At 34.0% G+C, this 72,089-nt stretch overlaps 2 protein-coding genes across 5 annotated transcripts; both read right to left on the bottom strand.

Moving 5' to 3' along the window:
• Nucleotides 1–3,548: 3,548 nt before the first annotated feature.
• LOC106662670 lies at nt 3,549–12,543 on the bottom strand. Of its 4 annotated transcripts, XM_014386899.2 has the most exons (8): nt 12,367–12,539; nt 10,710–10,782; nt 9,158–9,234; nt 8,987–9,093; nt 8,792–8,924; nt 6,681–7,068; nt 6,507–6,614; nt 5,142–5,218 (listed from the first exon to the last, which is right to left on the bottom strand). In XM_014386899.2, exons 1-7 carry the CDS (start codon nt 12,451–12,453, stop codon nt 6,535–6,537), a joined length of 945 nt encoding a protein of 314 aa, XP_014242385.1. In that variant the 5' UTR covers nt 12,454–12,539; the 3' UTR covers nt 5,142–5,218; nt 6,507–6,534. The 4 variants fall into 4 exon arrangements, with proteins under 4 accessions (XP_014242386.1, XP_014242387.1, XP_014242385.1 ...); XM_014386900.2 differs by lacking the exons at nt 6,507–6,614; nt 6,681–7,068; nt 8,792–8,924; nt 8,987–9,093; nt 9,158–9,234 and adding exons at nt 3,549–3,700; nt 4,054–4,300; nt 4,363–4,498; nt 4,966–5,072 and having other exon boundaries at nt 12,367–12,543; XM_014386901.2 differs by lacking the exons at nt 6,507–6,614; nt 6,681–7,068; nt 8,792–8,924; nt 8,987–9,093; nt 9,158–9,234 and adding exons at nt 3,758–3,929; nt 4,054–4,300; nt 4,363–4,498; nt 4,966–5,072 and having other exon boundaries at nt 12,367–12,543.
• Nucleotides 12,544–16,149: 3,606 nt separating this feature from the next.
• LOC106662675 lies at nt 16,150–18,924 on the bottom strand. Its single transcript, XM_014386909.2, has 6 exons — nt 18,658–18,924; nt 16,922–16,994; nt 16,790–16,866; nt 16,630–16,736; nt 16,365–16,567; nt 16,150–16,289 (listed from the first exon to the last, which is right to left on the bottom strand). Exons 1-6 carry the CDS (start codon nt 18,760–18,762, stop codon nt 16,216–16,218), a joined length of 639 nt encoding a protein of 212 aa, XP_014242395.1. The 5' UTR covers nt 18,763–18,924; the 3' UTR covers nt 16,150–16,215.
• Between the last annotated feature and the right edge of the window lie 53,165 nt (nt 18,925–72,089).

Below are 72,089 nucleotides of genomic sequence, written 5' to 3' on the forward strand. Positions count from 1 at the left end.
TCTCTATGAAAAATTAAGCTTATTTAGGTTCTTACTTTTCTTCTTATTATTTCTTCTTAGTATGTATGTATTTTATTAATTCAGGGGTTTTGTCGCATTTCTAGTATGATTTTATACAATAATAAAGGAATTGTTTATTTTTTCTGTTATATTATTTTGTATTACAATGTGTATATTTTTTACCTTTATTCCTTTGTGTATCGTTCTGGGAACTTTTGTAAGACTAGCGCTTTCTGTTGCCGTGAGCTTAAATTCATTGGTGACTTAGTTTCTGATACGTCCGTCGTCCATCTTTCTCAAGAATTTGCAGGCCCATTGGGAAATTGCACTTGACGATGAAAACCATCCACATAAACCTTCTTATTTTGACATTTGTTAATCCATTAAGAGTTAAAACCCTGAATCGTTCCAAAACAAAAAAATTGTAAAATCCCCACGCGTTTTCGTCAGAAACTAAGCGAGCTTTGAAATGTAAGCTCACTGCGTCAGAAAGCGCTAGTTGGTCTATTTCAGTTTGTATCTACTGAAAGCAAATGAAATTAAAATATAATAAAATTAAAAAAACTCAATTTTAATCTTGTGCAAGTTTAAATACGTTATATAAGTAACGTTCATTTATAGAAAGAAAAAAAGAATAAATAAATAAAAATTAAAGAAAGAAAACACAAATTCTTATTATAATTATATGTTTATTATAAAAATGTTAACTGAAACACATAGATATAGTGGAGTAAATATGTGGTTAATGGTGGTAAATATAATAATTATGATCATTTGTGTGAAATTATTTTTACCTCTACAAGGTTATCTCCCCCTAACTCCTACTATCTCACTATTTATTTCCATAATTCTGTCCGGCTTTCTATCTATATTTCACTACATCTCTGCCATTTCTCTTTTAATCTCTCTCCTTCTCTCTTTCTCCCTCCCTCCCTCTTTCCGTCCGTCTCATTATCTTTCTCTTACCCTCTTTTTCTTTCTCTTTGTATCTCTCTTCATTTCTTTTGCTACCGTTCTTTGTTTTCACTTCCTGTATTTTTCTCTCACCATATTCACATATTTGTACTTCTTATTTATCTCTCTACTTTCCTATCCATCTACTTTGTCACTCTCTCACAGTCACTCTTTCCCTCTTTCTCCATCTCTCACTCTCTCGCTCCCTCTCTCTCTCCGTCCATCTCACCATCTCTCTCATACCCTCTTTTTCTTTCTCTTTGTATTTCTCTCCTTTTCTTTTCCTATGCTTCTTCGTTTCCATACCTCAATTCTTCTCCTTACCTTCAGTATTTTTCTCTCCCCTACATTCACATGTTTGTATTTCTTATTCAGCTATCTATTTTCGTATTGATCTATTTTGTCACTCTCTCTCTCTATCGCTCTCTCTTTCTTTATCTTTCTTCTTTCCGCTTTTCTCATGCTATGGTTCTGTGTTTCTAGTTCTCTCTCCTCCTCCTCACTTCTTCTATTTTTCTCATTCCCCCATTCTTATATTTGTTCTTCTTATTTATCTATCTACATAATTTCCTTTCCAGTTACCTTTGCCTCTACATCTGTTAGTCTCTCAGCCTTTCTCTCTCTCTCTCTCTCTCTCTCTCTCTCCCTATCTATCTATCTATCTATCTATCTAACTATCTATCTATCTATCTATCTATCTATCTATCTATCTATCTATCGATCTATCAATCTCTCTCTCTCTCTCTATCTCAATCTCTTTCTCTCTCTCTCTCTCTCTCTCTCTCTCTCTCTCTCTCTCTTTCTCTCTTTATCCCTAGCTATCTATTCATCTATCTACCAATCTCTCGTAAGTAAAAACAGGTTGTAGTTGTTTTAATAAATCTTTGAATGGGAAATTTTTAAATATTATAGTGGGGATCTTAGACATCAAAATGTGGTCGTTCAGATGAGTTTCTGCAGAGTCTGTGAGGTGTAGGTGAGGTTTTTTCACTCAGAGTTAAGTTCAATCACTGGAAAAAAGACAAACGCCTCAAAGTATTGTCGACACATGTAAACTGCAAAGAACTGGAACTTGAAAACAAAACACTGAAACTCGCTATTGTTAAGATTTAAGCTTAAGCCACGGTATTCAGGTACGTAACGTCTAATTACTGTACAACACTTATGGCACCAAACAATTGGTTTAAATGGATTAAGTAGTTATAATACATATATCATGCATGCCTGGTAATTCGGGGGAATAATAAAACAAATATAGGATCTGGCGTCTGTGGCCTAAAAAATGGTCGGAATCAAACAATTGTTTTCATTAATAAGGAAATGCACTCTTCAAAAAATATAATACCCTAATATAATATAATCTATTTATCACAAATTCCATTATACAAAACAACAAGCTAATTTTTTTCTTTATTTATATCTCTTTCTTCCTTTCGTCGTCTTTCCCCACGTTTCAAATCCTGTTATAACGAAAATTATAAGTCGCCTGTGCTCATTATTACTGATCAAACCGAGGGTGAAAATTATCCACGCAGCACGTGCGACGATCTGTAAAACCTGGAAGATCCCGAAACGCCGGGGGCGTTTCGCGTGGTTCTATTATATTGTTTTTTCCGATACCATTCTTTCCTTATTACTATTTATGTGGATCATAAATATTCTATTAAGAAAAGGTGTCGGCCGAGATCAAAAGAAGGCTAACTCGAGTGTCATTACATACAAGGTGAATTGATTCAGTAATTGGACAGATGGGGAGGGCCTAATGGCTTCATAGGGAATCATAGAAATCATAGACGACTTTCGACATAAAACGCCTCTGACCGCTTTGAACAAGCGAAACATCGACCCAATTTTGAACGTTAATTACCAAAGTTTGGCTGTCTGAAAAGTTAATTATTAAATTCTTTAAATGCAGAATAACAGCTTTTAAAGTGTGTACAGACTATTTGCAAATGATTAATTTAATATATTCATTAAAGGTGTTCTTTAAAAATCAATTATAATAGTAGATTAACGAACTCGGAATAAATAATTTTAGCCTACATTAACAAACTAACTGTAAATATTTATAAAGTTGACTTATTCTTGGTGACAGTGTGGGGTCCTCTCTTTCTTTTCAAGTTGTGTTTTTTATATTATAAGTATAAATTAATCTATATGTATTTAGTTGGTTGTATTTAACGAAAGTAATTATTTAAATCGATTTATAATTTTTATGTAAAGTGTGGTTGAGATGAAAAATTAGTGACACGAGCGGGACTAGAATCCACGCTTAATAATAATTACAAAGTATAATAAGCATGGCTAGTAGTCTGCTGTATATTGTAGTATATATATATATATATATACTACAATATACTGTAAATAATCAAAAGAAGATCATTTTTAGGATAATTTGATGGTAATATGAGAGGGGGTTTGATATTTCCCAAACATTTCTTTTTGCTTATTGTACTTTACTTAGTTAAGGTTCTGATAAATAATAATCTTTATGTCTATCGATTTATATTTATACCCCATATCTCTCGTACAAAATATTTGATGTTTGAACAAGACAATTATATTAATAAATTTATTGATTAAATAGTGCAGAACCAAAGGTGGAAAATTCTGTTGTAATTAACAATTAAGAAGGAACAATTTACAAACTTGAACAGTAACAACATTCAGGTTCGCTCTATTTTTTCCATTATTTTCAATTCGTACCTGTACGATATCAAGGTCGTAATACAGTAGAGTAAGTAAACTGAAAAAATAAATTAAATGAAGAACAAATCATAATTAATACTAATTAATGGTTGAATTTTTCTTAGCTTTGTTCCAATAAACTACAAGAACCAACAGTTTTGTTATTTTCAATTTTCTTTAACTATTTTTGTTCCTTAATAAAGAAAAACTGTTAAATATATATCAGGAAGGTTGAAAATTTTCAATTCTATGATAAATAATCTTTTGCTCCTTTTAAAGACTTCTCCCTAAAAAGAAGCAACAAATCATAATTGAACTACTGTATAATTGAAAAAGCCTTTCAATTAATGTCTAGCATAAGTGAATCCATTATTGAAAATATTACTTATTATTTATTGATTAAATACGTACAAGCGATGATTATTGAAAGTATGATAGAGCCGGCGATGTACGCAGCTTTTCCCATCCCAGTTTGTGGAACCCAGAGTCTCTCTTGAACTCCTACTAAGTTCATACGACTCGGTAATCCAATCAGAATACCTTGTTTCTCATCAATCGGCGACTTTCTCTCTTCGGACTTTGTTTTACGCATGGTTAAATCATATTCCCCGATTATATTTAAACCATTAGAGGAACTATTTGAGGCTTTGATGATCAACTGTATCAAGTGGATTATTAATGATTATTAAAGGATGAGGTGTTGGTTTTTTCGTCACTCACAGAAGCAGCTTGACCCTTAGTTTTGGAAAGCTGAGGCAGTGTCAAATCGGCAGGATCACAGACTCCAGAAAAAGGTCTCCATCTCGAGTCCTGAATCCATAAATGATCAGGGCATCTGTTGTCGATACAAACTCTCCTGTAAAAAAAAAAACCATTCTAGCCAGTTAATCGAAAACGCACTGGAGTATCCTCCGGTAGATATGCGAACATAGATATTTGGTGATGAATAACTAAACATTTAAATCAATAAAGCCCACAAAAAAAGTTTCGATTTCGTGCCAAAAGAGAGACGAAGAAAGAGAGAGAGAGAGAGAGAGAGAGAGAGAGAGAGAGAGAGAGAGAGAGAAAGAGAGAGAGAGATAAAGAGATAAAAAGATAGATAGAGAGACAGTGAGAAAGGACAGAGTGAATAATGTAATGACTGTAAAAAACGATAAGCCACAAGTTTTCTTTTATGTGAAAGCATAAATAGTTTGATTATCCAACAAAAAAAATACGCGATAGAAAAAATTATAGATGAACATGGCAATATTAAGCGCTAATTTTTAATGTGAGGATGCCAAATTTAAATAAATTACAAAATAAATATAATCGAATTGATACCTTGTAATAGCCTTAATACCCAGATAAGACACACCAAGAAAAGCCAACCAGTACAGAAACATCAATGATTGTATTACCGCAGCTGCCAAGGCTAACTTTCTGCTTTCCTAGTTTCAACAAAAATTAAACAAATTAATGTCCTTTTTTATTTGTAAATCAAGTTGACAATAAATCACCTTATATCCTGACATAAGGCCCAACATGTGTCCGAGAAGACTAAACGTGCCATATACAACAATCAAAAAGTAATGTCCTAACAGAGAAACAAATTTATGAATAGAAATAATATAATGAAAAATAACGTTAAAAATATTTACTTCACGTGGAATTAATTATCTGGAGAAAATTTTTAGGTCAATGTGATCTCGTATTGAATAAAAAATTGTTGTTATTTGAATACTGATTCATTTCATACCAAACAAAATTTAGATTCTAATTCAATTTATTTATTGAAACGGAACATGAACAATTCGTTCATAATGCTACTTATTAATTGATTTAATGGTTGTAATGCAAATTTTTTCCGTTATAATTAGAAAAAACACAATTACAAATTAGAAAAAAATATCTGACTGCCTTCACTATTTAATTATCTACCTATGATTTAATAATAAACATTATTTTAATGAGTGTTGCCTGTGCACTGTTCTTTACCAAGTGTGAACAAAACAAAATATTATGGCTTGATACAATCCAGTCAGCGCCAGATTATTGAAAAACTTATTTCCTCATTTATCTATTATAAATTATCTTGCTACAATTTATTTCATTCATATACTTTAACTGTATTTTCATTTTTAACATAAATTACTATATATTTAGAAAAAACAACATTGATGGTGTTCTTTTTAGACACTATTTTAATGAAGAGACTCAGAATAAAGTAGTGCTGCAACAATACAGCATTAGATATTAGTGTTCGATAAAGGCAGAATAAGCTCAGAAAAAAATTGAAATGAGACCGAGTTTTCTTTCCTTCATCCTACTTTTAGGCTTGACGTTGTGTAATTTAACTTGACTTTTCCTGCCAACCATACATTTGGTTTAATATACGTCTATAATCTATGAGTATGTGATTTTTTCCAGAATTTTGACATATTCTTATTTATATTCTATGAATTTTGTGATAAATTGAAATTTCTTGACAATGCTCGATTTCTAGTACAATACGAACTATAGAAAAAGAATGCAGCTTAGAAGTTGTAACTTCAGATCTTTCGATCATTTATGGTTTTTGTTTAAAAATTGCACAAAAATAAATATATGAATTATCACAGTAAGTAACTAAAGTAAATACCAGCAGGTATACAAATATTATTTAATAATTAATTATTTATATCATGATTTCATTTTCGTCCAATTAATAAAGCTGTTAAATATGTAGTGTGAGTTATAGCAATGTTAACTAATAGAAAATGTATTACTAGAATAAATAATATAATTAAAAGGTTTTATTTTATAGTTTATTATTAAATCAGAGAAATAATGTGAGGATATTAAAAAGTTATTAAAAATGTATTTGAGTGTGTAATGTATATTACATTAAATGTGATGTAATGCTTATCCAATTTAATTATCTTCACTCCATTCCAACGCTTTTAACTCATTTCTGTAAGATATGAGTGTTGTGATACTGTAAACGAAGAAAGCTGAAAATAAAATTTTAAAAATTGTTTAAAAAAGTGGGTTTCATACTTAGGATTTTTTTACTTTACCTGTCAACATGATGCTGAAAATGATAGAAATGGCTAAAAGGCCGCCTTTTCCAAAATCAGACTGTGGGTCCCAGACTTTTTCCGAAACACCGGGCAAAATCCCGACGTCGTCGCTCTGTAAAACGCGCTTGGCGGGAAGAACGTCGCCGTCGGCGAGAATCGGCCAGTTCGACATTTTTGTCATATCCGTTTTATTGGCCGGTTTGTTAATCCGAATTTTTGACGTGTCCGTTTTATTGGGCGGTTTGTTAATTTGAGTTTTTGACATGTGCGTTTTATTCGCCGGTTTGTTAATTTGAATTTTTCCTCCACTCTCGTCCTTGTTTAGGGTGTTCTTCGAAACTTCATGATGATCGGGTTCTCCCCAGACGTTAAGATATTTGTCAAGCTGAAGACAAGGAATGATACAATTTTAAACTCTTTCCTTTCATAGTTGTTCAGGTTCAACTTACTTACCAAATGATCAATAAGGTACATATTTTACTCAAATTATTTATGCTAATTTAGACCTAAAATTCAAACTTAATTCATTTATATTTTCATTCCAATTTATTCGTCATTAGATTTAATCGTTAGATCATATAAAAAAGTTTATTTCTTTGTCTACCCAAGGAAAATCATCAGCAGAGGGTGGATAAGGAGTAGATTATCTAGTTTAGTTTAGTTAAAAGTACGGAAATATGTTGGATATAAGGATGGCTTAAAATTTACAGAAATTAACAAAATTACTTTAGTTTAGATGAAAATAAGGAAATATGTTGGACATAAGGAGTGCTTATAAACAAGAACATTGATGTTTGAAAGCCTAAAAAATGTTGCGGCTTTTGATTTTACAGAAATTAAAGAAACTAGTTTAGATGAAAGTAGGGAAATATGTTGACATAAGGAGGGCTTAAAAATTACAGAAATTAAAAAAACTACTTTAGTTTAGATGAAAGTACGGAAATGTGTTGGACATAAGGAGTGCTTAAAATTTACAGTAATTAAAAAAACTACTTTAGTTTAGTTAAAAGTACGGAAATATGTTGGATATAAGGATGGCTTAAAATTTACAGAAATTAAAAAAACTACTTTAGTTTAGTTAAAAGTACGGAAATATGTTGGATATAAGGATGGCTTAAAATTGACAGAAATTAACAAAATTACTTTAGTTTAGATGAAAATAAGGAAATATGTTGGACATAAGGAGTGCTTAAAATGTACAGAAATTAAAAAAATCACTTTAGTTTAGATGAAAGTACGGAAATATGTTGGTCATAAGGAGTGCTTAAAATTTACAGAAATTAAAAAAACTACTTTAGTTTAGATGAAAATAGGGTAAAATGTTGGACATAAGGAAGGCTTAAAATTTACAGAAATTAACACAATTACTTTAGTTTAGATGAAAATAAGGAAATATGTTGGACATAAGGAGTGCTTAAAATTTGCAGAAATTAAAAAAACTACTTTAGTTTAGATGAAAGTAGGGAAATATGTTGGACATAAGGAGGGCTTAAAAATTAAAGAATTTTCAACAGATTTGATCGGATATTTTAGCCTGTTTTTCATTTTTTCTAGGCACGATTTACAACAAAAAAAATTGCTTCTCTGAGCCGGTGTTACATCGATATCGTGGTTATTTTGCTATAGTTCGCCACCAACAGTTTAATTAAAAAATAGACGCTTGCTAATCAAGAGATTTAAAGTGAGTGTTGTCGAGCTAAAAATTGTTTTGCCATTTACTGCAATTATACAAGCTATTTACCCATGCGTTTACTTTGTCTTATCTTTCTAATTTGTGCTGAATGAATTGAACAGTTGTTTCAGTTATGATTATAGATAAGAACCTTTGAAAATCTTACTTTTATGCAATGTTATATGAATTTGGTTAGTGAGCATTTTTTTTCTCAATTCAGACCTACTCAAATTATCATGGATATTGCTTGCAGTTTGATATATGTAACAACTCTAAAATAAGAAGAGTTTGTCATGTTTTCAAAATCGAGGATGCACATGTGTTTGTGTCCCGAAATGCGACCATTCTGTTCCATTTAAGTCGTATTGCCTTCTTACTTATGTCTAGTGATTTCAAATTGTAACTCATTTATTGTATTTTGGAAGTGTCCGCTTACTACGCTTGCAGCAGTAGGATGATATATGACCGGAAGATTCCGATCCTCCGGGTCGCAAATGATGACATAGTAACGCCACCTCGCGTCTTGGATCCACAGGTGATCCGCACATCGATATTGTATGCAAATCCTCCTGAATAATTAAAAACAAACCTCATGAGCTTTGTTCCGCTGATGTTTGTTAACTGGTCTTACCTTGTGAAATAAGGGTGATTATGAAAGGATAGAATGAGAAGAACCAGCCAGTAAAGGAGCATTAAAGCTTGGAGAGATATGGAGACGTAAATTACAGAAAACTTTTCCTGAAGTGAAAAAAAAAGATCGGATAGATGTTATAAACAAAATATGAATTGATTTGGAATTTACCTGGTAGGCGGACACAAGACCCAGTAAAAAGCCGAGAAGAGATATTACACAGTAAAAAGAAACCAGAATGTACTGACCTAGTAAATGAAAAAAATAGCCACGAATTTTATCAGTGAAAATAAACTCTTTTTGCTGAAAATTATAAAAATCAAAAAAAGGATTTCTTCTTAGATGTCCTGTTCTTAAAACATAGTAATACAAACGTTTTGCTTTACATTTCTAATTATAGGCCTTTTCTAGGCAGATTTCATTTTCATTGAGAGATGAGCAATTATTTATGAACCATTTATGGAGCAGGTCCAGCTTACAGATCGTCTTTACCTTACTTTAGTCACTTCTTTGCCCAATTAAATAATTTCGTTTTATTCCACTTTGTGCAGCACGCGACCGCTTATGTACATATTACAATTTGATCTTTCTAAGTATATCTCTTATATTATCTTTATCTGATTTAGTGTTATGGCCTATCAGAAAACACATCTTGACTATCCAGTATTCTTCAATAATTACGGGCGATGAAGGTGATTTAATTGGCAATGAACGTGATATTAGTAAAGAAGCTGACTTTAAAATTGTAGATCACGCCAGTGAGTCCGAAACCTTCCACTAAAATCATCGATAACAAAAATAATTATTTGTTGTTTCTTTGAAAAGGCCAAATCACAAAATGGAACTAGATACACAAGAAGAAAAAAAAAACATAGTTACACTTTTGGCAGGTTCAAAAGCCGATGCACAACTTCAACAACACAAGTAGTCTTTTTTTCAATGTTTCTGGTTGGTAAAATTGTCAATCAAATTGTACAATTTACTAATATGTGTGCACAATTTGATGCTCGTAAGTAATATAATTCTGTCGGTTGTCGCGGAAGAAGGGTCAATCCATTTTATAAACTTTTTTTGTGTAAATTATTATCAATTAAAAGTCTAAGTATTGTCATTTAGGATATGTACAAATATTGGAAATTAAAATAAAATAGTGATGTGCTTGGTGCAACATGGGACCATTGTCAAAATAAAGAACGCGACTAGCCGGTGGTTAAACGATAATGTTTTTTGGGCTTTGTTTAAAAGATAGTCAATACACTAAACAACTTAAAATAATAAACTAATGGTTAAGCAATATAAATAGTTAACCTTACATGATAATAAACAGTGGACAGGCAATAAATACTCGAGGCTGTTAGAATAATTAACCATTAGGTAAAAGAATATATAAAGTATAAATTTAAAAAAAATTGATCTGCTGATAAATTGCAATAATTATAAATTTGATAAGATTGTTGATATTATACGTACTTTCAAAATGTATTAAGTATTAGTTTTTATTACTCAAACGTACTAGTCCATTTTATTAACTCTTTTAAACATATTACACAATTATTATTTCACAAAGAAATGTCAAGTGTGGTATAAAGAGGGTAAATAAATGTTTTATTATTACAATAGACATACGATCACATGTAACGTTCATACAGCCATACGCCAATCATATGCTGCAAGGCCTAACGTTTAACCAAAAATACAATAATAAAATAAAAATCAATCTTACCAACAATTATATTGTTCTCTATTTCCGAGTTTTCCGAGGCCAAATTTACAATCAAAGAGGTGATAGCGAGAAACTGAAAAGTTTGTTTTTAATATTACCAATTATTGATTAAAATTTTTACATTAATATATGTAGTGTGCGTTATTTTTTAAATTGTTGTAATAATAATAGGGGATGTTTAAGGACCGACAGACAGCTGAGTATATCCTTAACCCACTGTGAGTTTTTACTTATTTTTCTGTCTTTCAGGAGTATTTTTCAGCATGCAGCTATTTCATCCCGATATGTTACTCTCTGCTTTTGTATGACGATTTAAGTCGATATCCTACAAAGGTAGTCTCCTATTTGTACCTTGTTGTCAACTACAGAATGGACGATTGATATACAATATATACACATACATCAGCCCCCTATACAAACGTAGAAGTTTGGTCACATTCACTCTCCTGGATAACACGATATTTCTCGGGGATTAAACGCAAGAAACGCAGCCAAAAAATTTGCGAGTTTCTTCATAAAAGGACGAAATAGACACAGTCGAAAACTTAGATATACGAATATATACAACAATAATAGGCTAATAAATAAACCTTCGCCTACATTATTTACACTTTAATGTGAAACTATGGACGTCGTGAAGTGGAAGTTTGAAAGTTTTTTTTTTGATTATACAGAAATCATGAGATGCGGTCTGATATGATGTAGGTTTCAGAAAAATATTTTCTTTATCGTGCCAACGTTTCGATCTTTATTGAGATCATCTTCTAAATCAACATTGTTTAAATTTAATAAATACATGTTGGATGTGGAAAAAAGTGAATTTATACAATAGAAAAAATATATTTTTTATATTCAATCAAAGTATTTCTACTCACTCAAAGTGTTTGTTTTCTGCGTAAGTGTGCCATTCTTGCGTGTCGTGTTGACAGTGCCAGTGAGATATTGCTGTTTTATGTTTATACATGTTTATGTATTTATGTTAGAGCTATTATGTTGATATATGTTTTAAATATTTCTACTGAAAGACCAATAAAAAAGTTGCAATTTACATGGAAGCGGAGTAATATGAAAATCATTGAATTTCAATCAGAAGTTTATCTAAAAGAGAATATTTTTAAGAATGAAATTTTTTTTAAATCAAATTACCTCTTAACGACGGTATTATTCCATATTTTAGTTAAGTCCATAATTTTATATACCTAAACACATTTTCTAAGTGAGGGAGCAGGGTTTAGCCTTAACCCTAACATAGCTTGTATAATATTTTGATAAATATTGAAACCATAACCATAACGATATTTTAAATTATGGGACCTTTTTTCACTTATTAGCCTTTGGAATCTTGTTTTTTGTGAAAACAGGTTGAACACGGCGATGAAGATTAAAGTGCGACTGTCATTAAGATTCAACCGAGGATAGTAGAATCAGTGATGACCTGTGCTGTTTCTTACTGTCAACAATTTGTTTGTCTGTTGCATTTTAATGACCTCAACATTCCATATCGTACCTGCTTTACAATCACTGACGGGAAATCTATCTAAAGCTAAAATCTACTTGAAAAATGGTCTGTATTGAATAAATTGCAATCGCAGTTGGGATTTTTTGATGTTTGTAATACGTGCTGATGTGTAACTAGGCAGATATTTGTTCAACTTACTATTCCGATTGAAGAACATATCACCACCCCTGCTTGCAACGAGTAGAAATATAAGAAGTCCGCCTGCCTGAACGGGTTGAGTCTCATTGGAAGGACGAATTTTCAAGCTCAAAATACGTAAACTTTCTTTTTCTACAAAACAATCGACAAACAGCTGGCACTTTTTATGAAACCGTGGGGAAATTTTCATGGTTTATTTTAGCCTAGATTGAAGCAAAAGAAACGACGTATCACTGTAAAAGACTAGTAAATTTCTGTTAAAAGAATAATCAATTTTCTATCATACTCCCACTGCCCATCAGTTCATCTTTTTTAAAAAGAGCGCAAGATTGTGCTTCCTTAACATTGGTTTATCGCGAGCAATGTTTTTACAGTACCTGGGACTATCCTCAGTCCACTAATCTTCAGTCGGTTCATTTGGCGGACGATGAGGATGAGGGTTCAATGAAAATGCAAAATTAACTAAAACAAGCACAATTGTTTCAAGAAAAATAGGCATTTTTGAAACTTATTTTCTAATTTACTTTCTAATTAAATTCAAAGTCGATTTTACATCTAAAAAGGATATACTTTTGTCACACACCACTTTGGATGCAGAGTTGTAAAATAATAGGCTCAAGAAGTGCATAGTAGTGTAAAATAATGCATATAAACAAATTCGAAATGAATCGGTCGACCTGAATTCCAAAACTTGTTACCGGAACTCCGGTTGTTGATAGATCTCTGCAGTTGGAAACCATTCGAAAAATATTTTTCAGCTACCGATTTTTAATTGATGTCCCGAAGACCCCAAGAATTGGTCAGAGGTGGACATCCGAAGACTAGGGGGAGGTTAATAGTTTTCATACATAAAGCCCAGCTTTGTGTTTTCTCAGAGAATCCAAAGAAGACCTAAATAATAATTTTTCTTACTGATATTAAATGTCATTCTTATAACTTAAACAAGGCATATTTTCCATGGGAACAAATTATCAATACACACAAACCTAAAACGGAGCAATATCATAAATCCATAATAAACAAAATATATTAGCTGATTAAAAATCCGAAAAGTAAACTTACTTAAAAGCTTCAGACTTTCACCATTTAAAGCGGACATTGGTCTGCATGTCGGTCATTACTCATTACATATTGAACCGATACTGGGTCCGTCAACTCTCGTGGGTTTTCGTGTTACAATTTATTTTACAAATTTCTTAAAATTATAAACAAGCAAATCAAATAGCATGATATTGTACGCAGCAAGCAAGAATGATGAAAAAATATTAAGCGGTTCCTACTGACAATTTTTGATAGAATTAAATTAATAATCATCCGAAAACATTTAAACTGTTCACTCGTCATCTTTTGCCATTTATAAATATTTACTTTATTTTTAACTTAATATTCAACCACAAAAACAAAATATGGCATAAAGATGCGGTCTGGTATGATAGGTTTCAGAAAAACATTTTCTTTATCGTGCCAACGTTTCGATCTTTATTGAGATCATCTTCAGGGCTCAAAGTGTTTATCTTCTGTGTAATTGTGCCATTCTTGCGTGTCGTGTTGAGAGTGCCCAGAATCAACACGACACGCAAGAATGGCACAATTACACAGAAGACAAACACTTTGAGCCCTGAAGATGATCTCAATAAAGATCGAAACGTTGGCACGATAAAGAAAATGTTTTTCTGAAACCTATCACACCAGACCGCATCTCACGATTTCTGTATAATTATCGATTAACGGTCACTAATCACCACACAAAATAATTTGGAGATTATACAAACATTAAAAGTTATTTTATTACTTAATTTACATACAAAGGGAATGAAGTTAAAATAGCAAACATCCTTCCCTATTAATTAATTAATGACATGTATAAAATAGATAATTAGCATAGGTTTTTGTATAATTGTCCATAGAAGGTTAAGCTTCTTGTCTAAAACAATGATAAAATTTTAATTTTTTAAATCGTTTTTATCTTTTACATTTTTTAAATGTCATAATTATCATAAGCGTAATAAATTGTACACACAATGTAATTTCTATGAGAGATTTCTCTAATCAAATAGAATTGTCTTTCCTATTATTGTATAGTACGTGAATTATTTTTTCCAACATCCATGGTTAATTGTTGTGATTATATCAAAACTGAGTGATAGGTGGGTGTTGGAACCAAGAAAAAAAGTTCACTTTCTCAACAAAAAAAATAATTTGACCAACGTTTCTGCCTTTATGGGCTCTTTTTCATGGTAGAAAGTTGGCAATAACTAAATTTGTTCAAAACAGATTGTTTTACAAAATTTTTATTAAGTCTTCCAGTTTTTATAACTTGAAAATGGATAAACTCAATAAAAGGAAAAGGCCGCATATTACATCCAATGTACCAACATTAACATGCACTCCGAGGCCTTTTTCTTCCATTGTGAAATCAACAAAGTGTTTGGGTTATTTGGGCGTTGCTGATCATTTTAGTCAATCTTTGCTAGGTTGGTCTAACAGATGCATTTTTGTATTTCGCCATCTTCATTGCGTTGTCTGTATGATTTCTGTTAGAAAGTAAAAAGACTTGGCTAACAAGAAATGAACAGCAATGGCCAAACTGCAGATAATATTTTTAGTTGACATTATCGCAAAATACACTGCCCTTCAAAAAAAAGCCGACCACTTTATTTTTGCAAGAAAAAATGGCCAACGTGGGAAATTCAACATTTAAAAAGCCACCTTGTTCAGTGTAAAATAAAAAAAATGAGACCTAGGGCTGACTTAATCGGCTGAGAAAATCTGCATTTACAAATTTGGCCATTTTTCCATGCAAAAACCAGGAGGGGGTCGGTTTTCTTATTTTTCTTTTTGTATGGGCAGTGTATAATAATGGGTAGTTTAGGATCAACACGCAGCTGTGTAATCGCCGGCCTTCTGCCCTCGGCGTGTTTGAACTTCTTTTCTTGGTCTTTCATGCTTATTTTTCAAACTGGAGCCATTTGAGCGGCTCGATTTGTTTCTGAATTTCTAGTTTTATATGAAAACTGAGTAGTCGCTATTTCTTGAGGCGGGGTTGAACCCACTCCATTCTCGCTAATAACTTACTTTCACTCTCCAGACGTCACCCAATCACTCCACAGTACTCGATATTCCTCAAGGAGGCGCAAACTAGACGACTGCATTTTATTTACTTTAAATTTCAGTGGATGGCCTGGAGGACCGAAGGACAGAAGAAAAATTTTAAAAAATCTTTATTAATAGATGCTTTGAAGAAAAATTCAATAACAAATGTTTACATATTTAGAAATATTTTAAGTTTAAAATTTACATATATTCATTTTTTCTTTGAATAAACAACTCTGCAATCATATTAAATTAATATATTTAAAATAATTAAATTCACTAATTTCGTGGTGCGCTAGACCAATTAATATATTACAATTAATTAAGGTTTTTAGTTGAGATAAAAAAGTCAATGGCACGAGCTGGATTCGAACCCACGATTTTCGGCTTGATACGCTGCTGCTCTACCACTTGAGCTATCGTGACCAAAAGGAAAAATGGCAAAAAGGAGGGAAAATTCAAAAGGTGCGATTGAGATGGGAAGTTGGTGTCCGAGTGGATCTAGGACACGATAGCTCAAGTGGTAGAGCAGCGGCGTATCAAGCCGAAGATCGTGGGTTCGAATCCCGCTCGTGCCATTGACTTTTTTATCTCAACTAAAACCTTAATTAATTGTAATATTTAAAATAGCTTAGAGTTATTTGTTAAATGTTTAATATTGGTTTAACATTATGTAGTAATTTATTATAATTTGTTTTGTATTTCTTTATTTACAAGAATAATTACAGGTAATTAAGGTAAAAATCAACCTCCACATCAGAAGAAGTCCAATTCTCCTGTCAATTCCTTTTTGAATTGTTTATACGTATAAAGGCCGTAAGCCATGAATACTGAAACAGAATTAAATCAATATTTCCTTTGTCCGGCATAAATTGAGCTGTTGCTAGAGTGCCAGTTTTACGTACTGCCCCATGCGATTCCGAGAATCGTGGATGTAGTCATGGGCAGCTCTTCGTAATTTTCGCATCCGATGTACAGGGACGAAAGTACTGGGCTTTCGTCTTCCTTCGTGGCTTTCTTGTCGAAAGGGCAGACGAATCCATAGTTCCTCCACCTCGTGTCGTAGAGCCAATGAGTCTCGGGACAACGATTGTCAATACACACAAACCTAAAACGAAACGGTATCATAAAGACGCATCGACTCTCGGCAACTATTGATTTCGTTTTTACATAAAAGCGTCATTCGTCGGTATGTAGCTTATAATACACAATATGACCCAAAGGATAAAACCGGAGAAATTCAGGTAATAGCCAATCATGAGAGTCTTCGGTATTCCCTGAATTATAGATTATTATTGGAGAAAAGACTATAGGAAAACCTAATACATACTAAAAATGCTGCGAACGACACCAATCCAAACCCGACAAACATAATAAGCGAATAAATGTAAATAAAAAAATATTGTGCTGAAAAACATATTCAATCAGTTCGGGAATTCTGAATTGTTTTTACGTTACTTACTAATTTGTAGCATCACTGAGGCCAAACGGTTTTCGGCGAAAACGTTATATATGATGACACTAAGCATCAATGTCTACAAACCAAAAAGAAAATTATTTAGATTTACAACTCTAATTAGGAGATAAAACTGTATAAATGATAAACTAATCATTTTAAAGTAAATCATAAATTAGTAATAAAGAACTGACGTAATCATATAGTTTTGCTGGAACTTATTGTTTTTCTTTGGCTCCTTTTCTGCCTCTCTTCATTACTTACAAATGCTATGTTCTTTTCTTGTCACATCATCTGTGCCTTCTTCTTACCTATGTTCCGACACAATCTCTCTTTTTTTTCTTTTTCCCTCTTTATGCCCCTCTCTCTCACTTTCTCTTCCTCTCTCATACTCTCTCCCACAATCTCTGTCTCTTTCCGTTTTTTCTCACTCATACTCTCTCCCTCAATCTCTCTCTCTCCCTCTGACTTTCTCTTTCTGTCCCTCTATCTATACACTCCCTGCTTCTTCCACTACCACTTTTTTCTTTCTGACTTTCTGATGATCTGTATGTCTTCTCCCTCCCTGTCACAGTCTGTCTTTCTCTCCCTCTCTCACTCTCTATTCCCTCTCCCTCCCTGTTACATTCTCTCTCTCTCTCTCTCTCTCTCTCTCTCTCTCTCTCTCTTTTCTTTCTGACTTTCTGATGATCTGTATGTCTTCTCCCTCCCTGTCACAGTCAGTCTATCTCTCACTCTCTCTTTCCCTCTGACTTTCTCTTTCTGTCCCTCTATCTTTACTCTCCCTGCTTCTTCCACTCTCTCACTTTTTTCTTCCTCACTTTCTGATGGTCTGTCTGTCTTTTCCTCTCTCTTTCACTCTGACTCTCTCTTTCTGTCCCTCTATCTATATCTTTCCCTGCCTCTTCCACTCTCTACCTTTTTTCTTCTTCCTGCCTTTCTGATGTTCTGTCTTCTTCTCTCTCTTTCTCTCTTCCTCTAACTTTCTCTTTCTGTCCCTCTATCCATACTCTCCCTGCTTCTTCCCCTCTCACTTTTTTCATTGTGACTTTCTGATGATCTGTATGTCTTCTCCCTCCCTGTCACACTCTGTCTTTCTCTCCCTCTCTCACTCTCTATTTCCCTCGCCCTCCCTGTTACAGTCTGTCTCTCTCTCTTTTCCTCTCCCTCCCTGTTACATTCTCTCTCTCTCTCTCTCTCTCTCTCTCTCTCTGTTTTCCTCTCCCTCCTGTTACAGTCTCTCTCATACTCTCTCTCTCTCTCTCTCTCTCTCTCTCTCTCTCTCTCTATCTATCTATCTATCTATCTATCTATCTATCTATCTATCTCAATCTCTTACTCTTTCGCTCTAATTATCTATCCATTTTTATCTTTCTTTCTTTTTCTCCCATTTAATCTAGATTTTTAAAATTATTAATCTTTATTTATTTCTAATTTACATTCATATCTCTTTTTAATTTTTTTCTTTCTCTGTGCATGTATGTATATCAACTATGTATAACTATCTATCTTTTATTTTGAATATTTCATTTCTTGCAAACTTGCTTTGTATTATTAAATTTTACAGCCAGGTGACTAAATTTAAAATAAAACTGTTTTCATCAAATATAATTTTGCGTTTAACAGATGATTTACAAAAACGCAAGTTTCAAGTGGCTTAATACAATAATATTTTTAAGAATGATATACGTAATGTTTAAGTAAATAATATTGACTATCTTCAATAATCTTTTTCGTCATACCACTCCAATTGTTGATGTGATGCACGTGCCAGCTTGAAGGGAGAAGATCCTGCAGTACCCTTTCGGCGCGACGAATGTATCAGTTTCTTCCTCCTCGTCGGGCATGGTCCTTTGGTGAGGAAAATGAGCGATACAGAGACAAAATAATAGGTAAAAACGAGATATTAGTTAGTAGAAAGAATTATAATTGGGCGATAGAGCTTGTCAGCTCACTACTGCTTGCTTTGAAAAATCGGCTGGTTTTTCAGTTAAACAAGTGAACTTCTGTTTCGTTAATTAAAAAATTATATTCAGTTGTTTCTTATATCGTTTTATTTTTTGTCCCTTTGATGACTAAGTTCTTGATTTATGTACTCTTTAGGTATAGCTAAAGGAAAGCTAATAATAATATCTTCATTGCGAACCAATATCTAGCATTTAAAAATACGGGACTCTTTAGTGCTATTCGTATAAGAAGAGTATAAATCGACAATGAGTTTTTTTCTTTATCATACTATTCTCGCTGGTTTGATCTCTTTCAAAAGGTTTCGGCATTTGGCAACATTTTTCGAAACAAACAATGCATATTTATGTACTTATTACACCTCAGGTGAGGACCTTTATAAGTGCTTCAATTTTTTTTTTTCAAATTTGTCAAGGGCTCTGTTTATCTTGCTTTGACGAACTCGCATCTCACCAGCTCTTATTCTGTTTGTCTTTTATTATTTTGTGTAGAAACTTCGTTCCCAACTAAAACAACTTACTGCAAGAAGAATAGGTGAGTAACATTTTTATGGCGTAAAATGGGCGGCAACGGGAAATATTGATAAGATCGCTTTTTCTGAAATGTTTACCTTTTGGGAAACTTTTCTCTTACACTTTTCCACCGATTGAAATGATGATTTATTGTGTTGCTGAATAATAATCAAACAATTGTAGGAAGTCAATCTTTTCAAACTCTCAGGAGCTGAGAAATACTTTTTACTTTGTTGTCGCCTGATCAATAAACTTTTAAACGATCGTTTTAAACCATTCAACAAACTTACCATTACAAAATAATGATTCAAAATTGAGTGAAAGTGACTATGTTGGTTGACAATTTTGCTGTTTATTAAATGTACAGCTCAGTTTCTAGGTTTAGGATTTGAAAAATAGATAGGCTGTTAAAAACAGTGTATTTATGGAACTGAATTTGATTTTGTATGAATTATATAGCAAATCGGATAAAAACAACGATACCAGTTGGTCATAGCTCCGACGGGCTTCCTCATCACCCGTTTCCCGCGTGTGTTCATATAGAAACTAACCTCCGTCACGGAAGAGCTTAACGCAAACAGTGTTCTTCTCTATGGGGAAACTGCATGTTCAAGCTGGCGTTACACGTCGTCGCCGCGGTTTAGGTAATGGCGAAGCAAACCACCCACCCGCTCCTCCATTACCATAATTGCTCGTGGTCTCACGCTAACCGGAATTTGCATAAAACCCGGTCCGAGTTTCGGGGGGAGGCGATGACATGGATTTTCATATGCAAATCGCCTTTCCTCTTCCAGCTCGCCTCCTAGATTGACCTCAACTGGTAATTTGGAAGTTGAACAGTACTGACGTAATTGGAGCAGCGGACCTGATTAATTTCATCACGCTAGATATTACAGCGTATAAATCAAACACACTCTTCTTGGTTGGTATAAGGTTTTTCTTCCTTCCGTATCCAATCTTTACATCCATATTTATCTTCCTGAAGCAAGACGTTTACAAGTTTTCAAGCTTATTCTTTACATTGTTTTCACTCAAATAAAACATACAAAATTACCACATTTATGTGACATTCAGTAATTAAAAGTATCACCCCACTATACAACAATATAAAAAGTGCCACAGACATATAGCGTAGAACGTACAGGCATTTGGAATAACAACAAAATTACTATTGTCTGGGCACTAGGGCATATAGGGCAGAGGGGCAAGGAAGAGGTCAAACTCGAGAAAACGTAGACCCCGTAATGGATTAAGAATAAGGTCGACTACACACGGAGCTATTCAAAATAAACGGAATTAGTTTGTGACTGGAATCATTAATCATTTAGAACTCATTAGTGGTGCGAATCCATGAAGCTACAAAAAAATCGGTAGTTTCTTCAGTATCATCATGTAATGAACATCATCCCTGTCTTTGTTTGTTGTAAGTTATGATATCAGTGAAAAAGCTGTCACGTTGTACTGTGACTGCACATATAGGTACATAAGAGAACCGATACGAAGATTTTGCGTTTTTTCAACTTCATGCGATGCCTTTTTAGTGAGGTCTTTCTTCGAATAACCAGGAAACGTCAAGTTTGTATAAAACAGGATGTTATTCAACTTCTCTTACAAATAATATGTTATCTGTTGATGATTTATCTTGAAAATCAATCGAAACTTAGTCCTCCGTTCAGGGGGATTGTATCCCAGGACAGTGCCATGTGGAAAAGTTCATCAAAAGACCATTGCAGAAACTGACGACAGAACTACTAAATCTAGGACGTGTGACTAGAATGAAAGTTGGACTGCTGATTGGACACAGCAGACTCGGGAGAATATGTATAGATTCCAAGTAGCAGAAAAAAGGCCTTTGCAGATATTGCCAGGAAGAAGGACAACCAACGGAACATGACTTCTGTTGATGTGAAAGTAAGTAGATTCTTACTCCTGGGAGAAGAAATTTCCACCATCAAAACGATGTTGTACATAAACTATGTTCCATAACTTCACATTCATCCTGATACTCTTATTCCAATATATTTTGATCAGACGTCTTTGGCCCTTATACATCAGGGGTGACCACACTATTGGATGTATGTTTGTCGTTAAAAACAAATTCCCAACACGATAACACGATTCAATATCCGGATGTCATTTGAAGCTTGAGTCATTTTGAGCATATCGCATGACCTCAGTATAGTTCACCAGTATCCACAGGTTCCGATGAATATCTCTATTGCATATGTAGCATGAAGCATCAACCATGTTCCATAGTACATGTAGCAAACCCCAACAGATGGTGGGGGTTTTGTATTTTCAAGCACTGTATCCTTCTGGTTTATTGTACTTTTCATAGTTCCTTAATTCGGTTCAATTAACTTTATTCTTCTCTTAAGAAGTATTAGATCATCAACTGTTATTGCTGCAATTCTTTCTCGCGAATCTTTTTATATCCTATGTTATATCTCCATTGAGCGGTTGTTTCGCATTCGTAGATAATATGGATGGCAGTCGCTTTCTCCTCATTGGATAACCTATAAATGGGGTCATCATTAAATATATACATGTTGTGTTTTCTCAGATGCCAGTGACTTTATTAGGTTCTGGCGAACCAGTACCGTAGGTCTTACCCTCTCTAACTGTTGCACTGCGTTGGCCAGGTTTGGCAAGATTTCGTAATAAGTTAATTGCGTCTGGCACCTTAGGAATTAGCCCAATTCCCCTTTTGTTTTCTGTGGACCCATTCTGAGATGGAAATTTTTGAATTTGGCCTTGTTATTCCTGTCTATATGGTCTTACAAATCTCTTCTCTGACCAGATTGTCTGCCAGAATTCATTGTGTCCTGGCACCCGAACTTTTTGATTCATTCACTATTTTCGATGTTATTTTTTTACGTGCTTGTGTTTTTATGTCTGCTTGGCTGTCTGAATTGATGATGATTTTTTGTCAATGAAACCTCTTTTCTTTTGCTTCTCCCTTCTTCCGTATTTCTTAAGATACTGCTGGGTGGTGGGCCGATGACCCCTCGTCTGAGTGCATCAGGTTAGCTTTGGTTGACCGAAGGACGGTAATGAGCTATTTAAAAAATAAACACATACAATCGAACCGAAACCGAATCTTAATGATGATTAAACGTCTGTCATATCTGCTCTACGTTTTAATGAGATAAGAGGAAATAGGAAATGCATGGTACGCACGCAACCTGCGGGTGGATCTATCGTCTTTCTTTTTTATTATTTATAATTCACGTTTCTGACCCAGTCTTTTTGACCGAAGATGTTTGATTCCTGACGGCTACATTGCTTTGGCATAAAAAGGTATTATATTTATGAAATGTTTCAGCTTTATAAATTTGATTTTGCCTACATATTTTATCTCGTGTTGGAACGTTGGTCTAAGCAAAATTGTCACACATGGTAGGCGTGACTGATAGTGGTTAATTGAAATATATTAATTTCAAAATGGCGGTTTTTTCGCGCAACCCTCGTGGTTACTGGTGCAATGGGGTGGGTAAAATGGCCGTTTCGGGGGTGATTTAGATCGGTATCGCATGGGTAAACGACTGAGTGGAGTCGTTTGGGCTAAAATACCTCTTACGATATAGCACGACGATTTTGGTCGAGGTAAATGCATGTCCGTGGTTAATGGGCCGTCGTATACATAAATTTCGTCGCGGTAAGCCCGGCTAAAAGCTTTATGTTTGTTTTTATCGTTTGCAGGGTGATTCGATAAAAGGAAACCGGTAATAACAAACGTAGAACCTGAAACTTCCGATGGGAACATGTGATATAAAAAGTAATGTAATTCCTGGCTTACAGAAGAGGTAAACGTTGGACGTCTCGGTCGAGGTGAAAAACCACCTTACGATACTTTTCTCATCTCAATTAAATTCCATAGCCTATGCCGGGATTCGAACAGAGAACCGCTAGCCTAGCAAATATAAGTCGGACGACCTAACCACTCACCCTAACCTAACAAGATAAATATACTCGTCGGCCGACGTGTTGGATAGGATGCTAGCTCTTTTATTTTTTATTTATTTACAGTCCAAACAGGTCAGATACCCAAGCAACACAACAAATCAATCATTACAATACAAACTATTAAAAAACGATATAAAAATAAAATTTTGTACTAAAGGAATACCGTAATGTAAGGTTTGTCCTGGGCTCGTGCATTCTACCTGGTTTAAGGTTCAATCATACGCTTTTAAGTTCACACAGTTCCTCTCTGATGATGGATTGAACCATTTTTGTGGTTTGAACCACCGTAAACCAGTGAGAATAGATCATGTAAAACGATCAGTCTTGACTACTACATTTTCCTATTCTTCATAGTAGGGGGAAGAAAGTACTACCATAGCCAACTGACCGTCCGAGGACATCTCAATTTAGATATCTCTATTTGTTCTAAATAAATTGAAAAAACGTATACTCACTGTTTGCAACAACTAGAACAAGAATAATGAAATAAAACTGAAAATACCAGATAATAGAACGTTAGATATTCTATAAGAAGGTAGAATAAATTACTAATTAATTGCTCTCAGATTATTGATGTCCATATTAGAAAAAATAATTCGAAAGTCTCCAGTGAGACTAGATGTTGTACTCTAGTTTATGTAAAGAATGATTTTTAATAACGATTGATCTCATTTTCTTTTCATTGTAAATTGTAATCATTTAACAAATAAATTAAAAATTTTAATTTTTAGATTTAAAAAAAATTAACTTTTATCCTGCTGTCTGGAAGTTTCTTATATTAACCTCACTCTTATTGCAAATGCTCGGTACATTATTTTATAGAAAAACCTTTTTTTAATGACATTTTTTCGCAACAATGCTTGTAAATTTGAAGGATTTAACGTAATTTTAATGTAACAGAACTGGCATTAGATCTGATTGTAAATATAAGAAGAAATCTGGTGTGTTTCGTGGCAATTTTAGGTATTTTTAAATAAATAATTTGTTGTTTCAATTTTATTGTACATCCAAAATCCCGCAATGATGCCCCATGACGTAAAACAACGCGATACAGAAATGAAAATTTTCAATTTAGGGGCAAATTGTATCTCCTTGCAATTTTATTAATAACTGAAGGCCCAAATTTAGTTGTTTCTGCTTTCACATTGAAATGGTTTTCTAAAGTTAACTTTACGAAAACCTATTATCAAGCTATTTATCTTGTTTACTATTTATAATATTCATCAGTCATCACAGAAATTGATCACAGAAATAATTGGTCAAGCGGACCACGAAAACTAGTGAATAGTCATCACAGATATGAAATTTTAGAGTGGTCTCTTTTGTGGCTTTCACAGAAGGCGCCTTTGATATTTTCGCCATGTCCAGTGGTAGTTTTGAGTTATATTTTCCCTCAGCACACACGTAAACATAGACGCGTGCACGTAATAGATAACCCGATTAGCAAAATTTGTGTGAATACCCCTAATGTAAAAGTTCGTGTGGTCTCACCGTGATGGAGAAGTTCACAATCACAAGGTAACGCAAATTTGAAAAAAATAATCTCTGACCTAATAAAAATGTTAAATGTTTCCCACACACATGAAAAACTCATAAAAGACTCGTTTTCGTGTAAAGGTACACAGCACAGGTTCCGCACGAACTCAGTGGAAGAAATTCTGATCATCACATCTCAGCAGTCACTCTTACGAATCGTTCCTTCGTCGGTAAATCAGATAATAGAAAAAATGGACCATTACAAGACTATAGTCCATACAAAACATTCGTTTCCCACGTTATTCCAAACTAAAAAAAAATCATATCATACGATCCTCCAATTTTCGAGAATTACGTTTTTAAAAAGCGAAATGGAGCAAAATCCCAGCACTTTTACTTAAGACAATTTAATCCCAGAGACAAAAAGTCGCATGATTTAGCCGTCCGACCGATCCCAAGGAAGATAAATTAATTTTACTTATTTAAAATTGAATTGTCACCACACATTTTTATCCACAAGCATAAGAGGAAAGCTTTTTATTTCAAGGTGGGAGGTTCTTTTTTATTCATATTCTAGTATTGAAATTTGTAAGGTCAATATTGTCTTAAGGCGAAACGCACTTTCACGATTTAACCATCCAGTTGGACAGATCGTCAGGAAAGTATCCTTCGTCCTGTATTATACAAGCTATATACTATTTAACTATTCGAATTCATTTCTTTGGGTCCTGTGGAAAAATGAACTATAAATTATATTTTTTATAATCTTTCCTTCTTCTTCCGGTTGTTCTTTCTTCATTAACTTCTTCTAGTATCCAATTAGTAGAACTTGTACAACCTCTCCTTTTTTTCAAATTCAATTTTTCAAAATAAAATTCGTTATTTCATAAAAACCATACGTAATGTTATCAAGGGCTAAAATAATATTACTTAATTAATTCGAGGCTTGTTTTCTGAAAAAGTGTTTTGAATTTTCATTTTCTCTAATAGGTTTATCACAAAGCGGAACGGTTCGTACACGTTGTAAACCACTGCGAATTTACTTTACGTAATCAATGTTAACAATCAAGCCTAATTTTAATTAATAATATACATAATTTAGTCATATTTTTAAATAGCAATCACCCGGTCTTACGAACGGCTTTCACAAATGGCGTTCGAGGGGTCGAGAAATTTATTCACGCTCTTTAATTAATACGCAACTTGTGGTCGGATGGATGATAAATAGGAAAAAGATAGCGTTAGGGGTTGGATAAGAGGGTGAGATGGTTCACAATAGGCCGGATAATGACGTCTCGGCGTGGCCAAATGGTGCCCATCTCTCTAATTAATGACTTCTTTATTTGATCTATGTTTCTGAAGTCACCGGAGATCCGCCTACGGTTTTTTACCATTACCACCCCTTATGCAGTAAAAAATACTCCTGATTAATCGTTGCGTCTAGCAATAAAAAGCTAAGTGGTACGGAGCAAATTTCAGAGAAAAAGGGTTCAGTTCTTTGATTTACCAACATATCTTAATTATACTTACATTGTTTCATGAAGATTAGTATTTTTGTATATTTTCACTTAAAATTAAGTAATCCTAAAGTAAAGGAAAGAATTTCCAGTCTGGCAGTAGGGCTTAACGTCCAACTACCCTAAATTAATCCCGACTAATGGAGAGTTATTAGATCGTTACCATCACACTTTAATGAAGATTAACGGCTCTAGAATAATGGTAAAATGTTTATTCTACTTTTCCCTAATAAACACTTGTTAATTCTATATTGAAAAATAATGTCATTTTTTACAAAAACATTTTCTTTTTAATCTGTGAGATTTCTACTTTATAACTGGGGGGTGGGGATGTATCTTCAGTTTCGTCCATTCGAAGTTAAGGTGTAGAAGAAAATTCTCATCAAACCGTCATAGAATTTGCAATACATTTTTACATAAGAAGAACCACAGTTTTCAGACACCCAAAAATAATGGGGAAACTGAAAAGCCATGAGCTGAATGTAAGTCAACAAACGAAACTTCGAGAGATTTATTTTATGTGTTTTCCCGACGAGAAAATTATGCGTTTTTCCCATTTGCAATAACAACATGTGGCGAAAATAGATGACAAGCGATTTTTTTCAGGTTGGTGGTTAGATTTCGACAACCGCTTGGTTACCTGGCAAAAACATCTTTAAACCTAAAATATTTATTGTTACTGTATGGTGTCAGTTGTTGGGGTCATACTTCAACGTATTTACTAGTGGACCCAATGCCTTAACATTTTCATAAATCTTCTGACCTCTCATTTGCCAACGACTACTTTTTTCGGTACTAGTACTTGTTTTTTAAATTCTTTGACAAGAAATTCTATATCTTCTTTATTGTCTTAATCTTACTTCTCTTCTTTGCAGATTATCAGTTTATTTGGTGCTTGACTAATTCACCCTTCTTGCCCTCCTGTATCCTGCAGATTACCCGCGTTTTCGTTGCTTCGATATATAGTCCTACTACACTCTCCTTATTACTTGGTCTCTCCCCTACAGAAAAGAAGTTTGTCCTTTGCATAGAAAGGAAATCCTACTACTTCTTTGTTATTCTCCTTACATGCCAGTAAAGACTATCATTTATCCGCTATTTAGTCATGAAATCGTAGGATATCCTCCTTGTTTTCCTGGTCTGTCTTCAGGAGACTACCATTTTGTTTCGATGAACGCTAAGAAATTCTACCACATTTCCCTTGTTCTCCTGGTCTCTCTCTTAGAGATTATCACTTTTATTTGTTGGTTAAGAAATCCTATACCATCTTACTTGAACCCTTGGTTTGTTTTCAAAAGACTTTCAGTGCTTGTCTATGAAATTCTTCCAAACGTCCGATTGTCATTGTTCACTTAGTCAACCACCTTTTTCTTGACTGGTAAAGTTTATCACATTTTCCTCGTTTTCCTGGTATCTCCTCTGCAGACTACCAATTTTTTATATGGTTGTCTAGGAAATCCAACCTTCTTGTTCTCCTGATTTCTATCTCGCACATTGCCAGTTTTTTCTATGTTGGCATCCAAGATCCTAGGGCATCGTTTGGTCTGTTGTTAGAACACTACCTGTTTATAACGCTGCTTGGCTATGAATCCTAACACATCCTTCTTGATGTCCTGGTCATTTGGGTATGATATTGCCTGCCCCGACTATTGAGTTATTCGTCAATTGGCTTTGAAATAATAGGCATATCTTTCTTATACTTCTGGTTTGTCTTTTGTTGACTACTAAACTCTCTACTTAAACTTCCAGTTTGTTCGATGTTTCGCTTATAAATCCTACCGCATCTTCCTTGATCTCCTTGTCCAGTAGAAAGCAGACTAGTAGACTACCAGTTTATTGATGTTTACCCAGAAAATCCTAGTACATCCTCCTTATTCTTCCGGTCTGTCTTCGGGAGATCACTAGATTTTTCGGTGTTTGCCAAGTAAATCGTCTCACATCTTCCTTATTATAATGGTCTCTCACGTGCAGACTTCCAGCTCTTTCGATGTTTGCCCACACAGGAAATCCAGCGTATTGTTCCGGTCTGTCGTTTGGAGTAAACCACATGATTTGCTATTTGGTTAATGAAATCCTAGCACGTCCTTCTAGATGTCCTGGTGGGTTGGGTCTGATAACTTACTATATGTATCCTGCAGCCTATCAGTTTTTCGCTAGAACAACTTAATTGAAGAGGAAATGCTTTGCAAGTGAATCAGAAATTGAAAAAGCCGTTACAGATTTGTTGCAACTGGTGATTCACGTTTTTTTTAAATCTGGTGTAGAAAACAATCGTTGGCAAAAATGTGTAAGAAAAAAAGTAAAACTACTTTCAGTAAAATATAATTTATTTTTGGCCAAACTTTTCGTTTGCTTCATGTTCACCTTTAATTGCAAAGCTAAAAATTTGGAAATGAAATAACAAAAAATCCGAAAGTCATTGTGTTCTAAGACGAATTTTTAAATAACTAATGAAGTTGAAAATGGGCACTCTCTCAATATCAATAATTACCAGGATGGGTGGATGTTTGGATCCCATCTCCTTCTACACTCTTTCCTATTCCTCTGCATTATCAACCAACCGATCTCCTTTTAACCATCTATTAAAAACTTAGGGATCGTCCTTGATCAAACCCTATCCTGGAAACCCTTCATTTCCCGAAATCACCCACTGCTGGTTCCGTCATGCCACCTCTTCGCAATCAATGTAAAAACTGGTCTCCTCCGTTCTGCTTTCCCATTTCGATTATGTCTGTTTGGTCTAGGGTGAACTCAGCAGCAAGCTGTTAACACACTCAAGAGAAAATGCTTTATAGTCCAAGTAGTAAAGTCCAGGTATAAATACTTTTATTTAAAAAATTGGAAATTACTAGTGGGTGTGCCTTCAGATTGTGAATTATACCATGATTTCTCTATGTTTAGTTACTGATGATGGATCAGGAGCCTTAACGTCCAAGTAATTTACTAAATTGAAGAAAAGTTTTCAACCACGGAGATCTTGGAATTTTCCAACCTATCAATAGAGTTCATATTTAGCTCCCACAGATCTCATGTGTCTAATATGTATCGTGATATGAAATTTTTGTACCCCTCCTTTCGCAGGCTATACTTTCTCGGCTCCTTCATCATCGTCCCGTTTCCCTTCCTATATTCATGATTTGTTATCATTTTTAAGTTTTTTATACACACCCGCCACACTCTACCCCGCCCTTCCTATCTCAACCACCCCCCCAGTATCCAAATCCACCGATTTTAATCCCTTATCCATTCCTGCAACTTCTGGTATTCCCTACCTTACTCCATTTGCCGTGCTTCAACCCTTTCCATCTTTAAGTTCCGCCTTTTTGACTACCTCATGTCCCTACAATTTAACCCCGACGATGGTTAATTTTATATTAATTTTTTCCTCTTCTTATTTAATTTAGTATGGTTCATTTATTTTTATGTTTAAAACACATTTAAATCTTTATTTATATGTGTGGTGTTTAGTGACCGCTAAATTAATGATTATTTGTGGAGATCGTGAGATGCGAAACCGTAGAAATTGAGCTCTTTTTCATTTTTGATTAATTTATTAAATATTATTGTTTTCTCCGTCGATGTAATTAAGATCTCTCATAGTTATTGGGGCTTTTCTTTGTTTTAGTTTCATAAATATTTCTTCTTTTATTGCAGAGCGTATACAATTAACACGTGTAATAGCTGAGTCGGGGTTATTGTTGTTATGTTTACGATAATAGTGATTAATTTCACTTTCTTCGTTTCTTTCTCTTTGTACATCTCTGTATATATCGTGTTTAGTGACCGTCAGTTAACGATTATTTGGAGATCGTCAGATGCGGCCTGGTGTGACGTAAGTTTTAGAAAAATATTTTATCATGCCAACGTTTCGAACTTTATTGAGATCATCTTCAGGGCTCAAAGTGTTTGTTTTTCTGCGTAGTTATGTCATTCTTGTGTGACGTGTTGCGAGTGCCCCCGTTTATTTATATATTCATTTTGACACGAATTGTGCCAAATTTTGTCTGTTATTATTCAAGGGGTCAAGGGGGGACCCAAAGCCCCCGAATAAAATTTATTTTCTTTCTTCTTTCTTTTTAGTAGTAATAAATTAGTACGAATTCACTTTGAAGGCTACTACGTACACTTAATTTTTTAAATGTTTTTCTTCTTCTTCATACAAAATAGTATATTCATATATTTCCAATTTCCTTTTTGAAATGAACAAAAAAACCGTAGTTGGTATGATTTCATATCCGTTTACTTCTACTACTTGAAAACTTCCCGCTCGGTTAACCAGTAACAATAGTCTCGTTACATTAAACCAATCGGCTTTATAAATATAAAATACAACAATGAATAAATTACCCGTAGGAAGTGTAGGCAATATGGAAATGACCGGACGGAAGGGCACGCCCCAACCATCCCGGCCACACACACAGCAACAGCCTCTTAAATCATCCCCGCTCGTATATCATCATGCATCTACATAATACATATATATCTTCATTATATTAGGAGATTAGGTAGAACTTGTTTAGCAATACCGGAGTGATTCATGTCTCAACTAATAAACGATTAATTAACTTTTCTCTTATCTTTACACTTCAAAACGATTTATACCATTGATTTCTTTCTTTCTCGATCGTTTTAGTTTTGAACGATCTTGTTTATTTTTCATTTGCTCTTGTATTACCTTTTAAATATTTATAAACTGTAATTTATTAGGCAGAGGCTGCTTGTTTTGATTTTCAAAAAATTGCTCTCCTACGAGCTCTCCTCGTCAACAAATTAAAAAAATAATCATTGTTTGTTTAAGAAATATATAATTTAAAAAAGTTTATAATGGTTATTTAGAAATTTTTCATGGCGTGGAAGAAAATTTGAAAAAATGCAATTGGGCGAAGTTTCTTCTTAAACCTGTCCATGACAATTACACAATTGGAGGAAAATTGCCCAACAGGCTGTCATTAAAAATGTATTAGTCCGGTCAAAACGGATTTCAAAATGATGTTTCGTTCACTAGCTTTATGACACGAATTATAATTTTTGTACCATGCAAGGGTATGATGCTATTTTAGTATTTCGGTAACTGTGCATTAAGGAAAAGGGACTTAATAAGTAAATGTCCAAGTACAAACAATTACCAAAGAAGCAGGATTTTTATGATTTTAGTAATTTATTAACAATGATAAGTTGATGGTGGATGCTGGTCTGCGAGAGTTTTGGACCGGCACTGGGTCTACAGAATGATTTCGATATCACTCATACGCGTTTCGGCTTTGGCCATCATCAGTGAGGAAATGTTTGCTTAGTTCCCTACGGACCCAGTAAGTGACCGAGTGCCGGTTCAAAATGGCAAGTGCATTCCTATTCTTTCCAAAATTGTGACAAATGTTTACTCCTAGGCTTCATATAAAGAGCATTAGGGATGCAACCCAATATGAGAATTGTGCTTGACTGGACAGTGAGTATCTGGCTTCCCTGCTCCAATTTTTTAACAATGTATAATTGTCCATGAGAAAACCATGGATTTTCCAAATTCAATCGACATAGTAGATTGTTAATTGTGATTGTTCGATTGTTCTTGTGATTTGTTTATTATTACTGTAAATTGAAAATTACAATAATTTGAATTGGAAAGGCACTTATGTTGGTATCATTGTTATATGTTGTATTAGCACATCCTCCCCTTTGAATTTTACTAAGAATATTAATATTATTCTACGAACAATATGTTGTTGTTTAGTTGGTATTTTAAACAACAGCAAAATGAAAATCTCAACGGAGTCAAAAAGTCGGAATGTAAGATCAAACACATTTCATACCACAGCAAAATCATCACAATTAATACTGAACAAAAAGAAACTAACAAAACTAAGATAATTCACTACTTCATCTTGACCTACAACAGTATATGATCGTTGATTTGTATAATTCATAATACAGCAAAATCATCTCAATTAATTACAAAACATTGAAAAACTGAAATTTGGGGAACTTCGCAACTCTTGTATGTATAAAACTCAGAATGTTAATAAATCCAATTGGCAAAACAGCAGCACTACGTGCACCTTTAATTTAAACTGCGCGAGTTCGATAAAACAATGTTTAATAATATTTTACGTAATTTATAGTTTTTTTATGTACACAACTTTTAAAACAAAATCGGTTTTTGTAGCCTTTATCTTTTTATACTAAATAAACGTTCACTTTGAACACTTTTCTCTTCTTCTTTCTTTTCTTTATCCTACCTACACCACTGCTGCCTACAGTAAAGATACAAAGGTGAAGTTTGTATCTTCCTATCTTTTCCTCAGTTGTAGTTTTTGTGACTATAACATATAAGAAGTTTTGAAACTTTAACCGATTCAGTAATTTTTGCGACTACAGAGTTTAGCGTAGTTTTTGCGTCTATTGATTGTTAACGCCACCAAATTGGAATTTGAAAGACGCGGGAAACGAGTATCATACCGGGAGCCGAAGACCCGTTTTAACAGCTGACACCTGTGAAAACAGATGTGAAAATGGACGCCACAAATTCCTGTAATTTATCTTTTTTGTAAATCCTGACGACCATTATTTATATGTCCATTTTGTTTTCCTGAACCCGGCCGGCACTAATACAAACAAATTGTGAAAGTTTCAATTTGGTAATGGAAATTGGTTCAGAGGTTTTCGTTTTTGTCATTAACACACATTTGAACATTCACTTTTATATATAGATTGCAAAAGCAGGAATTGCCGGTGGACTGCGAAATTTCAACTATGTTCACGTAGATATGTAGTTGGTTCTTAAATCGATTCAAAACAAAATTGTAGTTTCTTATGAGGAATAAAAGAAGTTTCATGAAAATGAGAATACAGGGATCGAATTATTTTCTCTTGGTCAAGTTTCTCATATGGGCAAAACCTGGAAATACCCTTTAGGTTTAATAGCCTTTTTTATATTTGTTATTATGAAGTAAAATTAAGCAAGTTCTAGTAGTGATTGTAGAAGAGGTAAAGTTTAATTACACGCTGAAAAGAACGTATTGAAAAATGCCGGGGGAATGAAGAGGAAATGAAAATCAATTTATATTGAAACGTACAAGGAAATTGCATTGTCGCTCACTTCCTCCGGAGCAGTTGGTTTTACGAGAAATCGCCGGAAAACGGGAAAGGCAAACAAGTCCGATAGTCGATTGATGTTGATGCCGACGGTATTTCATTCATATTCCGTACCGAAGAAATTTTCTTCGTGAACAATCTTGATAACACAGACGTGACTCTATCCTCGAGCCGTGTAATTGAAGAGTGACCGTTTACATATTATTTGCTTTCAAAACACCCCTCTCCCTTCCATCCGTCGTATACTATCGTGAGCTATAGATTAAATGGAAAGTTTACTATTTTCCTTTGTAGACTTGCCTTTTGGAAGCGATTTTTTGCAACACTACGACGGATTTTATGCCGTGAACTGTGAAATGATTCTGTTGAAACGTAAATACATACATGGTAAAACAGTTTCCCCCCTTCTTTTCTTTTTTTTCCACAGCTGATATTCTAAATTGCATTTTCTAGGTCTGGGTCTGTTTATTCTGTGTAATTGTGCCATTCTTGCGTGTCGTGTGTGGCACTCTCGAAGAAGACAAACACTTTGAGCCCTGAAGATGATCTCAATAAAGATCGAAACGTTTGCACGATAAAGAAAATGTTTTTCTGAAACCTACATCACACCAGACCGCATCTCACGATTTCTAAATAAATATTTTAACATTTGTTAACATTTGTCAACGAACAAATTACAGTGAATTTTTAACGTTTAAAAATATAAGTGAGCTTGCTCAGATCTCTTAAAATTTGTAAAGTGCTAAACTGATAAAATGGAAAACCTGGTAACCTGTGTCGTTTCATTTTAATTTTCTGAAACTCATAACATAGCTGTTTTGTCAATAAACATATTTATTATCATTAGAGTTTCATTATTTACACACTCCCTTTATGTTCCTACCGAACCTCAACCTCTCTAATCTATTATATCCTATGTGGTGTCCTTCAAGGGACCATCCTAGGCCTCCCTGACCTTTTAACAAACTTACCATTAATTTTCCTGACGATCTGCAAACCATATAAGAGGTTATTGCAACATCCCTAAATTGCTAGCACTTCTGCTCTGGATATAGCTTAGGTGTTCGATCTCTGCTACCAGGACTGCTGATTAAAATCAAATTAATTAATCCATTCTATCCAATTAATCCTACTAATACCTCCACAGCCCCTACAGCATCCACAACCTCGTAACTAAAACTTCACTCCACAGAAATCACCCAAACACTGAAGAAGGCGAAATGCCCAATCGCGTCCGAACCAATAAAAATCAGCAAGGATGGCAGACTTAGATGATAGGCATTTCTGCCCTGGATGTAGACGTCTCTTAGGAGTTACATCGCGTCTGCTACCAGTCTACTGGTTAAACATAAATCCTTCCTTTCAACTACATATTGAAAATCGTATCTATCTGATCGTTTCTTCCATGTTACCTATCGAGCCTCAACCACACCAATCTATTCTCTCCTCTTTGGTGTTCTTCAAGGGAGCATTCTAAGTCCGTTACTTTTCAGCATAACTTCCTTACCTTGGAACCATGGACCCGTAAAAATAAATTTCAAAATGTGTCCTTTACTTTCAAACGCAATACTCCTTCCAGTTTGTCTGAATCAAATTCCACTTCCTACGGTAGATCGCGTCGTCTACATGGGTCTGTACATAGACAACAGGTTGAAATAGAATCAACATACGCAACTCAAATGAAAGAATTAAACTACAGGTACAAGATAACTAAAAAACTGCTAGACATACGTTCAGGTATGATTCTTCAAAACAAAAAATAAAATAGTAATAATAATAAAAATAAATATCAAGCTATATATAGCTATATATATTCTTCTTTCCTCCATTGTTAATATAAACCTGAAAAATAAAACAACTGCAGTGCTACTTTGTGTATTTCCGTCGAGCTATTTTAAGATAAGCTTATTAAATCCTCTCAATAACCTTTGGGAAAAACTGAATAAGATTTGTATCCTTGAGAAATCTTTAAAATTAATGATTGACATGTACCAATGTACAAATGTTGAAAGAGAAAGTGATAGCGATACTACAAAACAAAAATTCATGCAGGAGTTCTGCAGGTTGAAAACCTTAGCCCTTTTCATTTTTCTCTAGGCATAAAAGATACAGGCTTCAAGCTCCAATATGAGCCTACGGCCTGAAACTGTACGGTACGGCAAATAAACCAAACCTTAACAGGATTCAATTCCTCCAGTCCAAAATCCTCCGCAAGATATTTTCCTTGTTTTCTTTTCCTTCATTCCGAAATAAACGAATTTTCATTCCAACTCTGTTTATGGAATCAAAGTGGCTGCCTACTGTTTTGGTCATCGATGAGTGGTTAACATTCAGGTTATGTTTTTTTAAGAAACTTATCTCCTTATTGCATAAATTTATGCAGTTGTACTTTAATAATAAAAATATAAAAACGATTTTCTCATCTGTTTCATGTCCCCTATTAGTTATTGTCTTATGGAACATTATTTCGCCCTTTGGTGTCCTGCTAATATCTATGTTACTTTTTGGAAATTAGTATACAATTGACAAAATGTAAAATTATATTAAACTGGTTTTGTCAGATCTTTTACCAATAAATAATTTCCTTGAGTGTTTTGGTTATTAACTAGTTTACATCAGAAATTAAACTTTGGACTTAATCGTAAGTTCAAAAGGCTACGTTTTCGTTTGTTTTTACGTACCGAAGCGTCGGCCCTTTGGTGGAATGGCCGAATAATTCATCTCTACGAACTGTTTCCTGCAAAATGGAGCTATCAAGGACAGAGAATGGATGACTCATATTTCGTTTCGATGACGGTCCAAAAATTTTTTAGATAGAGCCTTGCCACCCCCACTCGCCGAATCATCCAACGTCTCCACCAAAAAAATAACATCGAAGTAAAATGAAATAAAACATAAACCGACATTTTTGTTTTATTTTACGGAGCCGTGCCTTCTTCTTACTGGCCGGACATGCCTTTTACCATCTGCTTCACGGTCGTTGCAAATTCAAAATGTTAAAAGGTTTTGTCAGCAGGAATATTTTTGAATAATTATTTCATATTACGTACATATTTTGGAACCATTTATTTATAGACTTAATACATATCTTCTTGCAAATGTTTTATTATAATTTTTGAAGTGCCTCCATTCCAACTTACAAGCACCCTTACGAATTCTTATAAAACGAGTATGTATAAACAAACAACTTATTTTAACACAATATTATTAAACAAGTTTATATTATTAGTATTTATTCAGCATTTTCAACAAATTTCTAATACTTTGGCGAAGAGTTCTTGGACTGCTAAAACTGGTGCCTTAATTAAGAAATAGCGTGGTGCAACACAGTCACTCTCTCTCTCTCTCTCTCTCTCTCTCTCTCTCTCTCTCTCTCACTCACTATATCTCTCTCAGCGGCCTGCTAATTTATTTTGTATATATTTGTATTTATTGTTAAGAAAAAATGTAAAAAAGATTAAGATTAAATCAACTATTTTACGTTAAATTTATTTATCCAAATACGGATACAATCCTTATGTATATATAAATGTGTTACAAGTAATTAAACATAAAAAGAGCTCATTATGCTAGCAGTATTCATACTAATAATCATTATAATGTTTATATAATATGGTGTTATTTACAATAATATATAAATGGATAGAAGAAAAAAATTGTGTGTAAATACAATTGATTTTATGCCTAGATTGTCAAGATTTGTTGAGCGAATTGTGAAGTTGGTTCGGAAAAATATTAATAGAGGAATTACGTAAATGAGGGATGTCATTTGCGGAGCACATTATCTTGATTAGGGGTGGGTTTTTACCATATTGTGTCGTGGAACATAGAAGGTCCTACGCTGTTAAGGAGTAATGGAAAAGTTAATATTGCTGAGAAGTTTAGGACAGTCGATGTATCAATTAATAATTTTAAAGTTAATTACGGTTTTTTAACAAATTTCTAATAATTGGCGAAGAATTCTTGGTCCACCAAAACTGGTGTCTTAATTAAGAAATAGTTTGGTGAAGAACTTTCTCTCGCTCTTTCTTCTCTCTCGTTATTTATTTACTTCTGTTTATCTACCTCTGTATGTCTGTCTGTCTGTCTCTCTGTCTGTCTGTCTCTCTCTTTCTCTCTTTCTCTCTCTCTCTCTCTATCTATCTATCTATCTATCTATCTATCTATCTGTACCTATTTTTATCTCTCTCCCTCATTCTTTCTACTTTCTCGTTTTCTCTCCCTCTCTCTATCTCTCTCTTTCTTCCTTTCTTCTATCTGCTTTTTATATCTTTATCTCTATCTCTTTCTTTTCTCGATATTTCTTTCTCTCTCTTTTTTCTCTCTCTCACTCTATTTCTCTCTCTTTCTTCCTTTCTTCTATCTTGCCTTTTATATCGTTATCTCTATCTCTTTCTTTTCTCAACATTTCTTTCTCTCTCTTTTTTTCTCTCTCTCACTCTCTATCTCTTTCTCTTTCTTCGTTTCTTCTATCTCGCTTTTTTTTATCTTTATCTCTATCTATTTCTTTTCTCGATATTTCTTTCTCTCTCTTTTTTCTCTCTTTCTCTCTCTCTCTATCTATATTTACCTACTTTTATCTCTCTCCCTCATTCCTTCTACTCTCTCGTTTTCTCTCTCTCTCTCTCTCTCTATCTCTCTCTCTTTCTTCCTTTCTTCTATCTTGCTTTTTATACCTTTATTTCTATCTCTTTCTTTTCTTGTTATTTCTTTCTCTCTCTCTCTCTCTCCCTCTCTCTCTCTCACTCTTCCTCCACAAATATGCTGATAATTTACAAACCTACTTATTTACGTATGTGTCATTCCGTTTTTGGATTAGGCGATTTTGAAAATTATTTCGTTGAAACTAAGTATCTTGGTGAATAATATTTATAGAATTATATTTATACATCCTCGTAATTTGATTGATTATTACTGGTACATGATTGATACAAGAAACGATAGATATTGTAATGTCAAATTATATGTCGTTGCCAATTGTACAATTTTTATATTTATGAAAGCAATAACACCCAAGACATAAATCAAAATGAAATGAATAAGTATATTTTGTATAACATATGTAATATTCTGTTTTTAAAAAGCAAGACATATTTTTTTAATCATGGAGTAATTTTTTTTCATGGGTGGTAATTACTGTCAATAGCTCTTACACTAATACCATCTAATATTGTGACTAATGTGTAAGTTATAACGTTGACACAAAAGGAACGGCGTGGGCTTAATTCGAGCTTCTCTCCCCCTCCCCGGCGGATAATGACCACCTAATTATAATTATGTTGTTAACTCTTGTTAATTATAGCACAAATACGTACTTGTGTTTACTAACCGTACGCCCACATGCGCCCACGGTGAAGCAGTCGGTGAGCGTCGTAGTACCCGGTGTTCCTATTCGATCCTTATACAGCTAAGGAAAAGATTATTTTGACCCTGGAAACATTTTAGATTTTGCTAGATATATAGGAAGGTTTACACAAAAATAATGGTTTCAAATTAATATAATTTTTTATGATAACTAACCCTTGTTGTAAAAACACCGTTGAATAATTTCGACAAAGATTTTTTTACATTTCAACCCTTCGGTGAACATTAACTGAATCTGTACATTTTTTTTAAATGTGATCTTGTCTCGGTTGTTTAACATTGAAATTATACGTTATAGGGAAATAATCCGTATCCGTACTATATATATATANATATATATACTTAATACTATATACTTAATAAAGTTTAATGCGAATAAATTCCGTATACTCTTTGAAAATGAATGAAAGTGTTCACAAGCAAATTCAGAGTGTGCATTTTAAATTAAACAACCACATATGTACATACAACACATGCAGACTAACAAACGAACAAACACATAAATTGTTTTTTATTCTTCCAGTTTGTTGATTAATTTTTTTTTATAATTTCTGGCTTGAAGCTCTATTTGACTACCAAATTTGGTATTTTGTCATTATTCCCCTTTTAAATTTTTCTTAACGAGCAGGATGTTTTTAGTGAAAGTAATGAACAAAAATCAACCTAGATGAAGATCTATGTATAGAAAACAATTGCAATCAATTCATACACTCAAAAAGAAAGCGGGCGAAGGAATGAACGTACTTCAAAATTCAAAACTCGAACTCAGTCTGACTGTTAGAATTTCATATTATCCCTGATTTTATTTTTTTTAAAGAAATTATTAGTAATTATCACGACATCATTAATACCAGTGTTTAGTGTTATAATTTTATGTTAAAAAATTAGGGAGGATAAGGTCAATTTGAAAGAAATGAAAACATTCAATTCTTCGTCAAACTTTCAAGAAATATAGGTTATTTCCGTCAAATTATCCTTTTAAAATTGTAATTGGCCCGTTTAACTTCAAACTAACTCGTTTTAACTTCATATTAACCATTTCAACTTTCGTATTAACCCTTTCTTTCAAGCAATAAAAAAAAACTTAGGCGATGGTATGAAAAAGCATGTAAAATTCCTATGTTTTTGAGTTTTTAATTTTTTGTTGAAAATTAATTACAATTAAAATTAAAAGTTATATAAAACTAAATATTTAAAAAGAAATTGTTTTTATTCAGAAATCGTGAGACGCGGTCTGGTGTGATGTAGGTTTAAGAAAAACATTTTCTTTATCGTGCCATCGTTTCGATCTTTGTTGAGATCATCTTCAGGGCTCAAAGTGTTTGTCTTCTGTGTAATTGTGCAATTCTTGCGTGTCGTATTGAGAGGGCACTCTTACAAGAATGGCACAATTACACTGAACACAAACACTTTGAACCCTGAAGATGATCTCAATAAAGATCGAAACGTTAGCACGATAAAGAAAATGTTTTTCTGAAACCTACATCACACCAGACCGCATTTCACGATTTCTGAATAATTATCTTTTAACGTTCACTAATCACCACACATAAATTATTTTTGTTTAAGTACATGAAAAATTTTCTTGTTTTAATGTGGGATTTTTTGAAAATGATAGGCTCTTAATAAAACAACAATTTTTCGCATTTCTCAATTTAAAAGAAGAATCCTTTACATTTGTATATTTTATATAATTTTAATTTTAATATTAACTATAATTTATTTTCATATTGCCTTCTAAGAGCCCAATTATTTTATATTTTCAAAACCCAAAATAAAAGGTCTATTTTTTACATATTTAAGCTTATGAATTTTTAATTTATGTTTTAATGAATTTTTGTATGCACTTGTAGGAGCTTAGGCGATGGTATGAAATACAGGCTAATAAAATTCCTGTGTATTTGCAAATTTTTGTTTAAATAAAAGACAATTGGGCTCTAATAAGACTGTATGTAAATATTCATTACAATTAAAATTAAATGTATACCAAATTAAACATAAAAATAAAGAATTCTCTGCTGTTATTTTTTGATAATATAAAAAAATATATAAAATTGGTTCTTACACAAAACAGCATACTCAAATTAATTAAAATTTATATCAAATTGATTTTAAAGTAAATGATTCTTCTATTAATTAAAAAAAGTAAAATATTTGCTTCATAGAGCAGTTACATATTTCTTATTTAAACAAAAATCGCAAAAAAAATAAATAAAAAAATAAAAAAAACATGAATTGTACTTGACATGCTTGCATCTAATACCATCCCCTAGTTTCTTATATTAAAGAAAGGGTCGATTTGAATTTAAAAAGTATTAATTTGACGTTGTAACTTTAACGTTACAAATGATTAATTTGAAATTATAAAAGGTTAATTTTTGGTTAAAAACGGTTTATTTGGAGTTAAAAATCTTTGTTGTAAGATCTATATATCTCATTTTATCTTAGTAAAGATGGTATTATTTCTGCTTGGAATACCGTGGTTTATTTACTCTGAAGGTAACTAGGTATAGCTGATATTTATATCCAGCCCAATTTATCCTACCTACCAATTAACAAAAAACTTTTTTTCACCGGGGTATTTCCACTACGAGGTTATATGACTTCTCTGGGCGCCGGGTGATGACTAGATGTGTCAACGCCACCGACACCCCAACAACAAACTACCCTCAGAAATACGCTCATTCATTTCAATATCAGCCTACAAGGAAGTGTGTGGCTCAGCCAAACATGCCAATTCATCCCGTATCCAGTCTCTCCAAATAACAATCCTTAATGCTTGTTTCTAGATCTCCAATGAAACCATCCAAACTCCATTTTCCACCTCGTTATAAGAAATTCCAGAATACCCTTTCCGCACATCCAACCCTCTAGTCCAACAACCTTTCGCTCACGAACCCTACCTAGAAATCCTCCACATCGGCTGAAGAGGCAATGGACTAACGATTTGCTTCTGTTTATTTCCTGTGAGGTGCGCAATTTGAGGATGTGTTTCCAGCTGGTGTCTTCTTTCGTCATGGCTATCAAATGATATCTTTATTACTTACTTTAGATTGCTTAATGTATATTAACAAATTTACTTATTATAACTAGGAATTCAGGTGTAAATATAAAATTAATAATTTCCAAATGAGAAATTTGCTGAAATTCAGGCTTAAATAGAGATACCCCACAGCATTTTTCCTTTTTTGGTTTGAGATTCATTTGGTACGCCAAGTATGCGAAGTATAAGTCAATTGAACAGCCTCAAATTCAATTCGGTGAAACAACAAATTTTTTGGTTGACTCCGTCAGTAAAATAGAATGGATTAAGGTAAAAATGTAAAAATCAATGGTTTGTACTTCTTCTTGGAATATTCGTACAGCAAAATATTTTTCAATCGTGGAGAATACACCAGAACCTGTTACTTTTGTCTTTAGTCGGGAGTCCATCTTTATACAAGGTATGATGATATTATATCATTATATAATTTTTTTAATTTAGAGAAAATACCAATTGTAAAGCAAATCTGTTTCGGCATAAACCTTGATCTTTTTTAGTATGAACTCATAACATTTGAAGGCTGATAACTATTTATATGTTAGTGTATTTTTCATTCTCTCTCCATTCATTAGAAATTGTGCTAATTAACCATTGTGTAGCACGTTGTGTAGCACTAATTAGTTGTTTTTTAAGAATGACTGATTGAGTGTAAACATTGCAGGGGTGCTATCTTTAAGCCGTTAAATTTTACGGCCGCATTTTTAAAAAAACCTTTTTAAGGTCAAAATAAACGTTTTGAAAAATGGCAAAATTCAAAAGGTGGGGATGAGATGGGAAGTTAGTGTCCGAGTGGATCGAGGTCACGTAGCTCAAGTGGTAGAGCAGTGGCGTATCTAGCCGAAGATCGTGGGTTCGAATCCCGCTCGTGCCATTGACTTTTATTCTAACTAAAAATCTTAATTAATTGTAATATATTAATTGGTCAACCGGACCACGAAATTAGGGAATAACAATTAATCTTGAAGATGAAAACGTTGTTTCTAACTTTTACGATTTGCCAGTTAAACCAAAGGAAAATTGTACCCTTTTATGAAAACGGATGGACTTTAGGGTAACGAACATTATTAATTTGTAATATGTCTCTTTCGTCTAGCGCCAGTGGTCGGCAAACTCGTCAACCAAAAGAGAAAATATAATCAAAAATACAAAATTGAAGTTTATTCAAAGAGCCATTTTTGAAACATAAGCTTTGTTAGACATTTTATATACTTAAGTAGACATTTTTATGGGAATAATTAGAATTAAAAGTACACTCTCGAGCTTGCCGTTGCTGAATATGTCTTAGTTTAACTAACGGTACATTAAATAAAACTTGGTATCATTCTTATATAAAGATAATATTTATTTAAAACTTTAACAAGTTAAATAATATAAAAGGTATCCTTAAAAAAACTACAAATACTCCAATAATATGAACAATGGCCTTGCATTTCCATGGAAAGTAGGGGTAGTCAGTTTTGTATGTTGGTTTTACTTTTAGGCATGATTCCAAATTCCCATCGATAAGCCGATTTCTTAATCTAGTCTTGATAAAGTTCATGCTTGAAAATGATTGTTCGCATAAATATGTAAACCCAAATAAAGAAAGAACAGCAAACGCTTGTTTCTTCAGTTGATCATCATCACGATATGTGTTAAAAATCACATATCTTCCCTCGCCAGATCTTTCAAAGAAGCCCATTTGTGGTGTTAACTTAATTCACATTTTTTCTTTCTCCAATAGCTGTAAATCGATTTAAACGCTGGAATTTAGAGCTCCAAAAGTCTATTATTTAAATCCAGCAACTGCATTTCAAAGCTGCCATATTCAATATTAAAGGGCAAAAAATTAATTTCTGTTACCGTGACATTCAGAGATTTTTTTGTTTTTTTTAACAAAGCGTCGCTTTGTTGTTTCTCAAGTCTTTGAACCTGCTGGGCAAATTTCTTCAGGAAATGTCTGTGCACATAGTGCTTCCTGATGAATAATACAATGGTAAGTAAGTATCTCGAGATTAATTTTTTCTTTACAAATAGCGACAATCCCATTTCTTGCACCTGTCATACTTTTCGCTCCGTGTCTGCACTTAATGAAAGAGCCGCAGCCAAGAAGTCAAAGAGCCGCGGTTTGCTGACCACTGGTCTAGCCAATCAGCAAACCATGTAGCAAGTCGCGAAACTGGTTAAATGTAGCAAAACACAACAAGGCCGTTCATATGCTTATGTTAACATTAAAATTTTTTGACTTGTCTGATTACCTAATTAAATATTGGATGAATGTATGAAACTGTATTTCTTATATTCCTACCCAAAATATTGTTGTTGTTTTCATCGTTGCGACATTCATTTGAATATCAGCGCTGTTTAAAAAAATGGCATAACCGTCATTTATCATGGAAGAAAGCTTTCCTTAAAAACCCGTAGATTTTTGTAGAAAAGTTTCTCCGTCGGTTCTTTCGCAACAGGCTTACGCGTACCGTTCCGCCGCTTTTTCCACCGTTTCTAAACACACGGTAGTTTATCGATGTGAAGAAAAAGAAAAGAAAGAAAGAAAAATACTCGCCCGGACACCATCAGCACGCTTTAACAACTCACTTTGTATGGCGCTTAAAGCGATTACCCCGATGAAAGGGGGAAAGAAATATCTCTAAGAATAGGGAGAACCGTCGTCCAAGCGATTATCTCCCTATCCAAGGTGGTAGAAAAAAAAAAAAGAAGCGTTTTAACCTTTTGTCGTACACGCTAGGTTGGAAATACGAGTTAATAGCACCATACAAAATAAAAGTAATTTTAAATTATTTATTAATAGGTCCTATGGTAAAAACAGGGTAACAATGTTGCAAAATATCCAAAGCCCCGTTGCTCACGCTAGAGTTTTAGTCGGCCCTGATCAGTTTCACTTCGATAAAAAAAATTTGATAGTATTCTATTTAAATGTAGAATAAGATATAGAATAAATATGAATGTTGAATATAAAAAATTAGTATGCCTTATTAATTACCAGTTTCTTCTCGCTATCTTCAGGCAAAAATAATACACATGTTGCACAGAAAGATTCTTGTATCAATTCCCGATTAAATATTAACTATTCATTGTCACTTATATCTCTATCTCTCTATATCTCTGTCTATAGGGTCTATACTCTGTCAATATATCTATTAAGTTCCAATATCTATCAATATTATTATTTAGCTATTCTCTGTCTATGTCTGTCTGTATGTCTGTCTGTCTCTCTCTCACTCTCTCTCTCTCTCTCTCTCTCTCTATCTATCTATCTATCTATCTATCTATCTATTTATCTATCTATCTCTCTTTCTCTCTCTCTCTCCCTCCCTCCCTCCTTCGCTACATCTCTGTCTGCGTATTTCATAATAAATACCGTAATAAGCGAATTTTCCTTCCAACTCTCAGTTGCTGGATTCGAAGAGGCTGGTTAATGTTTTGTTCATCGTTGGGTAGCTAACTTTCAGGATTATGTTTTTTAAGCATCCTATCTACTTACTGCATAAATTTATGCAGTTGTACATTAATAATAAAACTTTGAGTAAGGTATTGGTTGAGATAAAAAAAGTCAGTGCCACGAGCGATGTTTATCTCAACCCCAATAAAGATTAATTAATTGAAAGATGTTATTAAGACAATCGGACCACGAAATCTAATAGATTTAATAAGTTAAATGAAGTATATCTTCACTAAAGTTCTACGTGGCCATTTCATTTGTCGCCGAGAATCGAATCTTGATTACATGACATTTGAAAAATGGCAAAAAGGAGGGAAAATTCGAAAGATGGGATGTTGTCCGGAAGGTGTACGATAAGATCGAAGTCAGGGGCTCAAGTGGTAAAGCAGCAGCGTATTTAGCCGAAGGTCGTGGGTTCGAATCCCGCTCGTGACGCTGACTGTTTTATCTCAACCAATACCTTACATAAAGATTAATTAATTGAAAGATGTTATTTGGCCAATCGCACCACTAAATCTAATGGAATTAATAATAATAATATTACAATTTCAACCCCACCTTTTGAGATAGGAAGTTGGTGTCCGAGTGGATCGAGGCCACGATAGCTCAAGTGGTAGAGGAGCGGCGTATCAAGCCGAAGATCGTGGGTTCGAATCCCGCTCGTGCCATTGACTTTTTTATCTCATCTAAAAACCTTAATTAATTGTAATATATTAATTGGTCAAGCGGACCACGAAATTAGTGAAAATAATAACAATATAAAAACGGTTTTTCTGCCTCGTGACCCCCTATTAGTTATTGTCAGTCGTATGGAGCATTATTTTGCCCTTTCGCGTACTTCTAATATTCAAGTTAATTTTTGCAAATTGACAAAATGTAAAATTATATTAAAGGTTGGAGTTGTTATACTTGATATGCATTATGTTGATACTTTAGCACTAAATAATTTCATTTAGCGTTTTAGTTATTAACTAGTTTACATCAAAATTTAAACTTTGGACTTAATCTTAAGTTCAAAAGACTGTTTTCGTTTGTTTTTACATACAGAAGTGTCGGCCTTTTGGTGGAATGGTCGAATAATTCATCACTAAGAACTGTTTCCTGCAAAATAGAGAAATTAATATTGCTGAGATGTTGAGGAAAGTCAATGTATGAATTAATAATTTTAAAGAGTTAGTAAGTCGAAGTGTAATCTGCCTGTTTTTAATGGGATTAAGTTAATTTTGGATGAAACTAGTTACACTCTGAAAGGTTTATCCCAGCTTAAAGGCAACCGTTCTCACAAATCTATTTTGTACTTTCTGAAGCTTCTGATTTGCATGAGCAGTGTGAGGATACCAGACTGGAGAACATTCAGTGAATATCTCACCACAGAGGAATTTAATAATGTCATGGAATGTACCTCTAAAAACCGTGTAAACTTGTGGATTGTTTTTTATGAATGTGTGTATTAAATTCTATTTTATAATTAAAGGTTACGTCAAGATCAGTTGTGGTGGATTGTGTTTTTGAGGATAACTAGAGCTATTTATAATATAATTGTAAATGTCACAAGAGAACATTTTGTATCTTTTTTCAAAATTTAGTATTTAATATATTAAATATAATTGATTTCAATGGACCATAGATGAAGTTTTATGTGTTTGTGTTGTGTCTGTGTTTGACTTTATGTTAATTTATTGGAATGAATGTAACTTATTAGCATGAAAGGAAGGGGTGATTTAACCCCGCCCCGAGGAATATCGAGTACTGTGGGGTGAGTATGTGACGTCTGGAGAGTAAAAGTAAGTTATTAGCGAGAGTGGAGAGGGTTCAACCCCACCCAGAGGAATATCGAATACTCTGGGGGAGTGAAAGTGACCAGACCTCTATGTTTCTATCGAGTGTTGTGTTTATGTTAATTTATTGTAATGAATGTAATTTATTAGCGTGAAAGGAAGGGGTTGCTTATAACCCCACCCCAAGGAATATCAAGTACTCTGGGGTGAGTGTATGACTCTGAAGAGTAAAAGTAATTTACTAGCGTGAAAGGAAGGGTTGCTTATAACCCCGCCCCGAGGAATTTGAGTACTCTGGAGTGGGTGTATGACGTCTGGAGAGTACAAGTAAGTCATTAGCGAGAATGGAGTGGGTCCAACCCCGCCCCGAGGATTATCGAGCACTATGGGGGAGTGAATGTGATCAGATATCTATATTTGTGGTGAAGTATATATATATATGGATTGTAAGTTTTGTCTCTGTTCCGTATTTAACAATCTGATGTAATATCGACGTGGGACACATTTAAAAGCAGAGTCAGACATCATATCGCGACGCTCAAATGGCTGCAGTTTAAAATAAAATACGCGTGAAAGAAGAGAAAAAAAAGGAAAACACGCAGAGGGCCGGCGATGACCTCAGCTGTTTGTCGGCCCATAAACTTCCCACTTATATACATAGATGAAGTGAATTGAATGCAGATTGAAGCAGTCAGCAATCCTCTTTAGATTAAATCGTTCTCAATATTTTTAAATCATCTGCAAAAATGAGAGGAATGGAATGAGAAGGGAAATAAAAATAGTGAACAAGAGTGGTGAGAGATGAGCACCTTGCGGAACACCAGATCGTACATTAATTGGCTCAGGTTGATATACTCCTTGTTTTACTACTTGGAAACGATGTGACAAATAATTTGAAAATTAAGATAAGAGAAGACCATTGATATTTTAAGTTTTGAAATTAATATTTTATGGTCAACTCTGTCAAATGCCTTTGAGAGATCTGTGTAGATGATTTCAACTTGTTTCCCTTTTACAATTTCCTTGCATATTATTTCTATCATTATTACTACATTACTTACATTAGTTAGGGTGGAGTGACTTTTAATGAATCCATGCTGAGATGGGTGTATAATTTGTCTGAACATAGGGTATATATTTTGTTTAAAATTGATTCAAATATTTTAGGAATATGTGATAAAGTCGGTACTAGGCGGAATTTTTTTTTTAGATTATTTCTGTCTTCATGTTTTAATATGGTATCATAAACCCTAATTTCCATAAATCTGTAAAAACCTTGCTCCAGGGAAAAATTAAAAAGTTGTTGAAGAATAGGAGCCAGTACAATCTACACTGGCATAGAAGTAAGGGTGGAATTCAGGCCCAGGTGATTTATCAATCTTATAGAATTTAAGGGAGAGAAAACCGCTTTTAATGTAATAGTGAGTAAATTTATAGTATTTTATAGTAATTTTATTATTAGCGTTATAGTAGTAGTTTATAGGATTTATAGTACTTCAAGATTACATTTTTATTAGAAAAAAAGAAATTCTATTTCTACACGGCACTGCGGAAATCAAGAGAATATTCAATTCTAAGATTAAAGTTGAGTAAATCCTGTCAAACAAAAGGGCTCTTAAGTAACTGCCCTTTGGGTGTCGCGATCGAGATGTCAAACCACATTTTACACATTACATATTAAAAATTCAAATTCCATGGGCTGTACCTTGATTCGAACCCAGAGCCACTAACGTTGCAAAACGGGACGGACAATTACTCGGTCACGGGTCCCCTTGCATAGCAATAAAAAAAGTGTAATGTATGAAATTAAGTTTTAATAATCTATTACCAGTAATGACATAAAAGATGATAAATAGAAAATCGTATTACGTATGAAAGTTATCAATTTGAGTAAAAATGTGTAAAAGGAGTGTTTTTCGGCTATTCCATTCCTTACCTTTCTAAATTGAAATCTGTGATGAGTTCAATAGTTTTTTTGTAAAAAATAAACGGACATCTATTAAAAGTTCTATTGGGTTGTCCGGAAAATAATGCAGGATTTTAAGTTTTCATTAAAAAAAATCTATATAAAATATTCTGTTTACGTTTACAGGATTACTCATTTGTATGAATGTCAACACTTATTAATCCTCTTCCAAATGATATTGTTTGTTTACCTCTGTAGCATTCCGCTACTTGGAAATAATTCAGTCATCCTTATAATGTCAAAGCGAGAATTTCGTACGATTTTCTTTTACGAGTTTAAACTCGGCCGAAGCGGAGCCCAAACGGCTAGAAACATTAACCAAGTCTGGGGCGAGGGTTGTGTTAATGAGTGCACTGTGCAAAGGTGGTTTAAAAAATTTCGGGAGGGAGATTTCAGCCTTGAAGATGAAGAAGGTCGTGGAAGGCCTTCCTCTCTTAATGATGATGTTCTGCGATCAGTGGTGGAAGAAAACCCCAAAACAACTGTTCGAGAACTTGCAGAGCAACTCAAAGTCAGTAAAACGACCGTCGCTGACCACCTCAAGGCGATTGGAAAAGTGAAAAAACTCGAAAATTGGGTTCCACACTCATTAAACGATCGCCAAAAAAATCAGCGCTTTGATGTTTGTGCATCACTTCTTTGTCGAAACAAAAATGACCCATTTCTGGCCAGAATTGTTACATGTGACGAAAAGTGGATTCTCTACGATAACACTAGACGTTCTGGACAGTGGCTCGACAAAGGAGAAGCTCCAAAGCCCCCAACTCATCAAAAAAAGGTAATGGTTACGGTATGGTGGGCTTCATTTGGTTTAATACACTACAGCTTCTTAAATCCTGGCGAAACCATCAATGCTGAATCATACTGTAACCAAATTAATACCATGCATCAGAAATTGGCAGTAATGAAGCCCTCTTTGGTCAATCGGAAAGGGCCCATTTTGTTGCATGACAACGCTCGACCACATGTGTCACGTGTAACGTCACAAAAATTATTGGAGCTTGGCTATGAAACTTTGCCTCACCCACCCTACTCTCCGGACCTCTCGCCTACTGACTACCATTTTTTTAGACACCTGGACCACTACTTACAACACATAATATTCAAAAATCAAACGGAACTGGAAAATGCATTTATTGACTTTATCAATTCTAAAAATTCTGAATTCTACTCAGACGGAATTAATAAGTTACCAACACGTTGGGAGAAATGTATTGAGAGTATGGGAAATTATTTTGATTAAAGAACATTGCTTTAAAGTAACTAGTTTCTTTTTTTTTGTTTAATACCAAAATCCTGCATTATTTTCCGGACAACCCAATATATCCAATAATTTGTCTAATTAAAATCCAAATTGTAATTTACTCAGTAATACCGATTTTCCGAGGGTAGGTCTATTACGGACATAAGCGGTTTTCGTGCTAATGATTGTTTAGGTACAGAATTATGTCTTTCTTGATGGGCACTTGGTCTAAAACGGCGAAAGAACCAACCGGAGCTTCATGTTTTGTGTACATAACGCAATGCCGCTCTGGCGCGAAGAGCAATTGTACTTCTGGGCTTGGGTTTCTTTTATGGCCCACTGGCACGATATCTATTTGTATTCAAACTCACTGTAATTCGACGTCGATTACGGTCTGACTTACCCGTGGGAATTCTAATTCCGGTCTATTGCCCCTGTAATGGCCGAGTTGGCAATGCAGACAAGAGGGTGAAAGGCGTTTTGCCCCCTTCCAACCGCCGTTTACATTCGAAACAGTGTAATAATGCAAATGGTAGCAGAGCCGGCTAAGTAAAACAATAGTTCATTATGGAAACCGTATCGGTTTTTTCCTTCTAATTACCCTTTGAGTTAATTTGAGCTCGCCTTCTTTGTTGAGGGCATTATTCAAATTAATTTTGCCCTCTTCACGAAACCCGCCCGTCATTATGACCACCACAGTTGGGAAAACGCTGGCTTCGAAATCATCGAGCTCTGAGCAGGTGATTTAGAGAAAATCGCTTACACAAGAAGGAGCATAAACAAGAAGAAAGCACCTTTCACGACTGCGATTATCAATTATTATTAAACATACATAATTATTTAAATCGTGATAAAACCATATTAAAAGTTAAATTAAAAATGCGAAACTACATTTTTTTATTTTAGTACTGGTGGTCGTTATAATTTTTTTTTTATAACGGGAACTATGGGTTCATATCAATCGGTAAAAAGCCGATTTGGATGTACTTTGGAGTCGGTTTATTAATTTAATAATAAGTGTACAAAATGTATTAAAAAAACTAATACAAACTATAGTAAGTAATGAAATGAAGAAATTGAAAAGACTATAAATATCTTTAATTTACCTTTCTGTTTTAAAGTTATTTATTATTCCATTCATGTTTTAGTGGTCCATTTACCAAGTTACTTCCTTCAATTAATTATTCTTTTTATATAAGGTCTTGGTTGATCTAAAAAAGTCAGTGTCTCGAGCGGGATTCGAACCCACGACCTTCGGCTGAATAAACCGCTGCTCTACCACTTGGGCTATCGTGACTTCGATCATTTGTATAGATTATACGACATTTGAAAAATGGCAAAAAGGATGGAAAATTCTAAACTTGGGGTTGAGATGGGAAGTTAGTGTCGGAGTGGATCGACCAATACCTTACGTAAAGATAAAGATTAATAAATTGAAAAAAGTTATTCGGTCAATCGGACCACGAAGTCTAATGGAGTTATTCTTTTCATTTTTCCTTATTTTATCCGCATAGAGAAACGTTTAGTACAATAAAGTATAAAAATGACGTTGCTACAAGAGAGTTATAATTATTGTTGCTTGTGTTCAACTATTTAAGATAACCATATTTTATACGATAGCAGGCAATTTTCAAAACGGAAAAAATTATAATTATATATAATTTTTAAGAGGAGAAAACAAATTACAAAAATTCCGATTTCGCGTAGACAACGTACAAGATACCTAAAATACTTTATTAGAATTTATCCCCTGCATATAATATTTTCCAGATATTGCAGAATTCCTCGATCTAAGTATATGTTAACTTGTAGCCTTGGACAAGAGACATAATTTTTTTCTTAAACGAAAATCTTGTGAAAGATTGATTTAAAAAAAATATTATGGAAACGTTATTGAATAATCCTTTTACGTTATAACAAATATTAAATATTACAAATGGGAAGTATTGTTGTTTATATGAAATTATGAAAATAACAGCGATCTGGTGGAAAAATCATATAGCACATACATTCATAATTAAAATGATGTCCATGCCAGGCAAGTTCAAAATTTCAAACAATTCCAACTCAAACTCAAATTCAAACTCTCCATCTAACCTACTCGTGACACTGACTTTTTTATCTCAACCAATACCTTACATAAAAAGAATAATTAATTGAAAGAAGTAACTTGGTCAATTGACCACTAAAACATAAATGGATTAATATTTAATAAGTAAAAGAAGTATCACTTCAGTAACAGCTCCCCGTGGCCACTTCATAAGTCGCTGAGAATCGAATCCTGATTACACGACATTTGAAAATGGCAAAAAGAGGGAAAATTCGACCGGTTGTAGGATTCGAACCCACGACCTTCGACTAAATATGCCGTTGCTCTACCACTTGAGCTATCGTCACTTCGATCCCCGCTCGTGACAATGACTTTTTTTATCTTAAACAAGACCTTACATAAAAAGAATAGTTATTTATTATGTTCAACAGCGCCAGAGCTTCATAGATTGATAGATTGATAATAATAACATTATTAGAGTGGAGAAGGTATCCATTAATTACACTCCATTTTTCCTACTAAAAAGAAAATCATGAGGACATTGGTGCTTTCGGCGTTTTAATGGATTATCTGGAGGATTTCGGGTTGAAAAGAGTTGCACTAGGTGGTTGGAATGATGTACTAGGGTTTTATGGGGGCGACGTCTGGTTTCGACGACAAATGGTCGAGAAGAAAAGGCCTTGGGCAATGGTTAGACGGATTTCGGGTTGTAGTGAGTGGAGTTTTCCCTAAACATTCAGGGCATAGAGGCAACGAAAAAATTGACATGTTGGCCAAAAAAGCAGCCAACATGGAATCTATAGGCCCAGAATCCTACTGCGGCCTAGCAGCCTGCCACAAAAGAAAACACATCACACTACAGGTATGAGGCACGCGAAGAGATTCATAGAAGGGCCACCCGCAAAACTTACAAAAGCAACAGCAACCGAACTAGGATTCAGGTTGAATCCTGACAGGACACTGCCACTTAAGAAAGCACATGCACCGGATAGGAATACACATAGAAGAAACAGTGCAGATCTGCCAAGGAGAGGAGGAGACCGCAGAACACATTTTATGTTTCTTTGAAGGCCTATGTAGGTGCAGGTTCTTGCAAGTAGGCCAAGAAAAACCACAAGCAAGATCCTACACCAAGGAACTGCTGGCAAAGCTGTGGATGCTGGTTAAAAGCCTGAAGCTGGCCAGTGAATTATAAATAGCAGAGGAGCGCACACTAGATCTAATTAGTTCGAGGTGCAGCAGGCGTTGTGGCCGCCTCTCTTATCCCTATCCCTATCCCTTGTGGATTCTTTGTATGTTGAACCTTACCGTTCAGTTATGTACATTTTGATTGGTTGTAGTAATGATATGCAGGTGAGGCGTTTGTTTCCTAGTCAAAGTAAGATTTGACAACTTTGTTGTTGAGTAGAAGTTTGTATCATCTGTTCAGTTCTATTCTTTTGTGTCGAATATGTCTTTAGTTTATATCCCAAATCACGGACACTCAGCGGATGCTGAGGGAGGAACCGAGTAGTAGATTGAACGAGGAATGGTGAAGAGCGAAGGTTATTTATTAGGATTTGGTTTCATTGAGCTTAATCCTGTATTTCTTAAACCGTTTTTCCAAACAGAAAGGATGGTCCTAGAGGTACTGGATACGGGTTTGCAGGAAAGATGACTGTATCGTCTTCACAGTGAGATGTACTATGTTAGGATTCACCTCTGGAATGAATTCTGAATAGAGAATTGAACCGAAGATGCTGCCTTGCAGAACACCCGCCTTGGCATATCCGATAACTGTTCAAAACCAGTAACTATAATCAAAGTTTGTCGGTAAAAAGTATTTAACGCCTTAATGTTCATTTAATATAATTTTTTAAACATTTAATAAGTTTTTTAACAATACTTTTTAAACAAATTTAGTTTAGGTTTCATTTTTGGATTCGCTATAGAAGGAAAACTAACTCGTCAATCAAATCAATTATATCAAAAAATATTTACAGAAAAATGTAAAGGGCTTAGGTTTTACCCTGCCGAAATCCTCCACGGATTTTTTTGTTTTGTATTATCTCTATCCCTTTTTACTCCAATTTTTGTTTTTTAGTATATGTCAATCATTAATTTTAAAGATTTCCAAAGATGCATATCTTATTCACTTTCTTCGTCAAGCTTTCGAGGAATATTCTATATCAGGACTTAGAATATATTTCTGATGATTTTTGATGAAATTGATTTTTGTTTAATGCTGAGAATTAAAATATTCAGGATAAGCGACGTCGCCATTTGTTTATGGATCATTTTCATTTTAATGTTCTTATTTTTTTATTTTACCAAATTTCGGAGATATTCATAGAAATGTACACCACACGAGATTTTTGTCGTGTCCTTGTCGTTTTCTTAAACGCGTTTCGACATCTCGCCATCTTCAGCCTGTGTCATATTTCGCCAGTCTTGTCGACCAAGCGCCGGTTTATCACCTCGCAGACTTCAACAATAAAACAGAATTTTTAAAATTTCTGTACTGTTTTGATAACATTCTGTATTTAAATTCACTTTACGACAGTTAATTGAGCAAAACTGTGTCGGAGAGACATTTTTTGTTTCGCTCATGTTTACGATATTTTTATATCTTTTTACCTGCGATGCCCCTTGTATCTTATTTTTTTAAGATTGAATAATTAATATAAATTTATCACAATTTGTTTTACAATGTACATTGAGTTAATACGTAGCATGTTATGATTTTTGATATAAAATTATTTAAAATTTATGTTATTTTTTAATATCACGTGTAGTTGTGTGTTGCAATCTAATCACATTTGAAATAATGAGTATTTTCTGTTAAAGCCGTCTGTTTAGGCGGAGATGAAAATCAACGTCTCCCGTTCCGAAATAAGTTTAAAAAATGACAAACTGTCCTGAGATCTGGCAGGAAAACGATATGACGAGCCGGATAGAAGAGTGATTTGGTGACCTGTGTGGGCCTTGAGGACAGGTGTGTTTTCTAATGACGGTCGGCCCTTTCTAAATTAGAGGCCCCGCGGTTAACTTAACACTTACCTCCATTCACAGGGTTGGCCGTTGTTCATATGTCACTGCGGGGTGGGTTTTATTATACATTTCCTAACGTGTAATTTCCCCGGAGACGGTTCATGCTTATGAAAATATTTTGCCTTTGTAATTTGTAATGAAAACCCGGTTTGTCACTCCGTCACACAAGGAAGGACGAAACTCATTATTTCCATATATGTAGAATCCTTTGATTTAAATATATTTTATTCTTTTTTTTTGTATAAAATATATAAAAACGAGATCTTTACATATAACGTTGGGTATATCAAAAATTAATAAAAACAATAAATTATCTTTATTGATAACTATACATTTTACAATTTATTTTAGTAATTACAGACAATACTCCAGTCATATGATCGTCAGGGAAGTTACTAACTTAACATTATAATAATAATAAAATAGTCATATTATATTACATGTTACTTTCATACAAAACATATATAAATATAACCTAATCAACTTATAACTTAATTTATGCAAGACACATATCAACACAATCCAAGTATTTGTGCTAACAATTTATTCAAAGTTAAATTCAACTACAAGCTCCTGCCTATAGAAGCTCATTTACAGGCATCACTTAGCATGTTCGAATTCTTGCCATTTAAGAAGACCACAGTTTCTTTTGTGGAAAGAGGTCTCCCAGCAAATATCAATATTCTAATTTTCGAATTGGTCTTCTCCCAATACAATAGATAACAATTTTTTCTTCCTTCATGTTGCAGAGGGAACACATTATTTGAAATCAACTAAATGAATATTTATTACTACTATTTATTTATAAATATTATATGAAAATATAGTGATAATTATTTGACAAATGTAAGTGAGGACGTTCGCGATCTAATTTGCAAGATTTTTTAAATAAAACGATATACATTATTCTTTCATTCATTTTGAAATCACAATAAATAAATATTTATTACTAATATTTAGGTGTAGATAGTTTATGTAAATTTAGTAATATTTTTTTACAATTTTTATATTTTTCGCAATAAAGCTCTCTCTCACTCTGTCTCCCTCTCTTTTCTCTCTCTCTCTCTCTCTCTCGTTAATTGGTTAATTGTAAGTGAGGACGTTCGCGATCTAATTTGCAAGATTTTTTAAATAAAACGATATACCTTATTCATTCATTTATTCTCTTCTACCACTTACTTGCCTATCGCAAATTTTCCTGCTTACCTAGCTCCCAGCATTTCTTCTATTATGTTTTGCCATATTCCAAATTTTCTGGAAATTTTTGGTTTCTAATATCATCAACTTTTTTCAGTATTTTAACAGCAGAGCTTAACAATCACAGATTTATTTTTGAAATTTTTTGGCCTTATTCTGCCTCCACTCTTTGATAGTTTTCGTATTAAATTTAAAAACATCTTCAGTTTGATTTGGTGATTTTTTTCATCTTCAGTAGTCAAAAGTATCAAGGTTAGGTATTATTTTTAAATATTTATTTTTACGTAGTTTGTATCACATATTCTCTATCTCTCTCTCTCTCTCTCTCTCTCTCTCTCTCTCTCTCTCTCTCTCTCTCTCTCTCTCTCTCTCTCTCTTTCTCTCCCCTCTTTCTCTCTATCTATTCCTTCTTTTTTCTCAAACAAAACTCAATCGCTTTCTCTCTCTCTCTCTCTCTGTCTCTCTCTTTCCTCTCTCTTTTTCTCTCTTTCTCCCTCTCACACAGTTCTCTCTCTCCCTCTCTCAGTTTTTTCTATTTATACTACTACTACTACTACTACTACTACTACTACTACTACTACTACTACTACAACTACAATTACTACTACTATTACTTCTACTACTACTACTACTACTACTACTACAACAACTACTACTACTGCTGCTGCTGCTACTACTACTACTACTACTACTATTGCTACTGCTACTGCTACTGCTACAGCTACTGCTACTGCTACAGCTACTGCTACTGCTACTGCTTCTGCTACTGCTACTTTATAAATAATTTAACTACATTAATAATTATAAATAACTCAATAACTGTATTTATATTATAACTATGTAAATATTAAGGTAGTATGTCAGATAGCAAAACAACCATCAGAACACTGAACTCGAACACCATCACCTCAAAATTTTCAAGAACTTCGGTTTTAGTATATGCAGTAGTTGAGGAAAACGAATAAGCTGATGTCCTTCCTGTGGATGCTCAGAATGTTGACCCAAATTTTTCTACGGAATAGGGAGAAATCGGAAGTCATTGAACCCAAGCCTGCGCAAGAATCTCGCAAAATTTGAAAGGAAAGAAGTGAAGTATCAACGAGTGAATTAAGAAGAAATTGGATATCTTAACGATCTGGCACTGCAGAATCAATGCAAGCATCTGGGAAAGAACCTACGCGACTGGTATACATAGATTGTGCAAAAAGGCTGAGGAAACCCCAACAACCGACTACCGTTGCAACCGGATCTGTAATCAAAATATTCTACGAATTGTAATCTCACACCGAACAGAGTAGAACATTCTAACCTCGCTGTGAAATTTTACCAATTATATACCCACTTTCTAATTGATTTTGCTACTTTAAATTGCAACAGGAATGTCTTGAGAAATAACCTTCTTCCAATCTCACCTTATGAAGATAGTATCGATAAAAACGTCTCCGTTTAGGCAGTGGTGACAATTCTTGAAGAATTCTTTCAATTTCTTTCTTACGTTATGGTTCATAATTTTTAATGCCAGGAAAAAACATGATCAGGTCGTTTAAACCATTATTACAATTAGTTGTGGATAAAGTGTGAGGTTTCCTTATGCCAAGATGATAAGCCGGGTCTTTTTGGGAATAGGGACCCCCTCATTCTCTGTTGTAGAAAACATGTTTTACAGTTTTTACATATTTATTCTGGTGGCCAAAAATGTACAATATGATTTATTAATTGATTGAACAAATCATTGCCAAAATATCTCTGACGCCAAAGAAATTCACACAACATGAGTCTATCAAATTTCATCTTGTACCATATTCTTTTTTGTTCCTAGCTTTTGCTTGTGCCCATAACGACTCAATTCGTTGAGTATGGCTACGTGTGATGGGATCAACGAAATTTTTTTAATGACTCACAGTAAAGTGTTTGTAATTTTTTCCTGGTATCTTTGTAATGCCGGTGTAGGATGTCCACATGTCCGATATAATGGTTGTACCTGGGTGAATACATTCTTATATTGTTTTCATTAGTGTTTAAGATATATTGTTTGACACTCAATACATGAAGCATTATTATCTTTTCGACAAATACCTCCGAACACCCATTGATTAGGATAAATTCTACCAACGTTATTTTTGCTTGATTCGTCTTTCTCAACTGTTTTACCCTGCCCTCCTATCTTTCTGAAATTTTTTAACAAATGATCTGCGCAAACTTTTCTAAACATATTTTTCCAATCTGCAATAATATCGGCAGCTAATCCCAGTTCCTCTTGACAAAATTTAGTAGATGTTTAGTCCTTTGTCCAGCAGTATAGCAAAATGATAAATTTATTAAATGGCAAATTACTTTTCTCCAAAAATGTACCTTTTCTTAATCCAAACGTTTGTTTGCAGGCTTTCACATTACATCGTCATCTATCCATTTCTCCTAGAAAGAGTTTCATTTGGATAAACCCTTTCACTGTGCAAAATCCCTTTACACTGAAGAAAGGAAATCGCTTTTTTCTTTTGTATCTACTTGAGTTACTACATCAAACAAAGGCATGGTTTTCTCTTTAAGAATAGAAAATAAAACTTATATTAAAAATTATCAAGACAAAAATAGATATCAGTTTGTTGTACCTTCTACAACAGATAATGAGGGGGTCCCTATTACCAAAAAGACCCGATAAGCCTAAATTTAAATATAAAATCATTGTCATCATTCGACATAAACCGAGGACAAAGATGATATTTGTCCACATTTACTTGAAGAAAAAATTTCAAGATCTGTGAAGGATAATTTGGAAAAATCAACATTTATTGTAATCAATAAAATAACAACTTGTCATTTGCGTTTGGTAAAATTGTGAGATTATATTTCACATGGCTATTGTCCGTGAACTTCCGTCTCTAAATTGCAATATTGAATTCTAAATTTATAGAATACAAGACCATCCGCATGGAGATTGTCAAGCTGATTTGACCTCACTCTGCTTATATCCTTGTCGTACCACCATCTGACAATATTTCAATCAATCTTTTAACATTTTTAAATGTATATAGAAGTGAAATTAGTATCTAAAGTGTTTGCTGTTCATCACTCATTAAATACGCCACATAAATTAATTGAAAATCTCCTAGCTGGTTACAAACTTGGTAAAATACAATGAATACTTGTATGTAACAGAAAGTACTATTGTTAAAATAATAAAAACTTTTTTATGGTTCTATATTATGCGAAGTATTTAAATTTTAGAAATAATTAATTGTTCGTAATTGATAACCTGTTGGAAAACACGTCAGAATGATGGATAGTAAGTGTTCACAGACATAGGTAATTCTCAACATTTTCTATTTATTACTTTACATATTTATTTTTCTGGAGTTATGTTTTTATTTGTCCTGTGTGTTTACTGACTAAAGGACAATCAGTTCAAAGCTTCTGGTACTTTTATGTGTGTGTGGTTTTTTTTATGTCTGTGTGTTTTTAGTTTTTAGAAAAAACACGAGTTTCTCGGATAAATGATGTTTGTGGTTATGACTACTATTTTTATTGAACAATATAATACAGTTTTGTTTCATTATCGTTGTGGTAAATCCATGGAACCCAATTTGAATCCTATCCGACGATTGTTATAGCAAAAGAAAAAATTTTAAAGAGTAAATTCAAATGGTTGAGTGTAAGGTCCAAATAATTATGTTATAATAAACCAATTATGAATTTCGACCAGGGCTCAAATTGATCGATTTACTTTTCAAAATTAAATTAAATTGAACGATTTGTTTGTGCAAGGCGGCCCACACTCTGATGGTATTAAGTGCGGCAACATTTTACTTAGCCACGCCTTAACTAGTATAATGACAACCTGGGTAAAAGCTATGTCCGGGGTTATTAGCGGAGCGGCGGCGGATCATCCTGAAATGAAAGATCTACGTTATTAGATTAGGTAACTAGCTAATCTTTAACAGCTCTCGAATAATGAAGGAGGCTGAATTTATTTTCGGGGCCCCTCCGGCTCTACGAGGGACCACACGCGTCGTGATTTTTTTTCCACCCCACTCCCGACGTTCCAGTTTGGAAACAATATTTATATTTTTGTCATCGGTGTAAACGTGTTTTAGCAAAATTGTGAGACACAATAGACTTAGCTTTTGAACTTATAAGCTGTTTGACGAAAAAGAAAACTTAGCTTTCGATTTAGTTTAGTTCTTTACTCACATTAGCAAAGAAACAAAAAATAGCGATTATTGCTTTAAAAACAATTAATTTTAATAAACGGTTGTGAAAATTGATTCATAGCACGAATTATTTTTAAGTAATTTTTTGCTAGCGTGAGACATTTTGATACGAAAAATGCTGGTTCACCTTAAGCTCCCTGCTTTCCTGAATAATAAGCAGCAACAAATTTAAGGTTTCCATGCTTAAAAATAATGTATATTGATCATAATATTAAAATATTATTAAATAGCCAGTAGTATTGGTTGTTCAATGGTTTAAAAATACACTTTCTTTAATATTCTCAAAACTGAATAATTTTAAAATTTCTAAAAGGATTATATTTTTTGACACTAATATAGAAAAGTACCAGAAGCTTTGGTCTGCTCGTCCTTTACTAAGTAAATATATATGATTGGTAAGATTAATACGTAAATAAATCAATAAATTTACATCTAGGTATACCTTGAAAGATTCAGTTGGGGGAATAGATATTTCAAATGATAAATGGAAATAGAAATGAATGGTAGATATAAATAAAATTTAACATAAAATCTAGATAGATAAATAGGCGGATGAAAAGATGGTTAGATAAATATATAGGAACCCAGCAAGACTTGCAGATTGGATAAATATAGAGGATGATATGGAAAAAGATTGACAAATGGTTCTCTGGATATTTTTTTTTAATATTCCCTCCGAGAGCCTCTCAATTTTTTACATGTCCCCATTACGTTATTACATGTATTTTTCATATCACTTATAGTTTGCGGATTTACAATTTTAATGTAAAATAAACAGAATTGGATAGAATGTGTAAATGATTTGAAATAGTTTCCGTCCTGATGAAAGGGATGTATTCTTCAAAAACTAGACGAAGAAAATGAGTGTTTTCTTTTCAATTGGCCTTATTATTGATTTTTAATTTTTTTTAAAGCTCATCTTCGCAAACTAGAATACCTTACGATAGTAGTAAACATTCCTCAAAATGAAAGTTGCTTACAACAGCTTGAGTCTTGCTGACGTAAGGCTTATGCTTTGTTTCTTTACAATTAGTTATGCTAATAAGGCTTTTAACTATTGAATTAAATTCCATGTTATACTCCTATAGTATGTATTCTTAGTAACGCAGTAAAATATCCAGGCAAACGTATTTTATCGGTTATTAATTAATAAACAGTTGGTTAGATCTCGTTCATTGTACTACGATAAACTCATAAATTAATTATGATTGAAGCCATAATTTTAAATATATTAGAAGATGTTTATAGGTGTTAACCGAGGACATACTTAGAAATAGTTACCCCTGATTTTCGATAATATTATTAAGACTGATATGAAGATCAAGATAACTTATAGTTTTACAAATTCCAAATATTACATCTTAAAAGGAGTTAATATTTATTCACTGGTCAAATTTGTAATAGTTATCCAATATGTTTTTTTCAATCAGAATTTCTACTTTCACCACCTATGAAAAATACAACAAAAGTGTTTTTTCTGATTAAGGTTGCTCTCCATCTTTCTCATTGGTTATAGAATATGCAAAGGAAAAGGAAAAAAAAATTGTTAATCATAATTTTTAATAACGGATTTACTTAAGAATAGTTAACGTAAAGATTGGTCATTTTGTCAACAACATTTCTCGTTTTTTTAATTAAGTTTTATTCTCTTTAACAGGGAAAAGACTTTCTGTCTGTTTCTTCTCCTTTCACTATACAGACAGAAACGCGACTCAAGCCAGAAACACACTTACCCGATGCTACGCCATGCGACGCTACCCGACGCAAATCCAAACACCGATTTTCCATAAGGTTGCACATCTACCCAATGCTATTCCCCGCTAACCTACCCGACGCTCTGCGACCCCCACTGTCCAGATTTTCGTCGAGTAGCATCGAGTACAGTCGAAGACAAAAGAACCGGACACACATATTTTTATTCAAACTACATGTATTATTGTCGTTATATTAATTACAACATACCTATTTTAATATAAACCAAATTAACTGTGATTAAAAATTAATTAGTTTTTATTTAAAAAATTAATTTTAATGGTTAAAGAACAAAAGATGCGTTGCGATTTTGATAGTGATTATTGTGATAAACGCTGTGGACTGTACGCGACGTGTGCTTGCGTCGGATAGACGTGCACACCCCACCAAAACGTGGCAAGGCGTCGGGTAGCATTGGTTAGCGTCGCATGGCATCGGATAAGTGTGTTCCTGGCTTCATTAGTAAACTTAACAGTATTCCAATTGGTGTTCTCTTCTAGACCCCAGCTGCACCATATTCTCCTGAGTTGGGCTGTTGCGTTGCTCCAGGGCGTCTCAACGACGATGTGACGCCAGCATAGATAAAGACCTTGCCAAAATATCTTGCATTTCATTTAGGATCTGGCTGTCACTATAGAAAGGGTTCCGTCTTTCAACAATATTTATTTCCTCCTTAATGCGCTGAGATCGACTACCAGTCGTCCCATTGGCACTTGCAGCCTCTTGGGATCGGGTTAAAGCCCGGGAGACCACGCTCTGAAAAACGCCAACTACCTCTGCGATATCCACTTGCCGGTCACCTCGATGACTCATTCTCACAATAATATTGAGAACTTCTGATTGAAGTTGATCTTTCCATGGTTAAAGAGAATACAACTGGATTAAACAGGAGAAAAGACGAGAAAAGGTGTTGATATCTTCACGTTTACTATTCTTAAGTAAATCCGTTATTAAAAATGAGAATTAACTCTTTTTTTTTGGTTTGTATTTTCTATTTTGCTTTATCCGACTAACACCATTTTCAATGAGCGTGATGTCTAAGTCCCCGGTAAGCACCTATGGAACCCGCAGCTTGTGCAGCTTGCCTTTCAGCTCCAGAGGTTGCCTTCCATACAGGGCGAAGACCAAGGGTAAGGTTGAACGATTTAATCATTATCTTAAGAAAAGCTGCCACTGGCAGAGTCATTTCGTCAGGCACTGCTTATTCTGGATGTTCCCGCCGTCAATGTAGGTATTAGCCACTGGTTGAGTTCCGTGGCTAATACACGCAAACATGGCACTACTGGTCTATCGCCGGAGGAACGTATGCAAGCAAGAAGAATATATCGATATTAATTTAATTAAAATTAATAGAATAAGAATAAATTACAAATATCCAGATTAATTTTTGCGCAGTTTATCTCAAACCATGGACTTCGTCATAGGGACATTTGGATCTGCTGACAGTGCGAATCGCTGTAGGTTCTTTCCGTGCCCTGGGAGTGCCTGATCTTGGATGTTAAAATAAAATTTGCATATACATCAGGGTTGTGCCATAGATTACGATTATGTGACCTCTGATCAACATCCTAACTTGAGAACTGCTGGTCGATTTCTGCATCGTTTATGTTTAACCTAACGATTTATGATTTGTAAGTTTTGATTATCTTGAATAAGACTGGGATCGTTTATAACTTATGTCGACAGCTTGTTCTTTTGTAACATCCTTAACTAGCTAGTCGCACTGTACGGACGTTTTCCCTTGTTCATCAGAAATAAAATCCATCGTGATTTTTTAGAGATTGTTTACGTACATCGGTTATAAGGCTGTTTTTAAGGTTTTGGCGTTTAACAAGATCCAGTTCCACCTTGACTTTCATTGTAATTGCTTATTTTTTGGGTAAGTATTGTAGCTATTCAAAAGCTCTACCGGTGCCCAAAAATTCGGCCTGATTATTTGATCTGCGGTTGTTCAATCTAAACTTGCTCTTTCTAAATTGTAATGTCGGAATACCAGGAATGAGCAACGTTTTCTGATTTACTTCCATCCGTGTATATGGCGAAATCATGATTGTTTTTTGTTTCAGCATTTATGGAGGGAAGTTCTGCCGAATGGAACCATTTTGCCTGGACGTAAATTGGTATTCAAGACAGGTCTAACGTACATTTGCTGTTTAACATGTCGTATATTTTTTCTTGCAATATTAAGTGAATCGGTTTTATGTTGGTTAATATTCATGCGGCTTTATAAGAAATCATTTTTTAATATTTTAGTTATAGTATTTTTAATATAGTATTCTTTTGATATTTGCTGCATTGGATATGTAAATAAATATACGTCTAATTTTTTTTTAAGTTTCAATTTAACTTAAGTTGAAAATTTCACTGTGACATGAATGCATGTAAATTAGTACATAGAAATCCCGTGCAATGAATGATTCATTTTTCTCCTTTTTCAACATAATTGAATTGATAGATTGGCTAGTCTTTTTTTTTTTTTTTTTCGAGGGTTCGCAACAGCAGTGGTTATATCAACCCTCGGGGTGTTGGTGTTTTTGAAAAAAAAAAAGCGAATTTGTAAGTATTTCTGGTTCGAATGGCCGCTGAATTCGAACCCCGGACCTTTACCTTACAGTGATGAGCGGCGTGTCAACGCCTAAACCGTTGCGGCCACCGACGCCCCTAAAGACTTATTCTGTACAGAATTTGGTTTGGCAAGTAGAAAGCATAATTAATGTGAATTCATATAAGAAAAATAATTCTTCCTTATAAATAAAAGAATACAATAAATGCAGGAAATTATTTTTAAATTATATTGTACCTGGAAAATAAAAATTATATTTTGAATACGAAACGTCTGTCGATACTGTCGTTACTAGATAAATAATCTTTTACTTGGTCCCTTCATTGAAGTTAAAAACAATTGATCAATTATTCATTCATTCAAACCAAATAAAATGAATACGTATGATAATTTTTATAGAATTTCATCGTAAGTTGATTTTTACAGAGATACACACCAAAAAGTCTATTTTTGTATATGAAATATTTTTTATATAAAAGTAATAACGTAAATAATTTAGTCTTTATGCATTTTAATGTAATCCTCATATGAAATACCACATATATTATTTATTCTGTAATGGCACTTTTTAGTAGATATTTCAAGATTTCATAAGTCATTTTAAGAAACATTTCCTCTTTTCACTTTTTCTACAAGCTTTATATTTTTGCAAATTCGCTTAGTCGGCATGGTGAGATGTATGTTGCCCTTTGTTTGCCTTTCATTTGGTTTCCGCTCCTCTGACAGAGAAAGTGTGACTTGTGCAAGCAGAAAGAGAAAATGGCCTCTAATTCCAAACGAATTAACATCTCTAAGTAAAAAACGAAACAAGGCGCATCTTGGTGCAAAATGCGCAAAAAGATTCAACAAAGAGATCCGTGTGTTTAATGAAAATGAAAATCCAACAGAATCCACCCCAGAAAACTAATTTATAAACTATACGAAAAATACTCAATAAATAAATAGTTGGAAATTAAAATACAGATTTGGATTGACCCGAAGAGCGAATGAAAAATACTTATTTCATTAGTGCAATTGAATTAATAACACATTAAGTGAAAACGTTTCCCAGCTAATTTATATAGTACGTTTTTCGAAAGTAAATTTATTGAATTTGTCCAAAATGTATTAGTTTTTCATATTTTAACCTTTTAAGCTCGTAGTTCAGTCGGATGCCAAAAATATTTTTTAAAAATTGAGAAAAATACTAAGTCCGCCTAATTAATTGATGAACATGAGCATATGAGCACATCTACTTCGTTACCGTACCTCAGCAACCATTTTACAATAACAGTAAACTATAACTCAAAAGGCCTGATGAATCAGAATATATGGGAGGAAGTATCTCAACTATAAAATGAATGGTATTGCTACTTTGCTATATTATATTTACCTATTTTATATATCTATAGTATTTTCCTTACATGCCCTTTTGTTCCTATATTTACAGAGTTATCAATTCATTGTTTTACCTACTTAGATCTCTTACTGCGAAATTACATAGTTATAAATTCTTCCATCCATGCATCCATTATTCTATCTAAACAACTTGCAACTTTTATTGTATGCTTTCTCCATGTTGTCTGCAGGATGATAAAAGTGAAATTTGCAGTTGCTGTTCATTTTGGACTGCCTCTCCTCTCAAACAGGCATATGGCCATCTTCAGTACATAGATTCACAAAGATAATACCGTCAAATACACCCCACCCATCTCATAAGCTCACAAATCTCTTAAATAAATTTGACTTCAGAAATCACACAGACCAACAATGAAGATGGTGAAATGGTTGAAATGGCAGACCAAATCATCGGGAATGGGCAGATCAAAATGATCAAAACCAATCAACTTTCTACTTTCATGCCCATCTATTGATTTATCACACTTTACTTTATGTAGATATGAATCCATCTTTGCTTATGCATAATTTTTTTAATAAAAATTATTAAATTCACTAATTTCGTGGTCCGCTTGACCAATTAATATTACAATTAATTAGGGTTTTTAGTTGAGATAAAAAAGTCAATGGCACGAGCGGGATTCGAACCCACGATCTTCGGCTAGATACGCCGCTGGTCAACCACTTGAGCTATCGTGACCTCGATCCACTCGGACACCAACGTCCCATCTCAACCCCACCTTTTGAATTTTCCCTCCTTTTTGCCATTTTTCATGGGCATAAAAATTATTGTATATTTATTGTAATATGTAATTTTCATATGTCTATCTAGTCTTCAGTTTATCCATTTGTCATTCTATGATAAACCTGAGACTGAAGCAATTGAAATGGTATAGAAATGTGATATTTATTCTTTGAAACTCCTGTATGAAGCCGAAAATTATGATAATGATAAAACAATTTAAAAGAATACAGGGTAACATGGCCTGATGAATTAAAGATAGGGGAGGAAGTATCACACAAAAGTGACGGTGAACAAGAAAGTAATGACGGAAAAATAAAAGGCAGAAGTACGTCCAGGAAAGCACCGGATAAGAAAAAGTAATAAGAGGCCGGCACTGATGGAGGTTTAATTAGTAATTGGCCTTTTTCCGAGCAATGAACCGGGGGTGTCTGAAGCCGTTTTCAGGTTCTCGTTTTCCGGCGATTTTTTTCAAACGGAAAGACCTCCATGGGAAAATGCCTTGTAAAACCGAGTTGAGAAAGATGAAAATATACGTACAATAATGGGCACGTCTTGGCCCCGGCTAGATGAAATGAGGGATTACCTTCGCAGGAAATACCTCCAGTAAATCATAATCAACCGAGGGATTCACCATCACAAACAGGTTTTCCGTAAATGAGAACACAACTGAAGATGACTGCGCCAATTTCAAATCCAATTTACGAGGATTCTCCACGTCGGACCAAAATTGTAACGAACTCATCACACACCCACACACAATATCTATCTATCAATCCATTTCCTATCATTCAAAGATCCATATTTTTATCTACTTTTAGTTCCAATATAAGAAATTGGTGTACAGTTCGGCTATGGCTTTAAGTCTAAAATCTACTGTAAAACTCGGTGTGGCCTTTTATTCCCCAAATATTTATAAGATACATAAAATATATTTTATATATGCCCATCTATATATATCCATCTATCAATCCATTAATTCACTTATTTGAGTTTTTTCATCTCATAACTCACTATTTATCTGTAATCTATTTATTAATGGATTAAAATGTAAACTTTTTGAAGTAAAAGTAAATTTATAAAAATAATAATAAATTAATCTTTTTATGTAAGGTTTTGGTTGAAATGAAAAAGCTAGTGCCACGAGAGGGATTCGAACCTTCGGCTAAATACGTCGCTGCTCTACCACTTGAACTATCGTGACTTCACTCCATTCGGACGCCAAGGTTTCATTTCAACCAAAACCTTACATAAAAAGATTAATTAATCGAAAGAAGTAATTTGTTCAATAGACCACTAAATATACTGGATTTAATGGTTGAAACGAAGTATAACTTCACTAACAGCTCCTCGTGGCCACTTCATAGGTCGCCGAGAATCGAATCCTGATTACACGACATTTGAAAAATGGCAAAGAGGAGAGAAAATTTGAAAGATAGGTTGAGATAGGGAGTTGGTGTCCGAGTGGATCAAAGTCACGATAGCTCACGTATTTAGCCGAAGGTCGTGGGTTCGAATCCCGCTCGTGGCACTAGCTTTTTCATTTCAACCAAAGCCAAAACCAAAATATAATGGAAAAAATAATAATTATGGGATCAACGAACAGTGAAATTCAAGCTTAGTCACAACGGCAGACGACTTATTTATCTATAGTTATCCAGATATCGTGAGATGCGGTCAGGTGTGATGTAGGTTTCAGAAAAATGCCACTCAACACGACACGCAAGGATGGCACAATTACACAGAAGACAAACACTTTGAGCCCTGAAGATGATCTCAATAAAAGATCGAAACGTTGGCACGATAAAGAAAATGTTTTTCTGAAACCTACATCACACCCGACCGCATCTCACGATATCTGAATAACTATCGATTAACGGTCACTAATCTCTACACTTATTTATTTATTTTTTCTGGTAAATTTTTCTGTTTAATAATCCATCATCTATTTATCTAAAATGTATTTATTAATGCATTAATCGTTTTAAAGTAAACGAAAATTTAAAAAAAAATTGTCTGTTTAAAAAATTGCAAGCTTGTGTTCCCATCTCTATTTTTATTAGTTGGAAGCTATTATCATAACTGTTATGTATTAATTATTCTTTTTATCTAAGGTTTTTGGTTGAGATGAAAAATTAGAGTCACAAACGGGATTCGAATCCACGACCTTCTGCTATTACACTATTACATACGGTATAATAAACTACTATAGTACAATTATTATTTACTAAATTCACTAATTTCGTGGTCTGCTTGACCAATTAATATATTAAAATTAATTATGGTTTTTAGTTGAGATAAAAAAGTCAATGGCACGATACGGATTCGAACCCACGACCTTCGGCTAGATATGCCGCTGCTCTACCACCTGATCTATCGTGACCTCGATCCACACGGACATCAACTTCCCATCTCAACCCCACCTTTTGAATTTTCCCTCTTTTTTTGCCATTTTTCGAATCCCGCTCGTGCCATTAACTTTTTTATCTCAACTAAAACCCTTAATTAATTGCAATATATTAATTGGTCAAGCGGACCACGAAATTAGTGAATTTAATGATTTAAAATGAAGTATACTTCACTAAAGCTCTCCGTGGCCATTTCATTTGTCGTCGAGAATCCAATCCGATTACACGACATTTGAAAAATGGCAAAAAGGAGGGGAAATTCAAAAGGTGGGGTTGAGATGGGAAGTTAGTGTCCGAGTCGATCGAGGTCCCGATAGCTCAAGTGGTAGAGCAGCGGCGTATCTAGCCGAAGATCGTGGGTTCGAATCCCGCTCGTGCCATTGACTTTTTTTATCTCAACTAAAAACCTTAATTAATTGTAATTATTATTTACAATAATATATGTTAAATTCTGTTTGTATAAATCAAATTAGATGCATTCAATGTTATTTGTAACCATGTTGAATGTATTTACCAAAAATAATTAAGATTTTCAGCCTGATCGTTGATCATGTAGGATTGCTGTTAATAGTTGGATAATATTTATAAATAAATCTCGAAAAAATATTATCACCAATGAATTTAGGGGTTTAATTTGATTATTAATAATAAATTGTGCGTCGATCAAATGATTAAGGTGATCATAGCAAAACCCCATGCTGGTATGTGATAAAAGTAAAAAACGAAATTGTTTATATCAATTTCTTTAGTATTTAATTGGCAAAACGGCCACCGTCCGAGGGAACTGTCTGTAAATTAGAGCTAAAAAGATCCTTAACATGGGTGTCCGGTGTGAATATATTTTACACTTCCTGGTTAGGCTTGTTGCCCAGCTAACTATTTTATAATTACAGTAGTAAGTTCGGAAGGCATTTTGCCCAATTCCCTCCTCTCCCACCTCTCACTCTCTCTCGCTCCCTTTCATTGTAAAAGATAATCATCATGGAGATACCATCGTCGGACAGCTCTTCGCCCACAATTAGCCACAGGAGTACTCCAGGTTGTTTATGTATTTTACCACTTCCTCCGCCGTTCCCCTGGGAGATCCGGTGGAAGTGGGTATTACTCGTAATTAATAGGTCGGAGCTAATTTAGGGAATGATACAACAATGGAATACTGTTGATATCAACAGGTTGTTCGGCCGTCTTCGGACGTGGCCATTATCCACGCTCTCTGCGCTATTCATGAGCTCCATGATTCGCGTCTTGGACTCGGGCGATGGATACCGACAAGTGATGAAAATTCAGTTTATGAAAAAAAAATTTGTATTCATACCTTCAATTACACTCTCTTCAACACCAACACTGAGCGTTTTTATGCAAATTGTTTCAATGTAATGTTATGCAAATAATGCCAGGGAACGTCCTTTGTTTAAGCTCGGAATAAGCGGCGTACAAGGGCTGTCGGAGGGTGACAAACACTTTCCCAAAGACCAAACAAAGTAATGAGGCCATAAATTACTATTATCACCTTTAAAAGAACAACGAACAATCAACACTTGTCATTTAGCAAACCAGAAAGAGCATCACAATAATTTTCAAACTAAAAGCTCAGAAAGATTTAGTCTTTAGACGTAAGTGCTGTTGAATTGAACAATACGAAAGTTAAGTTTTACAAATACATTCCGATACTAGATTTTTAAATAATGGCTTGTACAACCAAGCCTTGGATTTATGGAACTTTGTGATTACACAAGTATAGTAACCTCGGCCCTTTCACCCTTCATGTACCTTGGATCTGCGTCGGATAATCTCCCTTTCTTCCTGGCCACAATGATTTTTGATTTTAGCTGATTGTAACCGTAAGCATTGTTCTTAGAGTAGATTTATATTTTTCAGCAGACGAGCAATACTATCAGCAACAATGGCAATGTCATCTTCATTGGCCTTAATTAACATATCGCCAAAGCGCATTTTGAATTAGAAGAAGTACGTGATTACGTGAAAAAATAGGTTTAAAATTTTTTCGACTATTCGCCTCGATTATTTCACACATTCACAGTTCATGTTGGTCCGCGATGTCTCAATGTGTAACACCGTCGAAACCAGAAGAACAGGGTGATTCAAATACAAAAGCAAAATAACATTTTTCATTAATGTTGTTTTATCAATAATCTATAACGTAAAATGCTATTGTAAATTTACTGATTTTCATAAAAATGCTCAAATGAGTTAATTTTCATCTTGAAAATAAGTGTTAACAGGAGTATTAGTATTTAATATCGTAAATATTGCTGTCGTGCTCCTCGACTGAAATATTTTTGCATATTATTTTACAGTTGTTTTCAAAATTCAGCAATTGCATGTGTAATCTTAAAGAAATGTTGTAGGAAAGGAAATTGAAAAAGCAGAAAAACAGACTAACAGTCTTTTCTCCTCCTCCTCCTCCTTTCTCTCTCACTCTCTCTCTCTCTCTCTCTCTCTCTCTCTCTCTCTCTCTCTCTCTCTCT

This window comes from Cimex lectularius, unplaced genomic scaffold (genome assembly GCF_000648675.2).
Source record: "Cimex lectularius strain Harlan isolate CLEC.00 unplaced genomic scaffold, Clec_2.1 scaffold240, whole genome shotgun sequence".
NCBI classification, from domain to species: domain Eukaryota; kingdom Metazoa; phylum Arthropoda; class Insecta; order Hemiptera; family Cimicidae; genus Cimex; species Cimex lectularius.

Excerpts from the sequence above, each read along its gene's own strand:
- LOC106662670 (XM_014386899.2), bottom strand. The coding sequence starts at position 12,453 with ATGAGACTCAACCCGTTCAGGCAGGCGGACTTCTTATATTTCTACTCG. Across the intron at positions 10,783-12,366 it reads TATGTTCTTCAATCGGAATA|TTTCTCGCTATCACCTCTTT; the intron begins GTAAGTTGAACA and ends CAAACTTTTCAG. Across the intron at positions 6,615-6,680 it reads TTTCAGCATCATGTTGACAG|CTTTCTTCGTTTACAGTATC; the intron begins GTAAAGTAAAAA and ends TTTTATTTTCAG.
- LOC106662675 (XM_014386909.2), bottom strand. The coding sequence starts at position 18,762 with ATGCCCGACGAGGAGGAAGAAACTGATACATTCGTCGCGCCGAAAGGG. Across the intron at positions 16,995-18,657 it reads TCACATCAACAATTGGAGTG|ACATTGATGCTTAGTGTCAT; the intron begins GTATGACGAAAA and ends TTTGGTTTGTAG. Across the intron at positions 16,290-16,364 it reads TCTCGGAATCGCATGGGGCA|TATTCATGGCTTACGGCCTT; the intron begins GTACGTAAAACT and ends ATTCTGTTTCAG.